General features: G+C 36.0%; 1 protein-coding gene and 1 pseudogene across 2 annotated transcripts in view; both read left to right on the top strand.

Annotated features, from left to right (window-relative positions):
• Window positions 1–17,807: 17,807 nt before the first annotated feature.
• Window positions 17,808–57,225, top strand: LOC124093952 (DNA endonuclease RBBP8-like; annotated as a pseudogene).
• Window positions 57,226–71,179: 13,954 nt separating this feature from the next.
• The window catches only part of LOC124093944 (killer cell lectin-like receptor subfamily I member 1), a 17,157-nt gene continuing 16,247 nt past the window's right edge, over window positions 71,180–72,089 (top strand). For both annotated transcript variants that reach the window (XM_046446479.2, XM_046446478.1), the window contains exon 1: window positions 71,180–71,482. The gene's annotated coding sequence lies outside the window, so the exon portion shown is untranslated. The remainder of the gene's footprint in view (window positions 71,483–72,089) is intronic.

Genomic DNA, 72,089 nt, shown 5'->3' with positions numbered 1-72,089 from the left:
ATAGAATCTAAAACACCCACCAATACAGTTCCAAACTTCATCCAAAACTAAACGCAAATTACTGGAACTTCCAATTTAGAACTCTGTATCCACCCTGCTATAGGATTACACAATCCATCAGTACTCCCCATTCTATCCCACCTTACACAAGGAGACTAGAGCTGAGACTATTATATCCGACTGGCAATTGGACTTAAAATTCCCCAGCTCTGGACCCAAAGGTTACAGATACAAAAATAAATATAAAGAATGAAAATCCATCCCTGCCAACTGTTTTGACCACAGTGGAAACAAGCCCTTTATTTCTCATTAAAGATTTTTCTTTTTCTTCCTTTTTTCTTTTTCCTTATTTCTTCTTTTCCATTCATAGTCCCATTTTAACTTTTTAATCCCCTTTTTATAAATTTTAACTTAAAATTTATCAAATATTTTTGTCATTTTGTATTATTTTTTAGCTTTTTCCATTATGCATGATTGTGTGTGCATGCATGAGTGTGTGTGTGTGTGTATGTGTGTGTTTCTCACTGTGCTGAAGGTTTGAAAAAAATATATATTTATATAGTTTTACTTTCACATCAATTGCTTTCCTCTGTACTTGTTTATTATTTAGCCTTGATTTGATTACGTGAGTGTTTGAGTTGTTTTGCTCTTACATTTGCTGGTTTGCTCATACATTGTTATTGTTCCTCTTTTCTGCCATTATTCACTTTTTTCCCTCACTAATAGCAAAATTTTTCTGTACCCCTCTCCCCCTCTTTTAAAATTACTTTCAGTTAATTTTCATTCCTTCTTCTTTACAGTTGACATCTGCTACCTATCTCCTGCCTGCCATCCTATTACTTTTTGAAATATGTCAAACTTTCTTTTGCCTTCCTACCTTATTTTCTCTGTACTCAAGAAATTATAATAACAATAAATAATATAATTATACGGCTTATGAATTTCCTACTCCATTCATGTTGTGATTATTCATACAATGGATGAAATAGGAAACATCTGCTGTCAAATGACTGATCTAGTTCACAAGATTTTATTGTTGGTACTGAGGGTAAATGTTAAATGCTGACCCCACCATAGCTAAATAGGTGGCAATTAGTGTTATAGTTAGTCAGTGTATCTGTTGCTGACATTAGTGCTATTCCTGGCTTCCCCTCTCTCTAAGATGGGCTGGAAAGTTATCGGATATTTAGATATCACAGAGTAGAAATGCTGGTGCTAATAAATACTAACAGTTCAGCCAAGCAACAATGAATCTCACCTTACACATGATTGGGGCCCACCTGAGTCTTAATAATACTTTGACTCAGCTGGGCACAGTGGTGCATCCCAGTGGCTTGGGAGGCTGAGGCAGGAGGATCACAGGTTCAAAGCCAGCCTTAACAATTGAATAAGATCTAAAGCAACTTAGTGAGACCCTATCTCAAAATAAAAAATAAAAAGGGCTGAGTATATGGCTCAGTGGTTAAGCACCCCTGTGTTCAATCCCCAGTATCACACACACACACACACACACACACGTGCACACACACAAATAATACTTTGACTCATAGAATTAGGGATTCAAGTACCCTAAACCAACAGCCAAGCTTCAAGGAGGAACAACCTTCTGAAATTCAGAGAATCATTAGAAACTATTTTGAATATTTATACTCCAATAAACTGGAAAATCTAGAAGACACTGACTAATTTTCAGACACATATGATCAGCCCAAACTGAGCCAGGAAGATATAGAATACTGAAATGGGCCAATATCAAATAATAAAACTGAAAAAGCAATTAAAATCTTTCAATAAAGAAAAACCCAGAACCTGATGGATTCTCAGCTGAGTTCTACTAGACCTTTAAAAAAGAATGAACACCAGTCTCTCATTATTGAATGAAATTGGGAAAACATTCTCCAATACATTATCACTCATCCAGTATCAATCAGTTATCAAAACCAAAGACACATCAAGAAAAGAAAATGTGATGTAGATATACACAATGGAGTATTACTTAGCCATAAAGAAGAATGACTTCGTGACTTTTGCTGGAAAATGGATGGATCTGGAGACTATCATGCTAAGTGAAATAAACCAATCCACAATAACCAAAAGTAGAATTTTTTTTTGATATGTGGAAGCTTACTCACAATGAGAGGGAGAATAGAAGTTCAGTGGAGTAGACAAATAAGAATGAAGGTAAGAGAAGAGTGATGGTAAAGGGATGGTAAAAGGAAAGATAGTGGATGAATCTGACATAACTGTCCTATGTACATATATAAATATACAGCAGTGACTCTCATCATTGTTTGCCCACAAGATATTAATTAAAAACTATGGTGCTGGGCATGGTAGTGCACACCTGTAATCCCAGCAGCTTGGGAGGATTTCATATTCAAATATAATCTCAGCACTTTAGCAAGGCCACAAGCAACTTAGTGAGATCCTGTCTCAAAATAAAAAGTAAAAAAAAAATGGGGATTTGTATTTAAACATCCCCAGGTTCAATCCCTGGTACCACACAACAACAACAACAACAGCAAAAATGGAAGAAAGATCAATAGAGTCAAGGGAGCAGAAGTCCAGGGAGGAAAGGGGAAGGAGAGGTACTGGGGACTGATTTAGAGCAAGATATATTCCCTGATTTTATAATATAATTATGTCAAAATGGATTCTACTCTCATGTATGATTAAACAAAAAATAACCAATAAACAAACAAAACTTTTCCTCCTCTAAAAAAAGAAAACAAACAAAAAAACCCTTCAGTCCAATATCTCTGATGAACATAGATGCAAAAATTCTTAATAAAATATTGGCAAATCACATTAAAAGACACATTAAGAAGATAGTATACCATGATGAAGTGGGATTTATCCCAAGCATTCAGGTTAGTCAAACATATGCAAATCAATAATTGTAATTCATCATATAAATAGAATTAAGGACACAAATCATATGATCAACTCAATAAAAGTAGGAAACACCTTTCAAAAAATTTAGCACCCACTCATATTAAAAATGTGGGAGAACTTAGGGATATAAGGAAATTACCTCAAAATTATAAAGACTATTTATGACAAACCCAAAGCCAACATCATACTGAATGGAGAAAAAGGGAAAGCATTTTATCTAAAATAAGGAACAAGACAAGGATGTCCACTCTCACCACTTCGATTCAATACATTCTTGAAACATTAGCCAGAGAATCAGGCAAGAGAAGGAAATTAAAGGGAAAATAAGTCAAATATTTCTGCTCACTGATGTCTTAATCCTATTTCTAGAAGACCCCAAAAAACTCCACCAGAAGACTTCTAGAGATGACAAATGAATTTGGCAAAGTAGCAGGATACAAGATCAATACCCATAAATCAATAGCTTTCCTGCACTTCAACAGTTATTCTACTAGGAGGAAATAAGGAAAACTATCCCATTCACAATAATTAAAAAAAATACTTGGGAATTAATCTAATCAATGAGGTGAAAGATCTCTACAATGAAAATTATAGAATGCTGAAGAAAGATTTTGAAGTAGACATTAGAAGATAAAAAGATCTCCTAGGTTCTTGGATAGACAGAATTAAAAGTGTCAAAATACCCAAACTACAAAAGCAATATACAATATGAAGCATGTGTATATAGAAAATCTAAATAACTGATATCAATGCAATCCTAAAAAATTGCTAATGACATTCTTCACAAAATTAGAAAAAACAATCTTTAAATCCACTTAAAAGAATGAAACCCAGAGTACTTAAAGCAATACTGAGAGAGAAGAGCAATGCAGGAGCCATCACAATATCTGATCTGAAATTATACTACAAAAGCATAGTAAAACAAACAAACAAACAAAACCAGCATAGTATTGGCATCAAAATAGACTTTAAGACCAATGAAATGAATAGAAAACACAGACAAACCCACAAATTGAAGTCATCTGATACTTGACAAAACTGCCAAAAATGTATGTTGGAGAAGAGATAGCCTTTTAAACACGTGGTGCTGGGAAAAGTGGATATCCATATGAAGAAGTATGAAACTAGATCACTATCACTCACAAGAGTTATGAATTAGACCAGAAACTTTGCAACTGTTAGAAGAAAACATAGGGTCAACATTCTATCACATGGGGCAGGCATAGACTTCTCAATAAGACCCCTAAAATAAAAAAATAAAACCAAGAATCAATAGGTGGGATATCATCAAATTAAAACACTTCTGCACAGCAAAGGAAACAAGCATAAAGTGCGAGCCTACACAATGGGAAAAATCTTTGCCAGTTGCTTCTCTGGTGGAAGATTAATATCCAGAATATATAAAGAACCCAAAAAACTCAAAATTGTAAATAACCCAATAAATAAATGGGCAAAGAACTAAATAGATATTTCCTCAAAAAAGAAATACAATGGTAAATAAATATATTTTAAAAATGTTCAACATATCTAGCAAATCAGGGAAGTGCAAATCAAAACTACACTAACATTTCATCTTATCATCAATAAGATAGCAATTATCATGAATGAAAATAATACATGCTGATGAGGATGTGGGGAAAAAAGGTATACTCATACATTGTTGGTGGGACTATAGACTAGCATAACCATTTTGGAAAACAGTATGGAGATTTCTCAAAAAACTAGGTATGAAACACCATATCATCAAGCTATTCCACTTCTTGGTATTTATCCAAAAGAATCAAAATCAGTATTCTATAGCATTTAATTGCTGCGACCAAAAGACCTGACAATAACAATCAGAGGAGGAAAAGTTTATTTGGTGGTTCATGGTTTCAGAGGTCTTAGTCTATAGATAGCTGACTCAATTCCTTGGGGCTTGAGGTGAGGCAGAATATCATAGCAGAAGGGTGTGGCAGAGGAAAGCAGGTCATGATGTGGCCATCAAGAAGCAGAGAGAGAGAGCTAAACTCAGCTCACAAAGTATATATCCCAAAGGCATGCTCCCAGGGATCTACCTCCTTTAGCTACACCTTACCTGCCTACATTTAACACCAAATTAATCCTGTAAGGGGATTGATGCACTGATTAGGTTAAGCATTTCTTTTTTTTTTTTCTTTACTTTTCCTTGTTTTTTTTTAGAGAGAGAGAGAGAGAGAGAGAGAGAGAGAGAGAGAGAGAGAGAGAGAATTTTTTAATATTTATTTTTTAGTTTTTTGGTGGACACAACATCTTTATTTTATTTTTATGTGGTGCTGAGGATTGAACTCAGTGCCCTGCACATGCCAGGCGAGCGCGCTACCTCTTGAGCCACATCCCCAGCCCATGGTTAAGCATTTCTTTTATAGCCCAATCATTTCATGTCTAAACTTTCTTGCTTTGTCTCACGTGAGCTTTTGGGGGACACCTAATCTAAACCATAACATATAGTAATACAGCCACATTAATGTTTATAGAGAACAATTCACAATAGTTAAATTATGGAATCAACCCAGATGCTCATAAATAGATGAATAGCTTAAGAAATTGTGATACATATACAAACTGAAAATTTATTCAGCCATAAAGAAGAATTAAAATGTGACATTTGCTAGTAAATCGTTGGAAATGGAGAACAGTCATGCTAAGTGAAATAAGCCAGTCTCAGAAATCAAGGGTCAAATGTTTTCTCTAATATGTGGAAGCTAGAGCAAAATAAGAAAAAGAAGGAGAGAAATATTACATATCATAAAGATAGGGAAGATCAGTAAAATAGAATAAGTAACTTGGGAGGAAGGGAGGAGAATGGGAAAGGGTAGGAAATGCAGAATGCATTTTAAAAATCACACTATGTGCATATGTAAATACATCAAAGAGAATTTAATTTTTATGAATAATTAAAAAGAACTAATAAACAATAAATGAATAGATGAGCAAAAGAAAAATGAGTAAGAGAAGGAGAATGGGGGAAGGGGAGAGGGGAGGGGGAAAGGAGTGGGAAATGTGAATGGAAATCAAATGCCGTGCATGTATGATTTTGCAGGAATGATGCTAACTACTATGTAAAACTGTAATATTTTAATATGACAAAATAAAGAAAAAAAGCCAAATCTGAGACAATTAAAATTATTTGGAAGAATTTCTTCTTTGAGATATGATGGAGAAGCTTACAATGATAAACACTCTTTTAAATAAAATAAATAGATTAATGGCCATTTTTAAAATTTTTTAAATTAATTTTTCTAAAAATAAATGACAGTGGAATGCATTACAATTCTTAAGATCATCCACCATTAAAAATGTTGCCTGCACTATATAGACAGCAATTAAGAAAGATTTAGATCTTTGTCAGAGGAGATAAAATTCATTGTTCTTTACATAATTTACCAGATCATTAAAGAAGGGTGATTAAAATAAATATCTATCAAAGAGAAAAAAAGAAAGAAAATAAAGTAAATAGATAAGTCAGTTAAAATACAAAAATAAATTCATATTGCAAAATATTAATCAAATGACAATTAAATCTTGAGGACTTCCAAGTTTTCACATTTTTGCTTTAGAATATTCTAAAGCAAAAATGTTAATTCAACAATTAAGTTATAATGATTATAAATGTCTATGGTTCTAATATTGTTGCACCTATGTACATAAAACAAACACTACTCAATATAAATAATCAAATAGACTCAAATACAATAATAACTGGGTGATTTCAACACACCTCTTTCACCAGTGGATAACTTCTCCAGAGATAAACTAAGTAAAGACTCTTTGGATTCAAATTATACTACTAATCAGATGGAACTGCAGATATCTATAGATATTTTATCCATCAGTAATCAAATTCACTTTCTTCTCAGTAACTCATGTAACCTTCTTTAAAATAACCATACTATAGAACACAAGAAAATCTTAGCAGATAAAAAAAATTCAGAATAATTCCTTGTAGCCCTATCAGATCATAATAGAATAAAATTAGAAATCAATAACAAAATAAAAAACAGACTCTATTTTAATACCTGGAAATTAAATACTACACCTTTAAGTGAGTAATGGATCATTGAAGAAATTAGGGGAGAAACAAAAACATTCTTAGAAACAAATAAGAGCAGAGATACAATATATCAAAATCTCTGGGACAATATGAAGGCAATTCTAACAGGAAGTTTAGATGAAAAAGAAGATATAATTACAGACATTTCTGCAATCCAAGGATCATTAGAAACTATTTTGAAAATTTATACTCCAATAAAACAGAAAATCTAGAAGATATTGACACATTTGTAGACAAATATGACCTACCAAATTTGAAGCATGAAAATCTAAATAAACCGATATCAAACAATGAGATTGAAACAGTAATTAAAAGACTTTCAACAACAAACAAATAAGCAAAAACAAAACAAAAAAACAATCAGGACCAGATAGATTCTAAATCAAGTTCTACCATATTTTAAGGAAAAACTAGTGCCCGTCCTCCTCAGATTATTTCCTGAAACAAAACAATCCCAATTTCACTCTAGGAAGCCAATATCATCCATTTACCAAAGTAAGAAAGGACACATGAAGAAAAGAAACTTCAGACCAACATCCCTGATGAACATAGATGAAAATTTCTTAGTCAAATATTAGCAAAACACATTCAAGAAGACATTAAAAAGGTAGTAAGCCATGATCAAGTGAGTTTCATACTGAAGGTGCTGGTTAGTTCAACATATGTAAATCAATAGTTGTAATTCACCACATAAATAGAAATAAGGACAAGAATCAATGATCTTCTCAATAGCTGTAGAAAAAACTTTTGACAAAATTGAGTATACATTCATGTGGAAAGCCCTGGAAAAACTAGGGGTAGAAGAATGTATCTTAGCATTATAAAGGCTATATAACCCAAAGCCAACATTATACTAAACATTCTCTCTCTCTCTCACACACACACATACACACACAAATACACACAAATTGTTTAAAAGCATTGCTTCCAAAATCGGGAGCAAAACAAGGATGTCTACTCTTACCACTCGTCCTCAGCATAGATCTTGAAACTTTAGCCAGGCTCATCCTCTGAAACTGTAAATCAAAATAAACTTTTTTTTCTCTTAAGTTGTTCTTGTCAGGTCCTCTGGTTGCAGGAAAGAAAAACTGACAAATGCAGAATTTGGTACTGCGAAGTGGGGTCATTGCTGTGACTAATCTTACCATGCGATATAGAAGCATTTGAAAATGGTTTTTGGGAGGACTTTGGTAAAGTTTGGAAGTGCAGGCTAGAAAAGACTGTTGTAATCAGAGCCTAATGGGCAATGCTGGTTGGAGCTTAAAATAGCAGAATACCAATAGAACTGCAGAGAGTAAAAACTGAGTTCATGAGGCTCAAGAAGGGAAGGATTCTATTGGAATTTGGACTAGAGGCTGTTCACATTACATTCTAGCAAAAAAAGTTGTCTACATTTTGCCCATGTCCTGAGCATTTCTGTGAGGCCCAATTTAAAGGTGACGGACTAATTAATTTGGCAGAGAATTTCAAGGTAGCACAGCATTCAGGAAATAGCATGCATATCACTGGTGGCTTCTGGCCAAGTTTAATCACCAGCAGAAATTTTGAAAACTTGCAATTTGACCAGGAAAGTATGTGTGCAACTGGAGCCAAGAAAATTGTAGTAGTTGAAGAGAATATAGTCACTGAAGAGATGCTAAGTTTTTTTCACAGAGACAAAAATATAAACCTGAAAGGCCTACTTCCAGTGACCTACTTCCTGTAGCCACACCTCACCTGCCTGTAATTACCATCCAGTTAATCCATTCAGTTGAATTAATCCACTGATTAGGTTACAACTTTCATTATCTGATCATTTTATCTCTGGACATTATTGCATTGTCTTATTTATGAGTTGTGGGGGTATACCTCAAATCAAAACCATAACATTTTTCCCTGGGGCCCCAAAAGTTCATGCCCATCTCATAATGCAAAATACATTTAGTTCATTTCCCAAAATCCCTCTAGTCTGAACAGTTCTAGCATTGCCAAAGTCCAAGGTCAAAATCTTATCTGGGCCTCAAGGAAAACTCTTGACTGTGAGCCCCTATAAAGTTCAAAATTGAGTTATGTAAATCCAATATATAATGGCACAGAGTAACATTTCCATTCCAAAAGACAGGAAAAAGGGACATAGTAAGAAGTAAGAGGACCAAAGCAAGACTAAAATCCAGCTGAGCAAACAAGTCCAGTAGCTCCACATCTGAGGCATATAGCATTGTGATGTTGTCTCCAAAGGGCTTGTTTAGAGAATTTGTAAAATTTCTCCTCATATATTTGGTAGGATTTATCACTACAGCCTTATGCTTTCTGTTTTGGAAGGCTATTAATTGTCTATTAAATTTGGTTAATAATCATAGGATTTCTGAGAATTTCTATTTATGCTTGTTTGAGTTTGAGTACTTCCTTTATTTTAAGAAATGTGTCCATTTCCTCTAAATTATTTTCATATTTGTGAGTATATTATTATTCATAGTATTCTTATATTATACTTTATTGTTCATGGGATATGTTATGATGTCTTCTTTTTCATTTCTGGTATTAGTAATTTGTATCTTCTCTCTTTTTTCATAAACTAGGTACTGTTATTAATTTTAATGATATTTTCAAAGAACCAGCTTTTGATTTTTTTTTTTTTGCTTTCCACTTTCACTATTTTTTAAAATTTATGTTTAAAAGTTTCTTTTTTTCTGATTGCTTTAGTTTATATTGTTCTTCCTTCTTTAGTTTCCCAAGGTGGAAGTTTAGGTTTTTCATGCTCTATTTTTCTATCATATGTAGTTCAGCCAGAAATTCCTTCCTAAGCATTGATTTTACTATATTTCATAAAAGTTTCTACTGGAATTTTTTTTAACATTTATCTTTTAGTTTTATATGGACACAATATCTTATTTTATTTTTATGTGGTGCTGAAGATCAAACCCAGTGCCTCATGCATGCTAGGTGAGCATTCTACAACTGAGGCACAACCCCAGCCCTCCATTGAACTTTTTTGATGACCTCGTTTTTTATTGAATCTCCAAATATTTGTAGATACACCAACTCTCTTTTGTTGATTTCTACAATATGTTGCAATGTTTGAGAAAATATTTTGAATGTTTATATCATTTAAAATTTATTAAGGTGTACCTTATGGCCCCAAATGTGATCTGTCATGTCAACTATATACTTAATGATTTTCTGACTGCTGGATCTGTCAATTACTGACAAAATATGTCAACATATAAAATTATAATAATTTGTTTCTTCATGCAACTCTATCAGTTTTGCCTCATGTATTTTATGTACTGTTTATAGTAGTTACACAACAAGAGTTTTTATATCTTCTTGGATACTTGACATCTTCATCATTTTTGCATGTCCCTGTGTATCCTTTGTTATGCTCGAATTTGGGACTCCAACAGACTACCAGAGACAAAGATCGATGTAAGCAGCAAAGAGGTGTTTATTGTGAGCTAGCTCAGTCCTCTGTGCGCACACAGCAACTGGTGATGCTGAGAGGCCCCAAGCCAGGGTTTGCAGCAGTTTTATACACTCTTTGGGGAAGGAAGGGACTTCACATACATCATAGCATCTCTTAGAAAATCATCACACACCACGAGAAAATCATAAAACAACTCTAAACCATGATTAGCACATTCACAGGTAGGAACAATTTGGGTAGGGGTGATTGGCTAGTACAAGAGGGGGATTCATTTGAACTGATTGGTTTAAACCACGAGGGGAGTACATGCTGAAATACATGGTTTCCCAACACGTTATCAACCACCATAAACTACTGGGAGGGTTATCTGGCATCCCAGATTTTCCTGGTCTCATGCTGATTGGTGATTGCTAGGGGGTTGCTATGGGTCCTCACCTAGCCTGACTGAGTCAGGGACACCTGGCTCCACAGATCTCTCCTGTTATTTGTAGACAAACAACTCAGCAGGGTGGGTATGTGTCTAGGAGTGCTCTGTGGGTCTTTCCAAGGACAAGGGTCATGCCTCCTTCCTTGGACAGGCTTTGCTCTGAGGTAGAGGCTGGTTTCTCATCTTGATAATGTTCCAAGTTTTGATAGTGTAGATAATCATAAGGTTATATCTATATAGTGAAAGTGAATTTTATTTTTGTTAAATTTGTTTTAAAATATGATAAATTATTATTAATTGAAAAAATAAAAAATGGATTGTTTGTAAACTCTACAGTTAAATTACATTTCACTGCATTCCTTAATTTGACTACAATTTAATATAAGTTTAAATTGCATAATGCTGAATCTATTATTGAGGAGAGCTGCCAGTAAAAGTAAAAAAGGTAGAAATTCCAATGCATTAAATACTTTAAGTTTTTCAAATGGTTTATTTTTTTAAATATTGGATTCTAATTGTTTATATATTCTGTATGCCTTTCGCAAAACTTTTCTTTTTTTCTTTGTGTTCTTTAAAAGTTATAAATGAAAGATATGAAAATTTACCTTAATTGTTTCTTAAATATCATTGTATGTGGTTGTAGGAAATAATATAAATTGTACACCATGTGTTTGTTCATGGAACTCACACATTTACTTGGGTTAACATGTGGCCAGTTACTTGGTAGTGTGAGGGTTATAAAGGTAAGTATGCATAGTCCATTAAGGTACTTATAATAAATGAAGGAGCAAGACAGAAATTATAATGCAGAGTAATAACATGATGATAAATGTGAGCCTGGCTGTGACAGGGGTATGTAAAATGGACCTTGCCCAAATGAGGAGTCTGTGGAAAGTTTGCACATTTGGAAACATTTTTCTCTGATATATTTAATATTGAAGTGAATGAAAATGGGAAAATATTATTTCAGACAAAACAGCATGTTCAGGATATATGATTTTTAGTTTCAATGTTTTTCATATGCCCCAGAGAGCACTATATAAAAAAGGAGGTAAAATATATTTTGGCTTTTAGAGGCTACTGGAACAAAGAAATGAGATGGTATGAATCCCACACTCAGGAAATAGTGGTAAGTGAAATACAATAAATTGGAATGTATAAAAAAAATGAATGTATATATAGCAGAACAGTAAATAGAAAAACAACTGTATGAGTGGTTGGGTGCATGTAGTGGGCATTTCTTCTCACACTTGTAGATGTAGAGCAAAAACTCTGTTGCTAAAGCTGTGGTGGAATCTGTGACTTTCAGGGGATGTGTTGTTCAGTCTAGAAGCTCAGCATGGTCAGAGGTGCTGAAATAATGACCTGAATTATGTGTGAACTATTTGATGGAAAGGTGTCAAATCAAGCTGTTTCTGCAAACATATTTCTTAGAACAGAAAGTACAAAAAGATGAGGAAACGGGAAACCTTTCTGGGCAATGAGGTGAATAAGTCACCTGTAGATAAAATGTGATTGATCTAAAGATATACATAAATTAGAAAAGAGGAAGAAAGAAAGCTGAGCTCTTACCCGCACACAAAATTTGACCATCTAATGCTCAGGAATTAGGCTGATATGACTTATATCAAAACTAAATTCATTTATTAGAAATGATATTAATATCTATTGATATCATGAATTTAGGCATTATCAGTAATTACATCTTCTAGCACAACACAAATGTGAAATTTTTTATAAAATGGATTATCTAGAAAAGAATTTAAATCCATGATTGTGAGTTAATGACTTAAAGTATATTTACAAATCTCTTGCCAATATTAAATGTATATTCCACTCAGATATGATGTTTTCTCAAAAAAATTTTTCTTAATTAAGTATATGAGGTCAGATCCAGGGGTCCTAAATACAAATAGTTTTGTTTTATAAACACATATGATACTACCATCAGTTCTAGATTAGAAAAAAAATAATTGTAGATATTGCTGCTGCTGGTGGTCTTTGAAACTATTTTCCCAATATTCTCGTGTGCAATTTCTGCAGAACATTGGGCCAACTTAATGGAAGCTTATTGTGTCCCCCATGTTAGTATATAATGCTAGTTATGGGCAGAATGCTCGTCATGTTTTCTGTAATTCACTGTACAGTGTTTGCATGTATTTATAGAACATAAGCACGTAAGAGAAGAAAATACAAAATAAGGTAAGTTATTTTCAATATAGTCTCATTTAATTAATAATGGTTCATTTTAAGACATTGTTTCTTTCAGTTATTCTTTCAGATACATGAATATGACTCCTCCACAAAAAAGAAATTAGTAAACAGTATATTATCATACCATATATATGGAAATACAAAAATAATACAGAGAAGAGGAATTGCTTAAGGTAGGTTCAAGACAATTCAGAAAGCTTTGGGGTACTTCATTGCATATTTTTATAGATCATATGTGCTGCTTTCATTTGTACCTTCAGATTCTAGGAACTGCCTTCAAAAAGTGAGCACGTTTTTAGGAGAGACAAAGAGAATGCCTCAGAATTTTGCATTTCTTACCTTATCCATTGGTACTTTGTAGGAGGAAGAGTTGATATTTAAGTCTTATCCTTTTTCATCTATAGAGATTTTAAAAATAAGAAAAGGCGGCCTTTCTTATTCCTTCTTCCTGTCAAATTCAGTAATAAGATGTTATTGTGAACATCCAAGCTTTGAATATTGAATGTCAAAAATTATCCATCATGCTCTTCTGTAGATATTAGACAACCAAATCTTTCATTATGTTGTCTTTAATGCCTGTAAAATTAGACTGAAACATTATTAGTTATGTGGACTGACATTTAATATAAGCACAAAACCATGGGTGCTGACCTCAATTTGACAAAGTCTTATTATCAGTGAAAATTTTTGCCTGATGACAGACCAGTTCCTTGAGCTTTCTCTACAGTTTTAGAGAAAAAAAATTAGGTCTTTGTCTCAGAAATGTGTAAGAATTTCACTGTGCTCAAAATGATTCAAGATTGGATGATTCAAAAGGCATTAGCAGTACTATTCTGCTGAGCTCTCTTATCATCTTCTGTGTCTTGAGTTTTTGGTGGTTTGATAGTGGATCTTAGATATTTGCATTTCATAGCAAAATGTGAAAATTAAATATCATTATAAAGGCTATAAATAGCACAATGATTATAATGTGATCCTGACCTGTGTGAGGATTAACTAAAATATAAGCCTTCACTAGAGTACATCATGTCATCAATATTTGAGGGTTTAGTATGTGTAAATAGTGAAATGATTTCTGTTTAAAGTCTGGCTGTTGACCAAAGAAAACTTCTATAAATTCAAGAATCATAGAAATATAATTTTAAATAATTATTTCTTCATGATGTTTTAGATTCGATTTCATTTTTAAAGTACTATTAAAATATTCTGATGGTTATGTTGGCTATTACCAGAGGACCCTGAGCTATAAAAATAATTTCCAATAATTGTGAATTCATATTTGATAGCCAAATAATCAAAGCAACTATACTGCTACTTTTACATGCCCTATAGTTTACCTATCGAATTAATATGTATTGCAGATAATTAGATTTAGGATAAGTATTCAAAAGTCTAGGTTGCCATAAGTTGATAGAATCATTAAGGGTCCCACCTCTGTTGATTTTATTCTTTTCTCTTCCATGAAGTAAATGTTCTGTAATTGCAAACCCAGGTTGACAGAAATCATGTGATGGCATAGTCAAGAAATTATAAAATGATTTGAAAAATTAATATCAATCACTATAAAGGTAGCTTGTACCCTCCTAAGAGAATCTGCATAGCCAAAATCCAAGTTTTGATTCTGTAACATAAACTTGTATTTAACATAAACCTGCATACAACAGCTTCAGATGCTTCAAGTTAATAGAATATTAGAATAGGGCACATGAGACTAAATTGAGATATTGAGTCAGAACGCTAGTCCACTAGAAGGTTTAATATAAGCTTTGTAGATTAAATCATAGGTCATGTAAAAAACTGAAAAATCAACTAAATGGCTTCTTTGGAAGGTTTGTATATTGTTTGATCAGGAAGACTTGTATGGTAGAGAATTTTATTGTCTTAGTGAAAATAGTATTTATCTCTTCAGTCCAAGCAGTTTTATTTATAACTTCTGATACCTCCAGCACTAACTTTGCCTCACAATGTTCCGCAAGGGGAACAACTCATCCCAGGGCTTCTTTGTGTTCAGTACCACTGGTCAGTCATCCTTTACCTAACTCTTGACCAAGAAGAGGAATGGATGGTGATGGGCAGCTGCTGATGCTGCAGGTCAAAATATACTTAGATGGCAACATTGTTCCTAATCCTAGGCTCCAGTTTGTGTGGAATCTCCTTCCTCAGCAACTATATCCTCTGCCTACAACATGCCTTCACCTCCCTGGTAGCTCTCAGTCTCCTTCACTATTGCTAATCCCCATTGTTTGGGGGGCAGCATTTCATATATTTTTAGCTCAATTTTAGAGACAACTGAATTAAAAAAGTAAACTTATTAATTAAAAACTGAATTCGTGGAGTGACATGAAGATGATTGAATAAAATGTCTCAATCCTCACAACCCCCACAGAAATACTAACTTGGTATTATTCATGGATGTCACAAGAGCTCTGAAGTCCAGGTTAGAAGGGATGGCACCTTAGTGGAACACAGAAACAAGGAATAAATGCCTTGACAAAGGTAAGAAGGACAATTTCACTTTCCCCATGTCACCTCTCCCCCAATCTATTGCAGGGCAGCACCAAAAGAGTTTCCTTTATATTAGGAATTTGACCCAGCTATCTCACTCCTTGGTTTATACCCAGAGGACTTAAAAACAGCATACTACAGGGACACAGCCACATCAATGTTTATAGCTGCACAATTCACAATAGCTAAACCAAGCTAGATGCCCTTTAATAGATGAATGGATAAAGAAAATGTGGAATATATACACAATGGAATATTACTCAGGAATAAAAGAGAATAAAATCATGGCATTTGCAGGTAAATGGATGGAGTTAGAGAAGATAATGCTAAGTGGAGTTAGCCAATTACAAAAACCCAAATGCCAAATGTTTTCTTTGATATAAAGGGAGAAGGAGCATAGGAGGAATAGACAAACTCTAGATAGGGCAGAGGGGTTGCAGGGAAAGGGAGGGGGTATGGGGTTATAAATGATGGTGAAATGTGGTGATCATTATTATCCAAAGTATATGTATGAAGACACAAGTTGTGTAAATATACTTTGTATACATCCAGAAGTATGAAAATTTTGCTCTATATGTGTAATAAAAATTGTAATGCATTCTGCTGTCATATATAAATAAAAAATTAATAAAAAATAAATAAAATAAATTTTTTTCATTTGGAAAGACACAGGAAAAAAAGAGTTTCCTTTGATACAAGAATTCTCTCATGGAGTAAAGGGAGAATGCAGTAAAAATCCAGCTTTGTTGGTGATTCTGGCACCAGGCTTGCTTCAGTGGACTCAATTCCAAACCCATCCTCATAGACCCTGGCTCCAGTCACATCTATTTATTATTCTGGAACTATACCCATGCACCTTCAGATTAGGCTAGATAACTTATCCAGAATCTGTGTTCAGGCTGACTAGTGAAATGCCCCTGCTGAAGCTAGTCTGCAAGGACTGGGAGAAATGACTGCCTCTTCAAATGTCCAGGTACTAATACCAAACTGCAAGGATTATGAAGAATCAGGAAAACCTGACAACACCAAAGGAATATAATAAAGCTCTGATAACCATTCCTAAATAAAAAGATCTACAAACTACTTGACAAATGGTTCAAAATAATTTTCTTAAAAAGCTTTGTCATCTACAAATGAACTAAAGAAATCAGAAAAATATAAATATAAGGAGTTTTTGTCATGAATAAAATCTACAGAATTGAAGAAAACAAATAATAGAGCAGAAAAACTACTATTAAAGTTAAACATTCATTAAAGGGCTTATACACTAGACATAATTAAGCAGGAAATAAATTAGTAAGTTCAAAGACAGATCATTTGAAATTACTCAAAGAAACAAAAAGAAAAATGAATGAAAAAGAGTGTCAGAAGATATATGGTTAAAATCAACTGAATCTTATGTGCATCATGGAAATCCTAGAAGGAGAAGATAAATTCAGAAAGTTTATTTAAAGAAATAATCACTAAAACTCCCCAAATATGGAGAGGGATATGGACATGAAACCCAAATGAACCAAAGGTGTGGAATCTAAAGAGATCTACATTGAAATACACTACAATTGTTAAAAGTCAAAGATAGATCATTTCACATACAGCAAGAGAAAAGTGATTCATCACATACATGGGAACCCCTGTAAAGCTATTGATATATTATTCTCTGCATAATTTTCACACACCAGAAAAAAGCAGGATGATATATATTATTAAAGTGCTGAAAAAAAAATCAACAACTACCAACTAAGAATAACACTCCTAACAAAACTGTTAATTAAAAATGAGTAAAAGGAAAAGAGAGGAGGGCAGAGTAGATCTAGGCAGCAACTCTTGGCTCCTCCATGGCTCAGAAATGGAGCTGTGAAAAAAAAGCTGACCAGCTGACCAGAGAAGTGCGTGACAGAGCAAACACTCTAATGCTCATTATTGGACTGCTTGAGATATTAAGGGACTTGAAATTTGGTTACTGGAACAGAAAATTAGAGAATTACTTGATTTTAATCACTAACCAGGGTGGTGTCAGGGAAGAGGGGTAACAAAGAGAGAAGGAGAAAGAGGAAAAGCCCATAGGCTTATTTCTTAACAACTACTGATAGATAAGCAGACAAAGGTAAAACTGTAAAGAAGCATCAAAGACAGTGAAAGATATTGTGCAGTTTAGCCCACAGTGTGGGCTGAAAGCTATGTTGGGCAGGGCAGCCACTTTGTAGAGTCTGCAGCTATCCAGTCTCCCTAGAAAAAATTAAATGAATCTACAGATATTCCAACATACATATACTAACAAATGAACTGGGGGAATGACTCTGAAACAGGGTGTTTCAGTAATCCATCTAGAAGGAAATTGTAGAGGGATTGTTGCTACTGAAAACCTTCCCCCTCACCACAGACAAGAAGAGTGGGGTGGAGCAAATCTCTCCCAAGGAGTTCGGACCCCAATCCAGTGCTCCCTGAAGCATCTGCAAGAGCTCAGGCAAAGATGGGTGAACTGACAACCTACCCTCATCATGATGTTGAGTAAAATTCTATTGATTTCCAGAAGGTAGAGGCTTCTGTGCAACTGACTGTCCACATAGAGCCTGCACTCACAGGGCCCACAGTGCAGACAGCCATCAAGCACCTGGATAGTACATATAAAGAAGCCCCACTGGAAGGGTATGGGCACTCAGGGATCACAACCACCAGCCATAGGTGCTCAGATAAAATCAAGCCAATTGATATCCAGCCAGTCATGGAGACAATACCCTGGGATCTACATTAACGAGGGTGAACACCTCTGTGCTATAGACCATCCACAAAGAGCCTGTATTCTTGGACCCCACAGCTGCAGAGAGCCACCAACCTCTATGCCACTATGAAGAAGCCTCTGCAGAGGAGGGGAGTGGGTGCTCCACATTACACAGAAGTCAGTGACAGTCCTGAGCTCTGCACTCTGTGCCCTGCACCCAAAAGAAGTAGCCAGCAGACCCAACATTCTACAAGTATGTAGACTTGGTCCTGTGGGTTAACAAACACCATCTGGAGAGAAGGAAAATATCTCCTGTGCCCTAAAACCTCTAGGTGAGTCCACAACTGCAAATCCCAGGGTATCCAGTTGATTCATTTCTTATTCAGATGAATGGACCAACAAAAGGAAATTTCTGAGGATAACCCCTAGCAGCCAACAGAGAACCTTATGCATAAACAATGATGGTACATCCCATGAAGAGACTTACAGAGGAACATGATACAGTCAACAGTCACTACCCAGTGAACCCAGATACAAGTCCACTGACCTGAAACCTGTGCACTCCAGAGGGAACCGCAGACATACATCCCCACCAAGGGCCACCCAACACTACATCAAACAGAACACAGTATCTGTACTTTAGACTGCCAAACTCCACACACTCTGAAACATACACAGGGGAGTTCACACTGGACTTGACAGTAGTGAATACAAAAAGCTTTTCTTCAGGAGGGCACATAAGACTCTACCCGCTAACAGAATAACCTAGCTGCTAACTCACAGGCAACTAGGAACATGTCCTTCAATCCAGCAGAAAGCTAGTAGGTACCTGGACATACCAAAGATCAGAACAGACCTCCTAGAATTGTATCACAAATAAATCAAAATGGCAGAAATAAAAATCATTTGTATAAAAAATGAAATGTAAATAGTCTAAATTCTCTAATTAAAATTTATAGATCAGCAGAATGAAAACAAGCAGGACCCAACCATATGTTTCTTTACAAGAGACTCACCTTATAGGCAAGAACTTTCATGAGCTGAAGGTGAAAGGTTAGGGAATGATATGTCATGAAAATTGAGAACAAAATGTAGCAGGAGTAGCAACTCTTATATCTGACAAAGTAGACTTAAGGCAAAATTAATCAAAAGAAACAAGGGTTACTTCATACTGGTTAAGGAAACTATCCAACAGCAAGATATAATGATTGCAATCCCAAATAAGGTGGAGGGGGTGGGGATAAACAAAGAATAGAAGAAAGATCAGTGGAGTAGACAAAGGGGAATGAAAGGAAGGCGAGAGAAATGGGATAGGGAAAGACAGTGAATGAATATAATATTCTTATGTACTTGTATATTCATATGAATCCACAATCATGTGCATCCACAAGACACTAATTAAAAAATAACTGGATAAATATCAGTAAGATCAGTAGAGTAGAGGAAAGGGAGTGGGGGAGGGAGTAAGGGAGAGAAAGGGGAAGTACTGGGGACTGAATTAGGAAAAAGCACATTCAGTGTTCTTTTATAATTATGTCAAAATCAGTGCTATTTTCATTTATAAATAAAAAACCATTTAAAAATAATTTTGTATATAAAAAGATAATTATTGTAAGTATTTATGCCTCTAATATTAGCACACTTATGTATATAAAATTAAATCTACTCAATAAAAAGAATCAAATAGACCCCAATAAAATTATAACTAGGTGATTTCTTTTTTAACACAATTTTTAAAAAATTTATTCTTTTTAGTTTTACATGACAGTAGAATGTATTTTTACATGTCATACATACATGTATATAACTTCCCATTCTTGTGGTTGTACATGGTGTGGAGTTACAATGGTCTTGTATTCATATATGAACATAGGAAAGTTATATCTGATTTATTCTACTGTCTTTCCCATTTTCATCCTCCTTCCATTCTTCCCATTCCCTCCTATACAATTTGGTGAATCTCCACTCCTCCCATCCTGCCACCTATTGTGAGTCAGCATCCACATATCAGAGAGAACTTTGGCCTTTGATTTTTGGGGATTGACTTATTTCACTTAGCATGCTAGTCTCCATTTCCATCCATCTAAAAGCAAATGCTATAATTTTATTCTTCTTTATGGCTGAGTACTATTTCATTGTGTACATATATCACGTTTTCTTTATCCATTCATCTGCTGAAGGGCACCTAAGTTGGTTCTATAGTTTAGCTATTGTGAATTAAGCTGCTATGAACATTGATATGGCTGCATCATTGTAGTATGCTGATTTTAAGCTTAACCTTGGGTATATGCCAAGGAGAGGGATAACTGGGTTAAATGGTGGTTCCATTCCAAGTTTTCTGAGGAATCTCCATTTGCTTTCCAGAGTGGCTGCACCAATTTTCAGTCAACTGAGTGATTTCAACACACCCCTGTCACCAATAGATAACTCTTCCAGAGATAAACTAAGTAAAGACTCTTTGGAATTAAATTATACTATTAATCAAATGGAACTGCAGATATCTATAGAATATTTCATCCATCAACAACCAAATTTACTTTCTTCTTAGTGACACATACATTTTTCTCTAAAATAACCATGTTTTAGGACACAAGAAAGTCTTGGCAGATATAATAATAATAATAGAAGTAGTAGTAGTAGTAGTAGTAGTAGTAATAGAGATAATCCCTTGTATTCTATCAGATCATGAGGGAATGGAATTAGAAATCAATAATAAGATAAAAAACAGAATCCATTTTAAAATCTGGAGATTAAATAACACATTTTTGAATGAAGAATGGATCATAGAAGAAATGAGAGGAAAAATTTAAAAAATATTAAAAACAAATAAAACAGATAAATTTATGGGACATTATGAAAGTAGTTAAAAAAAGGAAAGTTTATGCCATTGAGCACATACACAAAAATCAAAAGCAGAAAGATCCCAAATAAATAATCTAATGTTACTCCTCAAGGTACTAATAAAGGAAGAACAAACTATTTCCAAAATCAGTAGAATACAGGAAATAATTAAGGTAAGAGCTGAAATACATGAATTAAAGCAAAACAAACAAACAAACAACAACAACAACAACAAAACCAAAAACCAAACCAAACAAAAAACCCCACAAAGGATCAGTGTAACAAGTTTGTTTCTTTGAAAAGGTAAACAACATTGATAAACCCTTAACCAAACTTACCAAAAGAGAGATGACTCAAATCAACAAAATTAGAGATGAAAAAGAAGTTATTACCACACATACTTCCACATTTTGGAAGGTCATTAAAAACTATTTTGAAAATATATACTCCAATAAACTGGAAAATCTAGAAGATACTGACACATTTGTAGACAAATATGACCTACCCAAGTGGAACCATAAGCTTATAGAAGACCTAAGCAGACCAGTAACAAACAATGAGATTGAAGCAGCAATTAACAGCCTTCCAACAAAGAAAATCTCTGGATGAGATGATTTCTCAGACACATTCTTCTAGATCTTTAAAAAACTAATGACAATCCTTAAGTTATTCTCTGAAATAGAAAAGGAGGGAACATGCCCAATTTTATTCTATGAAACCAGCAAAAAACTTCAGACTGTTGTCCCTAGTGAACACAGATGCAAAAATCCTTAATAAAATATTGGCAAACCACATCCAAAATCATATTAAGATGATAGTATATCATGATCAAGTGGGTTTTATTCCAGGGATGCAAGGTTCATTCAACATATGCAAATCAATAAATGTAATTCTCCACACAGATAGAAACAAGGACAAGAATCACACAATCTTCTCAATAGCAGCCCACAGCCTTTGACAAAATCCAGAATACATTCATGTTTAAAACACTGTAAAAACAAGGAGCATGGGAATGTAACTTGACAATATGAAGGCTATATATGACAAACCCAAGGCCAACATCTTACTGAATAGAAAACAAAACAAAACAAAACAAAAACTTGAAAACATTTCCTCTAAAATCAGGAATAAGACAAGATGTCTATTCCTATTCAACAAAGTTTTTGAAACTCTAGCCAGAGCAAGCAGTCCAGAGAAGGAAATTAAAGAGACACAAATAGGAAAAGAAGGAAGTCAAATGATCTTTCTTGGCTGAGGATATGCTCTTATCTCTAGAACACCCAAAACCTCCACTAGAAGACTTCTAGAGCTGATACAGAAATTCAGCAAAGTATCATAAAAAAGATTAGCATTCATAAATCAATAGGTTTCCCACACTCTACTAGTGATTCTGCTGAGAAAGAAATCAGAAAAATTAACCCATTCACAATGACCTCAGAAATCAAAAACAAAAAGAACATAGGAATAAATACAACCAAGGAGATGAAAGACCTTAGAATATGGAAAGACTTTCAGTGTTCTTGGATAAGAATTCACATTTTCAAAATGGCCACACTACCCAAAGCATCATACAAATTCAATGCAATACTGATAAAATTATCAACCAATGACATTCTTTATAGAACTAGAAAAAAACCGCTCTAAAATTTATTTGGAAGAACAAGAGACCCAAAATAACCACATTAATACTGAGCAAGAATAATGATGCTGAGGTATCACAATATGATATCAAATTTTCTACAGAGATATAGTAAAAAAAAATGGCTGGGCACAGTGATGCATGCCTGTAATCCTAGGAGGCTGAAGCAGGAGGATTGTGAGTACAAAGCTAGCCTTAGCAACTTAGTGTGGCCCTAAGCAACTTAGTGAGACCTTGCCTCTAAATAAAATATAAAAAAGGGCTGGGCATGTGGCTCAGTGGTTAAACACCTCTGGGTTCAATCCCCAGACCAAAACCAAAACAAAACAAAAAAACAAAACATGGTATTAGTGTCAAACCAGACACGAATTCCAGTGGAATAGAATAGAAGACACAGAGACAAACTCAAATAGATACAATCATGGGATACTTCAAAGTGCCAAAAACATATATTGGAGAAAAGATATTCTTTTTAATAGATGATGCTAATAAAGCTGGATATCAATATACTGAATAATGAAACTAGATCTCTATCTTTCACTGTGCACAGTCAACTCAACGTGGATCAATGTGGATAAACCTTTTGCAACATCTAGAAGAAAACATAGGGTCAACACTTTAGCAAATTGGTTCAGGCATTGAATTCCTTAACAAGACTCCGGCAGCTCAAGAAATACCACCAAGAATTAATAAGATGACATAAAAATTAAAATGCTTCTGTATAGGACAGGAGACAGAAACATAAAGAGAGAACCTAAAAGAATGGGAGCAATCTTTGCCAGGCACTCTTCTGACAATGGATTAACTTCAAGCATATATAATGAACTAAAAAAAAATACTTATAGAAGATGCCATCAAAAGTTTACCAACCAAGAAAAGCCCAGAACCAGATGGATACACAGCCAAGTTCCACAAGACCTTCAAAGAAGAACTAATATCAATACACTACAATTTATTTCAGGAAATAGAAAAAGAGGCAGCACTTCCAAACTCATTTTATGAGGCTAATATCACCCTGATCCCAAAAGCAGGCAAAGACACACCAAAGAAAGAAAACTTCAGACTAATATCTCTAATGAACACAAATGCAAAAATTCTCAATTCTGGCAAATTGAATAAAAAACATATTAAAAAGATAATGCTCCATGATCAAGTGGGATTCATCCCAGGGATGCAAGGTTGGTTCAACATACAGAAATCAATAAATGTAATTCATCACATCAAGAAAATTAAAGATAAGAATCATATGATCATCTCAATAGATGCAGAAAAAGCATTTGACAAAATAAAGCACCCCTTTATGTCAAAACACTAGAAAAACTCAGGATAATAGGAACATATCTCAACATTGTAAAGGCTATGTATACTAAGCCTCAGGCCAACATCATTCTAAATGGAGAAAAATGAAAGACATTTCCTTTAAAAACTGGAACAAGACAGGGATGCTCTCTTTCACCACTTCTATTCAACATAGTTCTTGAAACACTGGCCAGAGCAATTAGATGAAAGAAATTAAAGGGATATGTTTAGAAAAAAAGAACTTAAATTAGCACTATTTGCTGACAATATGATTCTATACTAGAAGGCCCCAAAAGCTTCATCAGAAAACTTCTAGAACTAGTAAATTAATTCAGAAAAGTAGCAGGATATAAAATCAACATAAATCAAAGGCATTTCTGTATCAGTGACAAATCCTCTGAGAAAGAAATGAGGAAAACTACTGATTTTACAATAACCTAAAAAAAAGATACTTGGGAATCAACTTAATGAAAGAGGTGAAAGCTCTATACAATGAAAACTACAGAACTCTAAAGAAAGAAGTCACAGAAGACCTTAGAAGATGGAAGGATCTACCTTGCTCTTGGATAGGGATAATTAATATTATAAAAATGACCATACTACCAGAAGCACTATACAGATATAATGCAATTCTGATCAAAATCCCAGTGGCATTCCTCATAGAAATAGAGAAAGCAATCATGGAATTCATCTGGATAAATAAGAAACCCATAATAGCTAAAGCAATCCTTAGCAGGAAGAGTGAAGCTGGTGGCATCACTATAACAGACCTTAAACTGTACTACAGAGCAATAGTAACAAAAACAGCATGGTACTGGCACCAAAAAGGACTGGTAGACCAATGGTACAGAATAGCAGACACATAGACTAACCCACAAAATTACAATTATCTTATATTAGGCGAAGGTGCCAAGAACATGCATTGGAGAAAAGATAGCATTTTCAACAAATGGTGCTGAGAAAACTGGAAATCCATATGCAACAAAATGAAATTAAACCCCTATCTCTCACTATGCACAAAACTAAACTCAAAGTGGATCAAGGACCTAGAAATTCAATCAGAGACCATGCGTCTAATAGAAGAAAAAGTAGGCCTAATCTTTATTATGTGGGATTAGGCCCCCAACTTCCTTAATAAGACTCCTATCGTGCAAGAATTAAAACCAAGAATACATAAATGAGATGGAATCAAATTAAAAAGTTTTTTCTCAGCAAAAGAAACAATCTGTGAGGTGAACAGAGAGCCTACATTCTGGGAGCAAATTTTACCCCTCACACATCAGATAGAGCACTAATCTCTGGGGTATATAAAGAACTCAAAAAGCTAAGCACCAAACAACAACAACAACAACAACAACAAAAAACCCAATCAACAAATGGGCCAAGGACCTAAACAGACACTTTTCAGAAGAGGATATACAATCAATCAATAAATACATAAAAAATTTTCATCATCTCTAGCAATTAGAGAAATGCAAATCAAAACTACTCTAAGATATCATCTCACTCCAGTCAGAATGGCAGCTATTATGAAGACAAACAATAAGTGTTGGCAAGGATGTGGGGAAAAGACACACTCATACATTGCTGGTGGGACTGCAAATTGGTGCAGCCAATATGCAAAGCAGTATGGAGATTCCTTGGAAATTTGGGAATGAAACCACAATTTGACCCAGCTATCCCTCTCCTTGGTCTATACCCAAAGGATTTAAAAATACCATATTACAAGAACACAGCCACATCAATGTTTATAGCAGCACAATTCACATTAGCTAAACTGTGGAGCCAACCTAGATGCCCTTCAGTGGATGAATGGCTAAAAAAATGTGGCATATATACACAATGGAATTTTTATTCAGCAATAAAAGAGAATAAAATCATGGCATTTGCAGGTAAATGGATGGCATTAGAGAAGATAATGCTAAGTGAAGTTAGCCATTCCTCAAATCAAATGCTGAATGTTTTCTCTGATATAAAGAGGCTAAGTCATAGTGGGGTAGGGAGGTGGAACATGGTAGGAATAGATGAATTCTAGATAAGGCAGAGGGGTGGGAGGGAAAAGGAGGGGGCAGGGGATTCACAGGATGGTGGAATGTGATAGACATCATTATTCAAAGTACATGTATGAAGACACAAATTGTTGTCAATATACTTTATATACAACCAGAGATATGAAAAATTGTACTGTATAAATGTAATAAGAATTGTAATGCATTCTGCTGTCATTTATTTTAAAAAAACCAATAAAAATTCTTATTACTGAAAAAACAAACAACCAAATCAGTAAAAGAGCAAAAGAACTAAATAGACATGTTTCAAAAGAAGAAATACTATGTCCAACAGACATATGAAACAATACTCAACATCCCTACTATCAGGTAAATGCAAATAAAATTTACATTGAGATTTCATCTCACTTCAGTTAGAATGAAATCATGAAGGATACAAATAATAACTACTTTCAAGTGTGTGTGTAAATGGTGCACTTATAAGTTGTTGGTGAGACTGCAAAATAGTGCAATCATTTTGTAAAGCAAAGTGGACTTTTCTCCAAAGACTGGGAATGGAATCACCATCTGATCCAGCTTTCTCACTTCTTGGAATTTATCCAAAAGAACTAAATTCAGCATACTATAGTGATACAGGCACACCAATGCTTATAGTAATGCTATTCCCAATAGCCAATTTGTGGATCCAGCCCAGGTGTCTGTCATCAAATTAATGGATAAAGAAAATGGCACTTAAACACAATAGAGTTTTTCCTATTCATAAAAAATAAAATTATGGTATCTGATGGTAAATAGATGGAACTGGAGAACATCATGTTAAGTGAAATAAGTCAAACTCGGAACATAAAGGTTAGAAACTCAAGCAAAATATGGATAAAAAAGGGGATTAGGAGATCTCATAAAAATAGAAGGAGAATTAGAGTAGTATAAGAAAGGAAAAGAGGAGCAAGGAGGATGAATGACAAAAAGAAGGAACTGAGAAATGAAATTGACCAAATGATGTAATTCACATACATGAATTTACTAAAATGACTTTTCACCTTTATGTATCTATAAATCACCAATTACAAAAACAATAAATGAATAGAAGGAAGATCAGAAGAGTGGAGGTAGGGTAACAGGGGGAGGAAAGAAAGGTGGAAAAAAGAAGTACTGGGGATTTAAATAAAACAAATTATATTCCATGCATGTAGGATTATGTCAAAGTGAGCCTTGCTATTATGCAAGACATAACAATAATGCACTAATTAAAATGTAAAAAATGATTTTGAAAATTATTAGAAATTAACATAAAATTAAAATTGTTTTCAAATGGGAAAAAATGAGGAAGAGAGAAATAAAGATTTTTCCAGATAAACAAACATTGAGGAATTTTGTCACCACTTTGAACTTTTTACAACATGCTAATGAAAGGTGTATTTCAAACAGAAGGATACTAAACAACAACACAAAACCATAAGAAAACACAAGAAAAATTTCACTGGTGAAAATAAAGATAAAAATACAGCAAAATGTGATGCTATCAAAGTTATATACAAGTCACTTTTAACTCTAGTATGAATGTGAGAAGACAAAAATATTCACAGAATTATAATGCAAAACACTGATACATGGATGTACACAAAACAAGAAGTAAATTCTGATGTTAACAGCATAAATAGGGGGATGAGAATGAAAGTATTGGATTTGTATATAATTGATATTATTTCAAAAAACTTATATTAAAAAATAAGAAGAAAAAATTCAAGGTATACAACTATAAAAAATCATCAAATCACAAAAAGAGAGGATAAGAGGAACAAATAACTTCAAAGGAGACTAAAAACATTTAACAAAATGGCAATATGCACTAATAATGGAAACACCGATGCTAACAAATGTAAAGATGTTCTGTGTTCATCGATTGGAAGGACTAACATTGTTAAAATGTTCAGAGTACTCAGAACATTTTCATTGAAATAAGTAAAACAATCCTAAAATTCAGAGAGAATCATAATTCATGCATATGCAGTCAACTTATCTTCAAAAAGTTTACCAAGAAGGCACAATGAGTAAAGAATAGTTTTTTTTTAAGTAAATGGTTCTGTTAAAAACTGTGTATCGGGGCTGGCATGCGTGCGGCCGGGGTTCGATCCTCAGCACCACATACAAACAAAGATGTTGTGTCCGCCGATAACTAAAAAATAAATAAAAATAAATAAATAAAAAAAAATAAAAACTGTGTATCTACAGACAACAGAATGAAAATAGAGCTTTATCCTTCTGTGCACAAAGATAGAGTCAAAATAGATTAAAGACTTAAATGTAATACTGAATTATAAAGTTACTAACAGAAAACCAAGAGAAAAACCTTCTGGCCTTAGCAAGGATTTCTTGTACATGGCAGTAAAATTACAGAAAACAAAAGAATAAAGAAGTGGGATTATGTTGAAATAAAAAACTTCTGCATAGCAGGAAACAACAAAATGAAAGGGCAATGTACAGAATGGTAGAAAATATTTGCAAACTATATACTGAATAAATGATTAACATCCAAATACATGATGAACTCCTGAGACAGCAAAGAAACTTATATTACCCAAGGCAATAAGGGGCAAAAGTTACTCAATATACATTTCTTGGGATCCAACATGGCGGCGGGCGCAGAGAGATCAAGTCTCTGACCTCTTCAGCTGCGCGGGCATAGGGAGTCTTAAACCGTCTAAATGCTGTTTGCTCAGGATCACTACGCAATGCTGAGCTGACGTGATCTGGGGCAAACAGTCTGGGCCTCTCAGAACACACACCGAGCCCGGATCGGCTGAATTCAAGCTCCCATTCGCCTGCGACTCGCAGACAAACCGCTGTGACTCAGCACTAAACGATCCGGCTGAAAAAACTGGTCGGCCTTTCTGAACCTGCGGAGGTTAATACCAACTGAGCCTTCATAGGCAGTGGCCACAGGATTGAGACGGGGCTTGGGAGAGCCAGTCAGGACCCACCCGTTGCATTGGTCACCCAGCAAAGGGAACGAACTGTCGCCATTTGAATGGGATACCACCATGGCAGAGAACTGACATCACCAGAATGCAGCGGAGAAGATAACTTCATTGAAACCGGCGGTGACAGGTGTGTAACCCCCTAGCCCTCCCTCTCCACACAGTGGGGAAACCTCAAGGGCCCCTCCCAGCTCTCCCGTGAGCGTGATAGTCAGACCAAGGGAATCAGGAGTGGCGGGGGACCCACGGCGCAGAACCTCCGGCTACCACTCCCACCAGTGCTGACAACTGAGGTCTCTTGCACTAGCTACTGGGGGTGTGGCTACCGGAGGGCAAGCAAAATTTTCTGAGGGTTCTCAGCCCCAAGCTCCACAAACTTAGGGTCTGAGGGAATGGCAAACAGGGAGAGTGTGCCCAGTCATTCAAGAAAATAGGGCTCCTGGGAGTAGCAGACCTGGCGTGTAGCCAGTATTGTGGTGAGCATCACTGGTGAGCGGGGCCTGGCTGGAGGAAAAGTGGGGAAGTGACTAGACACAAGAGAAGGCCCTAGGCACTCAGGATTGGAGACCCGCCCAGTCTGTGAGGAGGAGCTGCTGCACAGTGATTGGTTCCCGCGTATTGAGAGGAGAAGCTTGGCCCAGTGGGCACAGCTCCACCTACTGGAAGAAAAGTTAATAAAACTCTAAGACTGAATTTATTAATTTTTTTTTATTTGGGTTTTTTTTGCATTTTCATTTTTTTTATTTTTAAATTTATTTATTTATTTTTAAATATTTATTATTATTTTTTTATTTTTTATTTTAATTTTTTTGATTATTTTTAAAATTTTTTTTCTTTTTTTCTTTTCTATTTTTTTCTTTTGTCTTTTCATTTCTTTCCAATTTCCTTATTCCCTCTTCCTTGAATTCTACCTGCTTACTCTCATTCTCTTTAGTGACTTCTTCCCTTCCCTTCTAATACCTTTCCTCCCAAGCATCAAATAAATTTATAGGAGTAAACAGTAACTCAGCAGTCAAACAGAACAAGAAGTAACATGAGCAGCATGAAAAAGCAAGGAAGAAAAGGAGTACAAACAATGCAGGACAGCCTAAATATTCAGGAGGACCTAGAGGCATCAGAAAAATGGTCAAATAAAGAACTCAAGGAATACCTTAGACAGATGGAATGGAATCTTAAAGAGGATATGAGACAGCAAATTCAGACAATGAAAGAACACATTGAAAATGAATTACATAAACAGATAAAAGAAGCAAATAAGCATCTTTATCAGGAGATAGAGATTATAAAAAAAATTGAAGAATAATTCTAGAAATGAAGGAAACTATAAACCAAATCAATATACATTTCTTCAAAAAAGTTTATGGAAGCCAGGCATGGTGGTGCATGCCTGCAAATTCAGCGACTTGGGAGTCTGAAGTAGAAGGATAGCAAGTTTGAGGCCAGTCTCAGCAATTTAGTGAGATACTGTCTGGAAGTTCATTCCAAGGAGGGTGGCATAGTGCTAGGGTCTTTGGGGACAGGCCTGGATACCGGAGCAGCTGGAATGTAGGATGAGAGGGTGCCTACAGGTAGAGTAGAGGGCGACCTAAATTAATAGGGACCAGTTGTGGGGCTGGTCTGGAGCTAGACTATGAATATGTGTGTGCCCTCCTGAAACCTGAGTTGGAAAAGGCTGGGATGAGAATGGAGATGTGATGGGAAAGGAGACTCCATCAGAAAGTACCAACCTAGATTTTCAGGCACTGAGTGACACCATCTTACTAATATCACTTCCAGAATATTCTATATACTTAATAATAAATCTAAAATAGCCAAATTTATAGAAGTAGAGTGGAAAGTGGGGGTGGAGGACAATGGATATATTTTTAGTTATATAAGATGAAGAAACCCTAGAAATCTATATTAAAGCATTAAAGCATAGAACCCATAGTTAATAAAGCATATGTGAGTGTATGTGTGTATAAGACTATATATATATAGTCTTATATATAGCTGATAAGACTGTATGTGTGTGTATATGTATGTAGATATATATGTGTGTGTGTGTGTGTGTGTGTGTATATATATATATATATATATATATATATATATATATATATAACAAATTTGTATACTTAAACATTTGCCAAGTGTAGATCTTATGTTACATATACTTATCACTCTCAAACACACACACACACACACACACACAGAATAATAATATATAAGAGGGCAAGAGGCAACATTTCGAGATGCTGGAGATTATATATATATAAATATATATATCTCCACCACTTTTGCAAATATGGTGACCAAAAGAATGATCTTTAGTTTAAATTAAACCTCACTTATTATCAATTAGAATTAGAATCTTTGAATGTGGCAGGGAGGTGGGGGTGGGGGGTCAGTCTCAGGAAGATGGAAGGGTAGTCAGTAGACTACAGCAAAGAGACCAAGGAAAAGGAAAAGGGAAATACTTGGAATTATATAGGCCAAATTTTATTGTTATATTCTGTTCATGTACAAATATGTAACAAATTTTACCGTTATCTACAACTATAATGCACTAATAAAAATATGGGAAAACTTTTAAAAAAATAAAAGAAGAGAATTAGCATCTTTTGCACTTTGATGATACACTTTTCAATGTGCATTAAAACATCATACTTTTTACCCATTTCTTCTTACTGATTGTAAGGAAAATAAAAGAAGACACAGAGACAAGATCCAGAGGCAGGAAAAGAAGTGGCTCCTTATCTAAGCGTCATGTTTATTTATACAAACAGGTTACGTTAGGTCATTAGTACCACAACTACATCTTTGTTTAGAGTATCAGTAAGGTTGCTTATTTTGCAGTTACATTCTACAGTTACAATAAAGGATGTTAGGAGCTTTGTGCAGCTCTCAAGAATGTCCATTGTATAAAGTTCCTATTACATGGACAGATTTAGGTTCAGTGAAACATTGTGGTTTTCTAACATGAGAGTCCCTTTCATCCCAGGAGCTGTGTGCCTGAGATGAAGGTTGAGGCTGATAAGACTCTAACACAGAGCTTTCTTGTGAAGGACATTGCTACAGTGGCCAGTCATCCTGTGTCTTTACATAGAATTTTCCCAGCAGCAAGCCATTCTGCGTCTTTGCACAGAAATTCCTAGCAGCCAGGCATTCTGTGCCTTTGCACAGAAACTTCCTAGTCACCAAGCATGCCACAATCATGATTTATCAGAGACCCCAATTCCTAACACAGAACACCTACAACTGATCTATTGTAGTCTTAATATACAGAACTATACATCAGTATTTTTTTTTTACATAAATTATAAATACATTGCTTTTCTTCTGTAAGGGTAAATCAATTATTTTCAATGTTGGTCTTCATTTGTATTTTCCTGTCTTTATCAAAGATTGAAAATTCAGGCATTTACATTGGCACATGCCTGTAATCCAAGCAGCTCGGAGGCTGAGACAAGAGGATCACAAGTTCAAAGCCAGCCTCAGCAACTTGGCAATGCTGTAAGCAACTTAGTGAGACCCTGTTTCAAAATAAAAAATAAAAAGAGCTTGTGATGTGACTCAATAGTTAGACACCCCTAAGTTCAATAGTATCCCTCCTCAAAAGGATTAAAATTCACTCACTGTTTTCTTCTATTGTATGTATTATTCATGTTCATTATTTCATTTACCTGTAAATTTTTACACATAGGAATTTTTTTCCCAAAGAATATCCAGTTGTTCACACACGATTTGTTGAATATTCTACAGTTTATTGTCAGATTGACTCACTTCAGTCAATTTTGTGGAACTTAGAATGGCTGGAGAAAGCAATTACTAGTTAATAAATTGAGTAAAATTTAGTTTATTAAAGTGTATCTCATATTATAACTACAGAAATTATCTTAAATATGTATATACTTATATTAAAATTATAATTTTGATTATTCCAGAAAAAGAAAAATTATAAATGTGGTGCTATGAGAATTATAATAGGGGAAATTGACCTAGTTTAAGAGTTCCCTGAAGTCTTCCTAAAGGAATACAGATTGAGATAGACGTTAAAGTGTTGAAGTCCTTTATTAGGTAAAGAAAACAGGGAAAGAGCAGACCACCAGGGGAGCTCAGGCCCCAGCAGATCCACCCACACTAACCTGCATGAGACCTAGGCTCACAGTAGGCCTGGGTCTATCCTGCCACCCACAGACACCCGCTGGAGCTCAGGCTCTTTCAACCAGGAACATCTCTTTCAACAAGCAGATCACTTAGGTCTGCCCCAGATCTGCCCACACTGACAAAAGTGAGACCCAGGCCCAGGGTAGGTCTGAATTTGCAACCCCCACCCGCCACCTGGGAGCCCAAGCCTAACCCACTTTCATCTTGAAAAACTGCAGACATTGCCATAGCTGTCCCCATGCAGAAACCCCTTCCTTTTGATAATAAAGAGAGCCTAGAAGCAGCTGCATCTCAGAACAGGCATTTCAAAGACAGTGTAAGGCCCACCCTTTCAGCCCCATCTCTGTAAGACGTTGCATCCATCTTGTGGCTCCTCCAATATTATCTCGAGTTTCCTCTGCTTTTGCTGCTACCATCTTTAGTTGAAGTAGCATATATTGAGGGACACCAGCAGGGTCTGAAAGCCCAGTATCAAGGTGAGGTACAGAAAATCTCCATGTGTACTACAAGAATATAGGGAAGAAACTGTCATATCTCAGATCCACACTGCAAGAAAGGAAGACACGTAGACAACATGAAAAAACAAGGGAGGAAAGTGTCCCAAACAAACAAGGATACTACAATAACAGAACCCATGGACAGCACAGTTGATAAAATGTCAGAGGAGTTCAGAAGGTTTATAATTAAAATGATCTGTACATTAAAGAATGACCTAAATGAGCAAATATAGGCAAAAATTGGTCACTCCAACAAAGAGATAAGAGAGCAAATACAGGTAGCAAAAGATTACTTCAAAAAACAGAGACTATGGAAAAAAACAAACCAGAAATCCTTGAAATAAAGGAAACAATAAACCAAATAAAAAAACTCAATAGAAAGTTTAACCAACAGAATAGATCACTTGGAAGAAAGAACATCAGATAATGAAGACAAAGTAAACAACCTGGAAAATAGAGTTGACCACACAGTGAAGATGGTAAGAAACCATGAGCAGAACATCCAAGAATTATGGGCAGCATTAAAAGACAAAAATCCAAGATTTATAAGGGATAGAGAAAGGCACAGAGTTTCAAACCAAAGGAATGCACAGTCTCTTCAATGAGATAATAGCAGAAAATTTCCCAAGCATGAAGAATGAATTGGAAAACCAAATACAAGAGGCTTACAGGACACCAAATGTACAAAATTACAACAGGTCTACACCAAGGAACATTATAATTAAAATGCCTAGCATACAGAATAAGGATAGAATCTTAAAAGCTGCAAGAGAGAGGAATCAGATTACACGTAGGGGGAGACAAATTCATATCTCAGCAGATTTTTCAACCCAGACCCTCAAAACCAGGAGATAATAGAACATATGGAACAACACATACCAAGCTCTAAAAGAAAATGGATGCCAATCACGAATCTTCTATCCAGCAAAATTAAGCTTTAGATTTGATGATGAAATAAAAATCTTCCATGATAAACAAATTTAAAAGAATTTACAATTAGAAAGCCTGCACTACAGAACATCCTCAGCAAAATATTCCATGAAGAGGAAATGAAAAACAATGATGAAAATCAGCAGAGAGAGGCATTACACTAAAGGAAAAACTAATCAGAGAAGAAACCAAGTCACGTTAAATACCAAAAATAAACAAAAATGTCTAGGAATACAAATCATGTCTCAATAATAACCCTGAATGTTAATGGCCTAAACGCTAAACTCACCAATCAAAATACAAACACTAGCAGATTGTATAAAAACAACAAAACAAAACAAAACAAAACAAAACCCAACAACATGTTGCCTCTAAGAGACTCATCTCATAGGAAAAGAAATCCATAGACTGAAGGTGAAGGGTTGGGAAAAATCATACCACTCACTTTGACTGTGGAAGCAAGCAGGGGTTTCCATCCTCATATCAAATAAAGTAGACTTCAAACTAAAGTCAATCAAAGGGATAAAGAAGAACACTACATACTGCTCAAGGGAACCAAACACCAACAAGCCTTAAAAATTATAAATACAGATGCTCCAAGCAATGGAGCATCTATGTTAATCAAACAAACTCTTCTCAAGTTCAAGGGTCAAATAGACCACAACACAATAATTTTGAGTGACTTTAACACACCTCTTGCACCATGATTATGCACCATGATCAAGTGGGATGTATCCCAGGAAAGCAAGGTTGATTCAACATATGGAAATCAATAAATGTAATTCATCACATCAGTAGACTTAAAGGTAAGAACCATATGATCATCTCAATAGATGAAGAAAAAACATTTGACAAAATACATCACCCTTTCATGTTCAAAACGCTAGAAAAACTAGGGATAACGGGAACATATCTCAACATTGTAAAAGCTATCTGTGCTAAGCCCCAGGTCAACATCATTATAAATGGGGAAAAATTGAAAATATTCTCTCTAAAAACTAGAACAAGACATGGATGCCCTCTTTCACCACTTCTATTTAACATAGTTCTTGAAAGACTGGCCAGAACAACTAGACAGACAAAAGAAATTAAAGGGACATGGATAGGTAAAGAACTTAGATTAGCACTATTTGCCAACAGTATGATTCTATACCTAGAAGACCCAAAAAGTTCTACCAGAAAACTTCTAGAACTTGTAAATGAATTAAGCAAAGTAGCAGGATATAAAATCAGCACCCATAAATCAAAGGCATTTCTGTATATCAGTGACAAATCCTCTGAAAGGGAAATGAGGAAAACTATTTACAATAGTATCAAAATATATAAAGTACTTGGGAATCGACTTAATGAAAGAGGTGAAAGACCCCTACAATGAAAACTAAAGAACACTAAAGAAAGAAATTAAAGAAGACTTTAGAAGATGGGAAGATCTACCTTGCTTTTGGAGAGGCAGAATTAATATTGTCAAAATGACCATACTACCAAAAGCATTATTCAGATTTAATGCAATTCCAATCAAAATCCCAATGGCATTCCTCATAGAAATAAAAAAAGCAGTCATGAAATTTATCTGGAAAAATGAGAAACTCAGAATAGCCAAAGCAATCCATAGCAAGAAGAGTGAAGCAGGTGGCATCACTGTACCAGATCTTAAATTATACTACAGAGCAATAGTAACCAAAACACCCTGGTATTGGCACCAAAACATACATATAGTAGACCAATAGTACAGAATAGAGGACACAGAGACTAACCCACAAAATCACAGTCATTTAAATTAGACAAAGGTGCCATAAACATACCTTGGAGAAAAGATAGATTCTTGAAGAAATGGTGCTGGGATAATTGGAAATCCATAAGCAACAAAATGAAATTAAACCCCTATCGCTCACCATGCACAAAACTCAAAGTGGATCAAGACCTAGGAATCAAACCAGATACACTGCACCTATTATAAAAAACATAGGCCCAAATCTCTATCGTGTTTGATCAGGCCCCAACTTCCTTAATAAGACTCCTATAGCACAAGAATTAATATCAAGAATCAATAAATGGGATGGATTCAAAATAAAAAGCTTCTTACCACTTCTATTCAACATAGTTCTTGAAACACTAGCCAGAGCAATTAGACGAAAAAAATTAAAGGCATAAATATAGGAAAAGAAGAACTTAAATCAGCATTATTTGCCGATGACATGATCTATACCTAGCAGACCCAAAAAGTTCAACCAAGAAACTTCTAGAACTAGTAAATGAATTCAGCAAAGTGGCAGGATATAAAATCAATATCAATAAATCAAAGGCATTCCTGTATATCAGTGACAAATTCTCTGAATGGAAATGAGGACAACTACTCCATTCATAATATCCTCAAAAAAATTAAAATACCTGGGAATCAACCTAACAAAAGAGGTGAAAGATCTATACAATGAAAACTACAGAACCCTGAAGAAAGAAATAGAAGAAGACCTTAGAAGATGGAAAGATTTACCTTGCTCATGGATTGGTAGAATTAATATTATTAAGATGGTCATATTACCAAAAGCACTTTACAGATTCAATGCAATTCCCATCAAAATCCCAATGACATTCCTTGCAGAAATAGAAAAAGCAATCATGAAATTCATCTGGAAAAACAAGAGACCCAGAATACCTAAAGTAATTCTAAGCAGGAAAAGTGAAATTGGTGGTATTACAATTCCAGATTTTAAACTATACTATAGAGCAATATTAACAAAAACAGCATGGTACTGGCACCAAAACAGGCTGGTAGACCAATGGTACAGAATAGAGGACACAGAGACAAATACACAAAATTACAACTACCTTATATTAGACAAAGGTGCTAAAAACATGCAATGGAGAAAGGATAGCATCTTCAACAAATGGTACTGTGAGAACTGGAAATCCATATGCAACAAAATGAAATTGAATCCCTTTCTCTCACCATGCACAAAAGTTAACTCAAAATGGATCAGGGAGCTAGGAATCAGACCAGAGACTCTGCAACTAATAGAAGATAAAGTTGGCCCTAATCATCACTTGGGGGCAGGCCCCAAATTTCTTAATAAGACACCTATAGCACAAGAGTTAAAACCAAGAATAAACAAATAGGATGAATTCAAACTAAAAAGTTTTTTCTCAGCAAGAGAAATAATATGTGAGGTGAATAGGGAGCCTACAACCTGGGAACAAATTTTTACCCCTCAAACATCAGATAGAACTCTAATCTCTAGAGTATACAAAGAACTCAAAAAGTTAAACAACAAAAAAGCAAATAACCCAGTCAACAAATGGGCCAAGGACTTGAACAGAAACTTCTCAGAATAGGATATACAATTAATCAACAAATACATGAAAAAATGCTCACCATCTCTAGCAATCAGAGAAATGCAAATTAAAACTACTCTAAGATACCATCTCACTCCAATAAGAATGGCAGTCATTATGAAGTCAAACAATAAGTGCTGGCGAGGATGCAGGGGGCGGGGGAAAGGTACACTCATACATTGCTGGTGGGACTGCAAATTGGTGTAGCCAATTTGGAAAGCAGTATAGAGATTCCTTGGAAAGCTGGGAATGGAACCACCATTTGACCCAGCTATTCCCCTTCTTGGACTATACCCAAAAGATCTAAAAAGAGCATACTACAGGGACACAGCCACATCAATGTTTATAGCAGCACAATTCACAATAGCTAGAATGTGGAACCAACCTAGATGCCCTTCAATAGATAAATGGATTAAAAAAATGTGGCACTTATACACAATGGAATATTATTCAGCACTAAAAAATAACAAGATCATGGCATATGCAGGGAAATGGATGGCATTAGAGCAGATTATGCTAAGTGAAGTTAGCCAATCCCTAAAAAACAAATGCCGAATGTCTTCTCTGATGTAAGGGGGGTGACTCAAAATGGGATAGGAGGAAGGATATGAGAAGAAGACTACCACTAAATAGGGAAGAGAGGTGGGAGGGAAAAAGAGGGAGAAGGGGAGTTACACGGAAGATGGAAGGAGAACCTCATTGTTATACAGAATACATGTATGATGTTGTGATGAGAAAAAGAAAAAAAAGTGTGTCACATTAGATTGGATAGAGAGAAAGGATGGGAGAGGAGGGGAGGAGTAGGGAGGATAGGAAGGGCAGCAGAATAGAATAGACATTATGATTGAGGTATGTACATTCCATGTATGTATTATATGTCAAAATACATTCTGCTGTCATGTATGACTAAAAAAAATAAAAATTAATCGTATGGTAAAAAAATAAAATAAAAAAATAAAAGCTTCTTTTTTTTTGAAAAGGCATTTATTTTTTTAAATACCTTTATTTAATTAATTATTGTATTTATTTTTATGGAATGCTGAGGATCGAACCCAGGGCCTCACACATGCTAGGTGAGTGCTCTACCGCTGAGCCACAACCCCAGCCCCAAAAAGCTTCTTCTTAACAGAGGAAACAATCTGTGAGGTGACTATAGAGCCTACTAATTTGGAACAAATTCTTAACCACACGCATGTCAGATAGAGCACTAATGTCTAGAATACATAAAGAACTCAAAAATTTTAACACCAAAAAAACCAAATAACCCAATCAATAAATGGGCCAAGGAACTGAAAAGACACTTCTCAGGATAAAATATACAATAAAAATATATAAAATAATTTTCAACATCTCTAGCAATTAGAGAAATGCAAACAAAAACTACTCTAAGATTTCATCTCACTCTAGTCAGAATGGCAGCTACTAAGAATATAAACAACAAGTGTTGGCGAGGATGTGGGGGAAAAGGCACACTCATACATTTCTGGTGGAACTGCAAATTGGTGCAGCCAATATGGAAAGCAGTATGGAGAATCCTTGGAAAACTGGTAATGGAACCATTATCTGACCCAGCCATCCCACTCCTTGGTGTGTACCCAAAGGACTTAAAAACAGCATATTACAGGGACACAGCCACACCAGTGTTTATAGCAGCACAATTCACAATAGCTAAACTTCAGAACCAACCTAGATGCCCTTCAGTAAATGAGTGGATAAAGAAAATGTGGTATATATACATAATGGAATATTATTCAGCATTAAAAGAAAATAAAATAATGGCATTTGCAGGTAAATGGATAGAGCTGGAGAATATAATGCTAAGTGAAATTAGCTAATCCCAAAAAACCAAATGCAGAATGATTTCTCTGATTTAAGTATGCTGATTCAAAATATGCTGTGGAAGTAGGGGTGATGGAAGGATAAGTAAACTCTAGATAGCACAAAGGAGAAAAGGGGAGGGAAGGGAAGAGGGGGGCATAGGGGTAGAAAAGATGGTGGAATGTGGTGGTCATCATTAGCCTAAGTACATGTTATGAAGATATGAATGGTGTGACTCTACTTTGTGTACAACCAGAGATATGAAAAATTGTGCTTTATATGCGTAATGTGAATTGTAATGCATTCTGTTGTCATATATAACAAATTAAAAAAAGACAAAATTATATTTTAGTAAATAGTGAATTTGGACATTTAAAAAAAGAAAAGGGGGAGATTGTGTTTAGGTGAAGACATTGAGACATACTAAGTCCAACTGATCACCTCTAGGGTTCTTTATTAACAAGTTTCAAGTGGTGAGGTGACATTTACCTATATGGGGACATACGTAAAGGTTAATATCATTTTTTTCTCTGTTTTTTTCCCTCCCTATTTCCCTCCCTCCTTTTCTCACTCCTCCTCCTTGTTTTTTTTTTCCAGTCCTGGAAATTGAACCTAGGACCTTAATATGCTACACAAGCTCTACAGATAAGCTACACTCTAACCCTCTATTTTATTTCAGAATTATTGAGCTTAAATAGTGCATATTTGTGGCATTAAGAGATGTTAAGTGACAAGGAACTTTATCAGCTGAAAACTAAAGGAGAAATATTTTTAGCATACATACATTTATAAACATCTGCTCACATGGGCCAATGGAAGCATTGAGAATGAAGGAAGATACTAAACAAGTATAGAATAAGGGAAATTTTTAAGATGAGAGTGATGAATAACATTGAATACTATTGAGAGCTCAGATAAAAGAGAAGTTTGAGGGTCCATTAAGTGGATCAAAGAACAGTACAGATGCCTCAGAGTTATAGGGGTTATAGGGAGAGGAGTCAGATTACAATGGAATGAATGAAAAGTGAGTGTAAGCTCAAATGCAGGTGACATTTTGGGAAATTTTCTCTGCTTCAGAGTATTAGAAAATGAGGATAGTAGGTATATTGAAATTTGAGATCAGATGAGGTTAGAAATCCCATGCAATTTTTAGTTAATGGGGATAATACTATTAAGAAAAAATATTCAAAGGGAACACATGTGACAAGTAGTACATGATTCTTGGGTGGCAGGAAAAAATGAATCAGAGATGAAATGAACTTTATCAAACAGTAAGAAGAAAGCAGCTTTCTAACAGGACAGAATGGGATTAGGAAGAACGTACATGTGAGGAAGTAGCTATGACAGTTTTAGTCTGATAACCTGATGACTCTTAATTCTTTGTGTTATAGATCATCTTTTGAGAATAAGGGGGGGATGTGGAACCCTCATAGATTTGATAGGAGTGACGAATGCAATAAAATTAATTTCAGAGAATGTGGAAGAGTGATGACCAGAGAAATGTAATAGGATTCCTTTCAGTGTCAACACAATTTTGTATTGTTGACAGTGAATTTATGTCCCAGTAAATCTGACTTATTCTGCAAGCACTTGGCTCCTCAGGCACTGACAGAAAAGATGACTTCATATAGGAATATAATTTTGCTGAACAAGTGGGACCAAGAGAAGTTCAGGGGAGTTTCATGTATCAGTAGAAGTGTTTTGAAATAACACCATAGACTCAATTTGGACATGCTTCAGTCTGTGAAGAAAAGTACAGAGTGGTTGATTAAAAGAGTAGATTTGGAGAGAAGCTGGAGAAGCTACTAAAATCATAGCACTTTTCTGTAGGAATGAAATGAATTAATACACTAAAGAGGTGATGTGTCTACAGGTGGGACACTTTTAAGAGGTCATTTTGAGGTTTTAACATTTAAAAAGTTATGACAAGGGCTAAGGCATAATAATCATGTTATACTACATTATACTATATATAATATCTGAAATATCAATACTATGAAGACTTTAATAGAGATGAAAGATTCAAAGATTAAGATAAAATCCCTCCCACAGGATTAGTTGACTGGGTGGCATGGAAGAGAAGATATTTGAAGGTGGGAGGGCAAAGAGACTAAGGGCCAGGTCAAGAAGGATAGTGCACAGGGGCACTGAAGAATAAGAGATTATGAGTCATCATGGATGAAATGAGAGAATTCTTGGGGGATACAGGCAACATGAAAAAGAAAAAAATAAACTTTTATGGGGCTCATAAATAAGGGTAGAGGTTTAGGGAGATTTATATGAGTACCATGGTTCTGAGTCATTAGATACAAGGAAAGTCAAATTGGAAATGTAGAGTACGATAGGTATTTTTTTTTTTTCATATTCACAAGCTTGTAACCACTGAATTTATTAAATTACATCTGGGGGAGAAAATAGTTTCTATAAAAGTATGATATGCTATGTGTAAATGGTAGAAAGATCAATAGAGGGGAGAGAATAGGAGAGGGAGAGAGGAGGGGAAGAAGAGGAACTGGTGACTGAGTTAGAACAAGATATATTTCATGCTTTTATAATTACATCAAAAAGGAGCCTACTGTCATGTATAATTAAAAAAATTAAAGAAATAAAAAAAACTATTATACATTTTTGATAAACAGCAATGTGAGATAATTATGTGACTACAGCTTTTTAATTTTGATAATTTGAACTTTTTATTTAAATTATTTTCCTTCAAATTTTTAAATTTTAAATGATATAATTATTGATTATTCTATACCAGATTGTACTATACTACATTATGCTCTAATATAGAAAATGCAAACTTTATGAATGGATTCTGGTAAGCTTTCACTGAGAATTATTAATCATAAGTTCAGTGAAATGGTAAAAAATCACTTCTACTTGGACAAATCTACACACTACTGTGCATATTCTGTGGGATTCTTGTTATGTCACCCATAATACAGCATGCAGATTGGTTGAATTTTCTTTCTAAGACCTCTGACTTAAAAGGGTATTTCTTATTTAACAGCCATGAATTTTTACATTTTCTCACTCATTTTTATTAATAGGGAAGATATATGATTTATGAAATATTTTGCAAAGTATCAAAGTTGGCAACCTATTGCAGTCAAATTTTCATTCCCTAACATGTACATTGTGGGGGAGGTGACCTACAAATCAGAAGCTATAAGAACTTCCTTTGTTTTTTCTCACAGACCATGATTCACAATTACTCTGTCATTTTTATTTTTTTTTTTTTAAAAATCTAAGATCTTGCCTGGATATTTTTACATCAGATTATTAGTCATAGAATTTTACAAATTCAGCGCGACTATTTTACATTGCTTCATACATAAGATTCTCTTACAAAGCACTCAGATTGATTCTGCAATAGGTGAGTATAAGTGCTTTCACTTATTTGCTTCTTTTAAATTATAGATATCTGTCATTATTCAATAATAATTCAGATCACAATACAGAATGTGTTAAATGATAGATCGGAGAGAAAACAGTTTCTGTAAAAATAAGTAGTTTTTCATTGGCAAGCAATCGTGTAAGGTCTGAATCAAGCTATGCTTTTCTTTGTTTCTTTTGTCCTGGAATTTTTTTTTTTTTTTTAGTTTTTAACCATGTATCTAGCCTCTTTTCTCAAATTAAAATTTTGAATAACCCATCATTTTCTCACTATTTTAAAGTGTTTGATAAACAGATGCACATATTATTAGACTTTGAAACTTACAAGTTTCTTTCCAGAATGGCGAATAATATAATTTGTATATTATACAGACCCAGGTGAAAATGATGGCTGGTTTCTTTTCCTGCACATTGTACAACTTACACAATTGTATTTGGTTTAAAATATTTACTGATTTTATGGATAAATGTCATATCATTGATATTTTTGTTTGGATTTCTTTCATTAGCTATGAAATATGTCTTTTCCAATACTTATCTGTGAGATACTTCTTCCCATTACCAATAAAAGTGATGTATTGTATCTATACTTTGCCTTAACTCTTTTCCTCACAGGCATGTGGCCTATTACTTGTACTATCTTTCCATTCTTTTTATTGTGTCTTGGTTTGGATTTAAAAATTTTGCTTTCTCCAAAGTTTGTTCAAGTATGTTTTGAACAAATTTTTCATCTGATTCTATCACTATGCTTACTTTTTAATCTATTCTTACAATAATGGATTTTTTTCATTTCTCCCCACACAAAATTTATTTAACTATCTCAAATACTTAAACTGAAACATTCTTATCTTCCCTGTCCTTAAAATAGCTACCATATTTGTTGGTGAAATCTCCTTAAACCTCTTTGAAGAAAGCAATTTGACAAAAAATGTAAAAAAATCCTTAGTTGTTTTTTTTTTTTATAAATTTCAGTTTGGTTTTTATTTTAGGAAAAAAAAAATAACCATGAGTGTGGAAAAGTGTTTTATATAAAGTTGTTTGCTTGTTCAATATTTTAAAATTTTCAAAATTTTACCTTTAAACAGCTTTTAACATGAATCTGAACTTTTAATGAAATAAAAAGTAATGCAAAACTTTCAAAACTCAACCTACATATCACCCAATAAACACAGTGTATTACAAATCTTGTTCTGCTTTGCATTTTAAGGACATATGGTATGTTAAGTAATTGATTTTCTTCCAAGATATAGATGAACCATAACTTTTTCATGACTCCCTTGTAGATCATCATTTTTGTTGATAGTCTTTATACATTTTTTGTTTTCCAATGTATTAGTTAGAAAAAAGTAATAGTGACCAAAACCATGTGTACACAACTTCAAACATGTGTTTACTATTTGTGTCAGAAAATTATTTAAAGGGGAAAGTGAAAAGTCAGAATATTTTGTTTTAATTATAGTGATAAATAATTTTCTAGACACAATCATTTGCTAATTCAAAAAAATTGTTCATTGTTAAAATAGTGTTTTATAGGTGAATATTGTTCTATTATTTTAATTTGCATTTATGTATTTCTAAAGGAACATTTCCATTTTGTATTGGATTTTGTGAATTCCTCTTTCTTTCTTTCTTTTTTTTTTTTGTTGTTGTTGGTTATCTGTGAGGCAATTCTTTCCATTAACAACAAAAGTGATGTATTTAAACTTTACCTCATAGGTATGGGGCCTAACTCTTTTCCTCATAGGTATGGGCCCTATTACTTGTATTATTTTTCCATGTTTTTTATTGGGTGAATTTTTCCCATGTTTCTTGGGAAAATTAATGGCATTAATGATACTATTAATTTCAATAGTCTATGTGTGTGCCTCTGGGGTGTATGTGTGTGCGAGTGTGTACAAATAGATATGGCCTGTTTCAGCAGAAAAGTTGTTACAAACAGAATTACAAACAGAATTTCCCAAGTTTCTGAGTTGTCATTCTTTTAATAGTAGACTCCTCTGAATAATACATTATTTCAGGATAACTTTCCTACCTACTTGATTTTAAATAAAGTGAATTATTTTATTGTATTTTTCATTAAAATAATATATTTTTCTATTCCTATGTATCATCTTTATTAATTCTGTATACATTACTAGGGAGGAAAAAAAAACTGGATGCTTCTTCATACCTTGTAACTAATTCAAAGAGGAAAAGAAATCTTAGAGCTTTACTAATGGAGAGTAATATAATTCTTTTGACTAAGGAAGATGGAGGAAGTTCAGAGAAAGATTTAGATTAGCATTTTTCCTTATTTCATCCCTTTAACATCATACTTAAACACTTATGCCTCAAAACTAAGTATTGTTCACTGGTTTAGTGTACAATGAATACTTAACTCTTTTTAACGTTCTGTTGCAGACATTAAAAAACAAAAGAGGCAAGTTATCAAGATTGAGCTGAAGCTGTTTGAGCCTTTTCAAAGCGAAGATACCCCAAAATAAGCAAAATGAATGCATAATAAATAAACAAGAGGGCATTAGTACAGGACTGAAATTTTCCAAATCTCAACAGAAGCAAATGCCCAATACAGACCAGAATGCTGTCATATTGAGAGAACAGCATTTACAGCTCAGAGAACTGAAATTTAACAGAACATCTGATGTCCGGTAAGGAAAATGCTGTGTTAGAGAAAAAAAAAAAAGGTATAGTGCTATAAATTATTTGATAAAAGATACATCTTAATCCTTGAGTTTAGGTTTAGAAGATTACCCATCTCAAAACCATTAAAATAATTTCTCACACACTCTCTTTTTATCACCTTCCTTAGTTCTTTCAGGATACTAACATGGAATAGGTTATCTCTTAAAGTAGTCTGTTCATTTCTTGTATATTATTATTGTCCCAGATTTCAACAGAATTGCACTACTTATTAGAACAATTATACTTAAGTGTATGGAGGTTGTGTAAATTCTGTTTCTTTCAATGCTTTTTAATCATTATTGATGCTAGTTTTCAATTCTGTTCAGTCTAATTGAGTCCCACATATGTATAAGATAGATTATAGGAAAAAACGTTGTAAGAATATTTGGAAGTAAAACTTATAAGACTTCATAATTACATAATTGATGAGATAGTGAAGGTAAAATTAAGACAGTAAATATTTTTTACAAAATATTTGAATGAGATTCTTACTTTAAATGATTGAGTAGTTAGAAGCAGTTAATAATTTTCCTCACCATTAGAACAATAGCCTATCACTAATTATTAATCTGATAAAAGTCAAGTGATATCTGGAATTTGGATATCTCTTGGTTGTTCATAAGAAAATTTTCATAAAGAAATATGATTTAAGAGACTGGACTGTAGGTAGAGGCTGGGACAAGTGAAAAATACTGATAAGCAGGTAAGATTGCAGAGACATGGGAGGGAAACATCTATCATAGAGAAGCGAATATATATGACTTGGGCAGAGGAAGACTCAAGACAAATGAATGTGAATACATGACCATAGAAAAGTAGAAAATAATATAAGGCCACAATAGAAGAATCGTCAAGTAATGTGCAAGGGAAAAATTATCTCCTTAATTTCTCCCCTCTGTAACTGAATGCACTGGGTTCTCTTTTGGATGAATGCAAAGCCAATGAGTACAACCAGAAGATAAATTAATGGAGAAAGGTTTATTACCTGTAGTGAGTAAGGAGAGCCCTGAAATTATCTCCAAATTGATGTTCTCACCAAAGAAGGGAAGCATAAAGTTTTTTTCCAAGGAGAGTATATACATTGTCTTATAGGATCATCTTCAGGGGCAGCACATTTCTGAGCATGTTCAGTACAGGATCCTAATGCAGGAAGAAAAAATAGTGGACACATTTTTGTGTGTATTTAGTTCATAGACTTTAGTTCATGTAGCTCAAGTTTGTAGAGCACAATAAAAGGGTTAATATGGTGGACAAAAATGCTTCTAGGTATGGCCAGTTCCAGGTTATAAATATCATGGACACAAATACTTCTTGGGCATGCTCAATTTGATATTATAGTGAGCTAAGTTTACTTTATGTGCCTAACAGAAAAAAGTGGGAGTGGTTCTGTGACCTTAGTGATCTTGGCTGGTTCTTCATAAGTTTCTCCAAATAGTTTTGGCTGAAACTAAAGGGAAGGACACTTTGAAGGTGATTAAATATAGGAATTTGCCCCTAAAGGTGCCTGTCTTTCTTAGTACACAACACTTCCAAGTCCCTACTTTACTTTGTGAATTCAAGTCTCATCATAATATGTTTCTTTAAAACACAAAACTTAATGGAACTCCAAATCATTTATAAATGCTGACTGGGTGAAGTTTCCCAACACTTTCATGCTTCAAGAAGTAATTCCTACTTTTCACCCAAACATCAATGCAATATCACATTTTTAGAGAAATATTTCCAGGTTTCATGTGTCTAGCTGAAGCCAGTGTGAACATTCAATGTTTCTTGGGAAAAATTAATGGCATTTTTTTTAATCTCAGAAGAGAAAAATGTATTTTATTACTTCCCCTTGACTGATATATATTGATGGAATGGTTAATAAATTAACGTTAAAGATCATGTGGGTTTTAGAAGTCAACATTTTATTTTCATAGCATGTTACTTGCATAACAGTTGTATTTTCTCTAAGTGTACTTTGTCTCTAAATTTACTAGCAGTGAGGAAATGTTTCAGGATTGTCCAAAGTTGATAATTTGTAGATCTCTGGGCAAAAGATGGTCTAAGATGTTGGTGACCTACCATAGATTTCAAGCTGGACAATTTTGGAAGGAGGCAATAGTAGGGGGAAAAATTTGGAGAGCAAGATACTGGGGGTCTTAAGGCAGTTGAAAATTATTAATTTCATGATGATCTCATTGAAGAATTAGAAAATGGAAAGCTGCCCTTTAATTGTGAGATGTAATGGTCCTCAGTTTTTATATTTGTTGATTTCTGGAAAGTGAGAAAACACAATTATTTCTTTCCTTTTATATATTTTTTTTTTATTTTTAGACCCTGGGTGAAGTTTAGACCCACAGCATGGCATGTGACATCTGGCATCCTAGTAGTCTTGTGTATGGTTTTGCTGACAACAGTGAGTGTCTTGCTTTCAACTGTAAGTAATTAAAAAAGCAAGTGACTCTCTATGAGGCTTTAAAGCCTATTCCAGAAGGCTCTTCCTCAGGTCATAAGCCCTTGGACAGGAGGGCATATTACTCAAAGATTCCTCAGCAGCCCCTGATTACAGGTCTGCATCCTCCAGTCCTTTAATAAATACTCACCAGACAACAAAACACCATTACAGATGAAATGCCGCAGTCTGGCTGGGCACAAAATAACTGAGCCACCACGAGGCACTTGTAGGTTCAAACAAGAACTACTTTATTGCCAGAAGCCCACCGGAACACTCTTGAACTCCCTGGAAAACCCGGGAGAACCAACGGGAACTCAACAGGAACTCCTCGGGAACTCAACAGGAACTTAAAAGTAGCGGACACCTGAGGCAGCAGGAGCCGCCCCATTGCCAGACAGCAGAGGTCTACACACACAACTGAATACACAGCTTGTTTCAATCCAACATCATCCAGTTACAGCAATCAGTCATTATCTTAATAATTATACATAGCTTAACTCAATTATCATCATCTCAATGGCTCGCCGGGTCACCTCTCAACCACTCCCTCTGGCAAAATGCCAGGCGCCATCCCAACCTGGCCGTGGCTCCCAACAATGAAAGAAGAAAATCCTGTCTTCAAAATTCCTCCATGTCCACGTGAAAGTTTGGAGAAAGAATCTTTTTTTGATGACATAAAGGGCATTGGGTCTCATGAGCCAATAAAAATTAAAACCCAGTCAGTCCAAAAATCATTTGAACTTGCATCAGTCATTCAGTTAAATCCCTATAGAATTGCTGAAACAAAGTCTCTGCAAAACAACCAAGATGCATTCTTTGAAAATATCCAGTAATTGTGGAAAAACTAAAGAAGATGGCGGCGAGGGGAGTGCATTACCCCCGTGTGCTGCTTCACTGTGTGGGAGTATGACAAGTCAGGACGGCTAAAGGATATCTTGTTAGGAATTTCCAGCAATAGTGGGGTGCTCCGGAACCTGGAGGAAGGATTTCCATCGCACGAGGATCGGCTACGGGGACTCAAACGCGAGAGGTTTGTCGCACGGAGGGTAACTGCTTATTCAGCAAATCGCCCTGCGGCTAGAGTCTGCAGCGCGCGCTGGGATAGAGACGCAGGGTTACAGCGCTGCAGTTTCTGCCAGCCGCGCAAGCACCGTACTCAGGGCTGAATTCTGGGTTCGAGACGGGGGAAGGAAGCGGTCCATCTCGGTTCTCCACACCGGTCAGACCACAGAGGAGGCCAGCAGCCACCATGTTGGTAAACTGACGTCACCTTCCCTGTTTTTGACTGACCGCAGCTCATTCAGCCATAGAACAGGTAATTTCAGGCTGCAATTCGCCTGCGGCTTGCAGACAGATTGCTAGGGTTCAGCGCCTGGGTGCTGCTTAGAATCTGATCTTATCGAAGCAAACACCGAGCGCGGGGCGGCCGAGTTCCGGCTCCCGGAACCGTCCCGGAACCGCCCTGGCTCAGGGCTGCGGAGCCTGCGGAGGCTGCTTCTTGGACCCTGCTACTATCAGAGCATACACCAAGCACTAAGCCGCCGAATTCCGGCTCCCGGAACTGAGCCCACGGGGACTGCTTCTTGGAGCTTACACTTATAGGAGCTTACACCGAGCACGGAGCGGCCGAGTTCCGGTTCCCGGAACTTCCCTGGACCGGGGCTAGGAGCCCGCGGAAACTGCGTCTCGGTCCGGGTCCTGCTGAGGGCCGGTCAGGACTCACCCGTTGCTCTGGTTGCCTGGCAAGGGGAACGAAATGCTGCCATTCGCATAGGATACCAACATGGAAGAGATCTGATGTCATCAGAAAGCGGCGGAGGAGAGATCTTCATCAATACCAGCGGTGACATAAGCAGTTGGTCTCCTGGTGGGGGGGTGAGGCACAGTCACCCGAGTCTCCTCAATTTGTCCTCGAGCCAGAGGGGAGGAGCCGGGCCGCCGCCAGCGCCCGGAGCAGGCCCAGCGGCTCGCCAGCGTGGTGACCACGTGACCCCAATTGGAGAGGGGGCGGAGCGGAGCCACCACCCACACCCACAAGGTGGGCAGACCCGCGACCCAGTGGTACATGGGCGTGGTAGGAGGGACAGGGCAGAGCCGCTGTTCGCGCTTACAAGGTAAACAGACCTGTGACAGCCTGGCGGGTCAGGCCCAGTGGCCTGCCAGTGTGGTACACACGTCACCCCAACTGGAGTAGGGGCAGAGCAGATCCTTCTCCCACGCCCGGATCAGGCCCTGCCGGTGTGGTGGTCACGTGACCCCAATTGGAGTGGGGGCGGAGCGGAACCGCCACCCGTGCCCGCAGGGTGAGCAGACCTGTGACCAACCTGCAGATCAGGCCCAGGGGTCCGCAGGCGTGGTAGGAGGGGCAGGGCAGATCCGCCGCCCGCGCCTTCAAGGTAGGCAGTCCTACAACAGACCGGCGGATCAGGCCCAGGAGCCTGCCGGCGTGGTACAAACACCACCCTAATTGGAGTAGTGACAGAGCAGAGTCGCCTCCCGTGCCAGGAAGAGGCCCAGCGTCCTGCAGGCGGGGTAGTCACGACACCCCAATTGGAGTAGGGGCAGAGCAGAGCCTCCACCCGTGCCCGAAAGGTGGGCAGATCTGCGACCGACCAGCGGGACAGGCCCAGTGGCCTGCCGGTACGACAGACACGTCACCCCATTTGGAGTAGGGGCAGAGTAGAGCCGCCGCCTGCGCCTGCAGGGTAGGCAAACCTGCAATCGACCGGCGGATCAGGCCCGGTGGCCTGCCGGCGTGGTACACTCGTCACCCCAATTGGAGTAGGGGCAGAACAGAGCCACTGCCAGCTCCCAGAACAGGCCCAGTGACCTGCCGGCGTGGTAGCCACGACACCCCAATTGGAATAAGGAGAGAGCAGAGCCGCCGCCCGCACCTGCAGGAAAGATACGCAAGCAGTATGAAAAGACAAGGAAAGAAAGGACCACAAGCAATGCAGGTCAACGCAACTTTAGAAGAGATAACAGCTGCAGCAGATGGAATGTCAGATAAAGAATTCAGGATATACATGCTTCAGATGATCTGGAGTATCAAGGAAGACATTAAACAGCAAAATCAGACAATGAAAGATCACTTCGACAACGAATTACACAAACAAATCCAGGAAGCAAAGGATCAACTATACAGGGAGATAGAGGTTATAAAAAACAAGCAATCAGAAATCCTAGAAATGCAGGAAGCAATAAACCAACTTAAAAACTCAATGGAGAATACTACCAGCAGAGTAGAACACTTAGAAGATAGAACATCAGACAATGAAGACAAAGTATTTCAACTGGAAAAGAACATAGACAGCTCAGCAAGACTGTTAAGAAACCATGAGCAGAACATCCAAGAAATATGGGATAACATTAAGAGACCAAACTTAAGAGTCATTGGGATACAGGAAGGTACAGAGCTCCAAACCAAAGGAATGAGCAGTCTATTCAATGAAATAATACAAGAAAACTTCCCAGACTTGAAGAATGAGACAGAATCCCAAATCCTAGAAGCCTACAGGACGCCGAATGTGCAAAATCATAAGAGATCCACACCTAGACACATTATAATGAAGATGCCCAACATACAGAATAAGGAGAGAATTTTAAAAGCTACAAGAGAAAGGAAGCAGATTACATTTAGGGGTAAGCCAATCAGGATAACAGCTGATCTTTCAACACAGACTCTGAAAGCTAGAAGATCCTGGAATAACATATTTCAAACACTGAAAGAAAATGGGTTCCAACCAAGAATTGTGTATCCAGCAAAATTAAGCTTCAGGATGGAGGATGAAATTAAAACCTTCCACGATAAACAAAAGTTTAAAGAATTCGCAGCTAGAAAACCATCTCTTCAAAATATCCTCGCCAAAGCATTACAGGAAGAGGAAATGGAAAATAACAATGAAAACCAACAGTGGGAGGTAGGACAGTAAAGAGCGGGGGGGAAATAATCAAAGAGGAAAACAAACCATGTTTAGGAACAGAAATAAACAAATATGGCTGGAAGAACAACCCATATCTCAATAATAACCCTAAATGTTAATGGCTTAAACTCACCAATTAAGAGACACAGGCTAGTAGAATGGATCACAAAACAAGACCCAACAATATGCTGCCTACAGGAGACGCATTTGATAGGAAAAGACATACATAGGCTGAAGGTGAAAGGTTGGGAAAAATCATATCACTCATATGGACTTCGGAAACAAGCAGGCGTGTCCATACTCATATCAAATAAAATAGATTTCAAGCCAAAGTTAATCAAAAGAGATAAAGAGGGACACTACATACTGCTTAAGGGAACCATACACCAACAAGACATAACAATCATAAATATTTATGCCCCAAACAATGGTGCAGCTATGTTCGTCAAACAAACTCTTCTCAAGTTCAAGACTCTAATAGACCACCACACCATAATCATGGGAGACTTCAACACACCTCTCTCGCCACTGGACAGATCTTCCAAACAAAAGTTGAATAAGGAAACTATAGAACTCAATAACACTATTAATAACCTAGACCTAATTGACATATATAGAGTATACCACCCAACATCAAGCAGTTACACTTTTTTCTCAGCAGCACATGGATCCTTCTCAAAAATAGATCATATATTATGTCACAGGGCAACTCTTAGACAATATAAAGGAGTAGAGATAATACCATGCATCTTATCTGATCATAATGGAATGAAACTGAAAATCAATGATAAAAGAAGGAAGGAAAAAGCATACATCACTTGGAGAATGAACAATAGGTTACTGAATGATCAATGGGTTATAGAAGACATCAAGAAGGAAATTAAAAAATTCTTAGAGATAAATGAAAACACAGACACAACATATCGGAATCTATGGGACACATTGAAAGCAGTTCTAAGAGGAAAATTCATTGCTTGGAGTTCATTCCTTAAAAAAAGAAAAAACCAACAAATAAATGATCTCATACTCCATCTCAAAATCCTTGAAAAAGAAGAGCAAAACAACAGCAAAAGAAGTAGAAGGCAAGAAATAATTAAAATCAGAGCTGAAATTAATGAAATCGAAACAAAAGAAACAATTGAAAAAATTGACAAAACTAAAAGTTGGTTCTTTGAAAAAATAAACAAAATCGACAGACCCTTAGCCATGCTAGCGAAGAGAAGAAGAGAGAGAACTCAAATTACTAGCATACGGGATGAAAAAGGCAATATCACAACAGACACTTCAGAAATACAGAAGATAATCAAAAACTATTTTGAATCCTTATACTCCAATAAATTAGAAGATAGTGAAGGCATAGATAAATTTCTTAAGTCATATGATCTGCCCAGATTGAGTCAGGAGGATATAGAAAACCTAAACAGACCAATATCAATTGAGGAAATAGAAGAAACCATAAAAAGACTACCAACTAAGAAAAGCCCAGGTCCGGATGGGTATACAGCAGAATTTTACAAAACCTTTAAAGAAGAACTAATACCAATACTTTTCAAGCTACTTCAGGAAATAGAAAAGGAGGGAGAACTTCCAAATTCATTCTATGAGGCCAACATCACCCTGATACCTAAACCAGACAAAGACACTTCAAAGAAAGAAAACTACAGACCAATATCTCTAATGAACCTAGATGCAAAAATCCTCAATAAAATTCTGGCGAATCGGATACAAAAACATATCAAAAAAATTGTACACCATGATCAAGTAGGATTCATCCCTGGGATGCAAGGCTGGTTCAATATACGGAAATCAATAAATGTTATTCACCACATCAATAGACTTAAAAATAAGAACCATATGATCATCTCACTAGATGCGGAAAAAGCATTCGACAAAGTACAGCATCCCTTTATGTTCAAAACTCTAGAAAAACTAGGGATAACAGGAACATACCTCAATATTGTAAAAGCAATCTATGCTAAGCCTCAGGCTAGCATCATTCTGAATGGAGAAAAACTGAAGGCATTCCCTCTAAAATCTGGAACAAGACAGGGATGCCCTCTCTCTCCACTTCTCTTCAACATAGTTCTCGAAACACTGGCCAGAGCAATTAGACAGACGAAAGAAATTAAAGGAATCAAAATAGGAAAAGAAGAACTTAAATTATCACTATTTGCAGATGATATGATTCTATACCTAGCAGACCCAAAAGGCTCTACAAAGAAACTATTAGAGCTAATAAATGAATTCAGCAAAGTGGCAGGATTTAAAATCAACACGCATAAATCAAAGGCATTCCTGTATATCAGCGACAAATCCTCTGAAATGGAAATGAGGACAACCACTCCATTCAAAATATCTTCAAAAAAAATAAAATACTTGGGAATCAACCTAACAAAAGAGGTGAAAGACTTATACAATGAAAACTACAGAACCCTCAAGAGAGAAATAGAAGAAGATCTTAGAAGATGGAAAAATATACCCTGTTCATGGATAGGCAGAACTAACATCATCAAAATGGCGATATTACCAAAAGTTCTCTATAGGTTTAATGCAATGCCAATCAAAATCCCAACGGCATTTCTTGTAGAAATAGAGAAAGCAATCATGAAATTCATATGGAAAAATAAAAGACCCAGAATAGCAAAAACAATGCTAAGCAAGAAGTGTGAATCAGGCGGTATAGCGATACCAGACTTCAAACTATACTACAGAGCAATAGTAACAAAAACAGCATGGTACTGGTACCAAAACAGGCGGGTGGACCAATGGTACAGAATAGAGGACACAGAAACCGATCCACAAAACTACAACTATCTTATATTTGATAAAGGGGCTAAAAGCATGCAATGGAGGAAGGACAGCATCTTCAACAAATGGTGCTGGGAAAACTGGAAATCCATATGCAACAAAATGAAACTGAATCCCTTTCTCTCGCCATGCACAAAAGTGAATTCAAAATGGATCAAGGAGCTCGATATCAAATCAGAGACGCGCCGTCTGATAGAAGAAAAAGTTGGCTACGATCTACAGTCGGTGGGGTCGGGCTCCAAATTCCTCAATAGGACACCCATAGCACAAAAGTTAATAACTAGAATCAACAAATGGGACTTACTCAAACTAAAAAGTTTTTTCTCAGCAAAAGAAACAATAAGAGAGGTAAATAGGGAGCCTACACCCTGGGAACAAATCTTTACTCCTCACACTTCAGATAGAGCCCTAATATCCAGAGTATACAAAGAACTCAAAAAATTAGACAATAAGAGAACAAACAACCCAATCAACAAATGGGCCAAGGACCTGAACAGACACTTCTCAGAGGAGGACATACAGTCAATCAACAAGTACATGAAAAAATGCTCAACATCTCTAGCTGTCAGAGAAATGCAAATCAAAACCACCCTAAGATACCATCTCACTCCAGTAAGATTGGCAGCCATTAGGAAGTCAAACAACAACAAGTGCTGGCGAGGATGTGGGGAAAAGGGTACACTTGTACATTGCTGGTGGGACTGCAGATTGGTGCAGCCAATTTGGAAAGCAGTATGGAGATTTCTTGGAAAGCTGGGAATGGAGCCACCATTTGACCCAGCTATTCCCCTTCTTGGTCTATTCCCTAAAGACCTAAAAAGAGCATGCTACAGGGACACTGCTACATCGATGTTCATAGCAGCACAGTTCACAATAGCAAGACTGTGGAACCAACCTAGATGCCCTTCAATAGACGAATGGATAAAAAAAATGTGGCATTTATACACAATGGAGTATTACTCTGCATTAAAAAATGACAAAATCATAGAATTTACAGGGAAATGGATGGCATTAGAGCAGATTATGCTAAGTGAAGCTAGCCAATCCCTAAAAAACAAATGCCAAATGTCTTCTTTGATATAAAGAGAGTAACTAAGAACAGAGTAGGGACGAAGAGCAGGAGAAGAAGATTAACATTTAACAGGGATGAGAGGTGGGAGGGAAAGGGAGAGAGAAGGGAAATTGCATGGTAATGGAAGGAGACCCTCAGGGTTATACAGTGGAGGAGGTAGAGAGAGAGGAGGGGAGGGGAGGGGAGAGGTGGGGAGGGGGGAGGGGGGAGGATGTGAAAGGCAGCGAAGCACAACAGACACTAGTATGGCAATTTGTAAATCAATGGATGTGTAACTGATGTGATTCTGCAATCTGTGTATGGGGTGAAGGTGGGAGTTCATAACCCACTTGAATCAAAGTGTGGAATATGATATGTCAAGAAATTTGTAATGTTTTGAACAACCCACAATAAAAAATTTAAAAAGAAAAAAAAAAAAAAAAAAAAAAAGAAAATATCCAGTGATCCAGGAGCAGACCTTTCTCGGTATAAAATGGATGTTACTGTAATTGATACAAAGGATGGCAGTCAGTCAAGATCAGGAGGAGAGACAGCACACATGAATTGTATACTGTTCAGTGAAACTATGCTTCTAAAGATGAAGAACAGCAAAAAGGAGAGAAAAATCCAAATGGAGAAAAAAAATGAACTATAGTTTGGAAGATATGTTTGATTTCACAACACGTGAAGAATATGAATCTTGTTTGGCAGATAATTTCCCCCAGATGGCAGATGAAGAGGAGGAATGGTTTGCTGCCACAAAGAAACCAAACATACAAGTTGATCAACAATATAAAGTCAAGCAGAAAATATTTCTGGAGTTACATTTTAAAGATGGTCAGAGAGACTAATTTCCAAAAACTTCCTCATATTGAGGTAGTTCAGAAAAAAGAAGAGAGAAGAAAGTTGTTTGAGCACACATGTAAAGAATATGAAATATTTTTGTTAGTAGTATTATGCAGATATGTCAGGAAAAGAAAGAAAAAAGAAGTTAGCTTCATGCTCAACACACCAATTTCGCTATATTCCACCAAGCACACCAGAGAATTTCTGGAAAGTTGATTTTCCTTCCACACAGACTTGTATGGAAATAGGTTATATTAAAGAAGATCTGATATTTGTCCCCATTCAAAAAGACGGCAACCTTACAACACAATGTTTTCTCCAAAACACAAGGAGCAGAAGACAGATATATATATTTGAAGTGAAAACTAAAGGATGGAGGAAAGTTTTTCCTTTTTTAGTTATTTATAGTTAAAATTGGTATTAAACATCAATTACTTTAGGTTAAAATTTAAATTTTAATATATTTCCTTCTATTATGTGAAACTTTGTCAACTCTTGAAACACATGACCAAAGGAAAAAAACCAAATCCTTATAAGCTAATGCTAAAAATATAATGTTGATAATATGCCTCTTGGGAAATCATCAGGTTTTTTCTTTTCTTTTTCTAATAACTTATTGTACCTCCCTCATTGTTTGGCTAAGCAGTGGGGAAGAGGTTGTAGGAGGTTGACCATGTTTAAGAAAACTATATTGTTCATTGAATTAGTGGAGGTAGTATTCACAATGTTTAAAAATAAAAGAATAAAAGATCATAAGCCTAGTTTCTCTCCCCACCCCATCCTTTCCCCAACTTTTACTTTTTCTCTCAGATAGCTTCTAAACCCAGGAGCTATTCCCATGCTGTTAAAAGGAGCATAGGACCCAAGCTAAATGGATCCCTCTGGACAAGCATGACAAATAGGCTTTATCTGCCATAAACATCCACCCTATTCCTCACAGTCTTAAGATTCTGTTGTAGGGCTCATGCTAGAAGGCACCAAATCATTTGATTTAGGCTCAGATTACCTACAATTAACCAATGTACTGAAGCTCTTTGTGGAGTTAAATCATCTCAGAAGGAATTCATTTTGAAGTTTAAGACCACATCCTTAGTATAAAATACTGTTACTTTCCCCTGCCATAAAAAGTTCCTTATGGGCTGGGGTTGTAGCTCAATGGTAGAGTGCTTGCCTTGCATGCATGAGGCCCTGAGTTCAATCCTCAGCACTACATAAAAATAAATAAATAAAAATAAAGATATTATGTCCATCTACAACTAAAAATATATATTTAAAAAAATTTCCTTATGGATTCTCAGGGCTTTGGCATTGGATGATTTCTCAAGTCTTTTTATAATTTGTATATATGTCACCTCAAAAACACTAAAAGAATGTCATTTTATTTCTTACAAGTGTCATAAAGTTTTCTCTTTCATGAAATGAGTTGGTTTTGAAGAAAGAAAAAATAATTCTCAGATGCTGCTCTAAAAGCTAATGACAAAGCCCAACCAGGTTAAGAGTAAAAGGTCAGTTCCCCTCCTGAGCAAGTGTTGGTAGGAAGTGTTGCCTGTACATATGTTACTGAGATCTCTTATTAAAAGAAATTTGAAGTTACATAACAAACTTCTCCACTTGTTTTTTGTTTCTTTGTTTTCACAATAGAATTCTTAATAACGATGAGGGCATTCTCTAGTTCAACATAGCATAAGTCCATAAAAAGGCAATCCTTTTCTCTGTGATTGACAAGGTGAAGAGCTAGTGCCCTCTCAAGTTCAAAATAAAATAAAATTTTACATATTTTCCACACTTTACAGACAAACGTTCTAGGGAGAATAATTTGGACTATAGCATTACTCATTTTATTTTCCATCTCACAACAGGCTGTCTTTGTCTCAGTATTTTAAGTAATTAGGTCTAAAGTAAGCAATACACTGAGCAAACTTTATAGTTGGGAGATGAACAGGTCAAGGAGAGGAGTGAAGGGGGAGCACTAAAACTGAAATAACAACACAATGTGTAATGGTGGCCTTTATTTCACTGTGGGTAGCAAAAAGTCACAAGTCACTTAGCATGTCTGTGTGTTTAGCACACTGAAAAGTTTGGAATAGCCTGCAAATATTCATCCTTATTTAAACATAGAAATCTAGTAGTTGCATAAGTAATGCTGATAGTACTGTTTAGTCATTGAATATATTTACATTTCTAGACTGTTTCTGTGGTCTTAGCTCACAACTGGATTGGGTTTGGAAATAGTTATTATCATTCTTTCAACGAAACCAAAATCTGGCCAGAAAGCCAGGCTGCCTGCTTGGATTTGAATTCTCACTTCTGAAGATAGATACTGAAGAAGAGCTAGGTTAGACATTCCTATTCTGTCAAAACTGTATTTGTTTTGGAAGCATTGGTGATGAACACCATGCTTTGACAAGCTGAATATTCTCAAGGATGTATGATATTATCTCATTTGATTTATTTTATTCAGAAATAAATTAGAGATACTATGTCACTAGAATATTTAATAATTCAAGAAACCAAAGCAATATATGAAGTAATATTCTGAGATTTGGTCTAGTAGTATTAAGGGGGTATGTGCAAGCCCTTGGGAGATCATTTACCATCAACTCTTTTTTTTTTTACCATCAAGTCTTGAATCAGGAAGGAATAGATCATAATATACACACATTTATGGTTTATGAATTTTTTTTTCAACAGGATGTCTTATCAACATTTTGAATGGTAGGATGGATAGGTCTCAAAATCAATTAAACCAATGGGTCCTGGTTATGGGAAGATGGCACCACTGTGGAGAAAAGTCTGTAAGTACAGTGTTTGGATAAACTATACTTTTATGAAAGTAATGGGGTTGTATTTGTGTTACCTAAATTACAGAAAAGCAACTAAGAAAAAGGGAATTATGCTATATGATGACCAATATGTGCAAAATAATTGGGAAAAAATTTCCAGCTCTCTTAAAATAATTTCACCTTTAGAACATTTATATTTTTAACTTTATTGGACTCCTAGGAGGTATTTGTGAATAATTTTATGTAAGTTTAGAAATCTATAAACCTATATTATTTTCTTGTATTTGCTATTTGATTTATAATTCTATTTACATAAATAAAATAGGAATACACAGTGCCTAATATTTTGTATTAAGCTTACTGTTTTGTAATTAAAGACTATCAGTCAACATAGTATTTTCTTTTGTTCTTGTTTTATTCTATTTTTTATCCTTTTAGGCTTGTATTTGGTTTTGCTAATTTTAAGTTTGAGATAAAATTAGTATTTGCACGTACCACACCTTGATTTTTAAAAGTCATTGTTATTGTTATTTCTACAGAGTACTACTGCAGGAAAAGAAGAGGCAAAGCTGTTCTTATGTGAATGAAAAGTATATTTATTCTAATAACTGTTCCTCTAGGAAAATTTATATCTGTGAGTTTAATATATAGCAACATCTATTTTACTCACACATGTTGTTATTAAACCCTAACAAGACACCAACTACATTGGTTATTTGTTGATTTTATAATTTTTAAATAAGTTGTGGCTAGATTGTATGATAGGAAACTATATGACAACTGCTCATCTGGGAAAATATAAGTTTATGACTTTAATATATAGCAGCTTCTGTTTGATATACTAACCAATAAAATATTCATAAAATATTTGGTTATGTTTTATATTTTATAAAATTGATTGATTTATGTTTTTAATAATTTATTTCTGAGTATTTTTACCACATTCATAATATTATAGTTAAATTTCTGAAATTTTTATTTGTATCAGGATGAGGAAAACTTATCACCTATACATTTCTTGGGTGTAATTATCCTCCATATTATATTTCATATAACATTAATTCATTAAACAGAGTTAGCAAACACCATCTATGAACTAAACAGCTTTGGAGAATTCCAGGGATATACAGGTAAGAAAAGTTTTTGTATCAGTTAAATCTCCTCTCCCCTCCCCTCCCCTTCATGTCTGTGTGTTTAGCACACTGAAAAGTTTGGAAAAGCCTGAAAGTTCGTCCTTCCTTCCTTCCTTCCTTCCTTCCTTCCTTCCTTCCTTCCTTCCTTCCTTCCTTTCATTTTTCTTTTTTCTCCCCTCTCCCTTCTCCTTCTTCTTCTCTCCCCTCTCCCTTCTCCTCTCTTCCTTCTCCCCTCTCCCCTCTCCCATCTCCCTTCTTTCTTCCTCCTCTTAAGACACAGGGTCTTGCTATGCTGCCCAAGTAGGACCCAAGCTCCCAGGCTCAAGAGATCCTCCTGTTTCAGTCTCCTGTATAGCTGGGTCTATAAGTGTGTGCCTCTAGGCAAGCCTTAATTAAGATTTTGATATGAAATATATAACTTTTGAGATTGTTCCAAAGATTTAACAAAGTTACCACTTAGAGCAGTGAGGATAAGTTTAATGAAGAAAACAGCAACAAATAAAAATTAAGGTTGAAAAGTTAAGAAACTCAGAGTGAAGCAACAGTGAGAAGCCACTACCATTGCTAGTCAGTGGTACACTGAGGTTAGCTGGTATGGGATCCAGGTCTATTTTTCTTTCTTTCTTTTTTTCTCTCTCTCTATATAAAAATAAATGTAAATGTGCCGCAGTCTGGCTGGGCACAAATCACGAGCCACTCAAGCAGGAACAAACCTTATTTCTTTTTTTTTTTCCTATTTATTTATTTATTTATTTATTTTTGAGGTTCTTTTTTTATTTTTATATTTTTTTCTTTTAATTTTTATTGTTGGTTGTTCAAAACATTACATAGTTCTTGATATATCATATTTCACACTTTGATTCAAGTGGGTTATGAACTCCCATTTTTACCCCGTATACAAATTGCAGAATCACATCAGTTACACATCCATTGATTTACATATTGCCATACTAGTGTCTGTTGTATTCTGCTGCCTTTCCTATCCTCTACTATCCCCCCTCCCCTCCCCTCCCCTCCCCTCTTCTCTCTCTACCCCCTCTACTGTCATTCATTTCTCCCCCTTGTATTATTTTTCCCTTTCCCCTCACTTCCTCTTGTATGTAATTTTGTATAACCCTGAGGGTCTCCTTCCATTTCCATGCAATTTCCCTTTTCTCTCCCCTTCCCTCCCACCTCTCATCCCTGTTTAATGTTAATCTTCTTCTCATGCTCTTCCTCCCTACTCTGTTCTTAGTTACTCTCCTTATATCAAAGAAGACATGTGGCATTTGTTTTTTAGGGATTGGCTAGCTTCACTTAGCATAATCTGCTCTAATGCCATCCATTTCCCTGCAAATTCTATGATTTTGTCATTTTTTAATGCAGAGTAATACTCCATTGTGTATAAATGCCACATTTTTTTTTATCCATTCGTCTATTGAAGGGCATCTAGGTTGGTTCCACAGTCTTGCTATTGTGAATTGTGCTGCTATGAACATCGATGTAGCAGTGTCCCTGTAGCATGCTCTTTTTAGGTCTTTAGGGAATAGACCGAGAAGGGGAATAGCTGGGTCAAATGGTGGTTCCATTCCCAGCTTTCCAAGAAATCTCCATACTGCTTTCCAAATTGGCTGCACCAATTTGCAGTCCCACCAACAATGTACAAGTGTACCCTTTTCCCCACATCCTTGCCAGCACTTGTTGTAAGATAACAAATAACCCAATCAACAAATGGGCCAAGGACCTGAACAGACACTTCTCAGAGGAGGACATATAATCAATCAACAAGTACATGAAAAAATGCTCACCATCTCTAGCAGTCAGAGAAATGCAAATCAAAACCACCCTAAGATACCATCTCACTCCAGTAAGATTGGCAGCCATTATGAAGTCAAACAACAAACTTTATTTCTGAACTCATGCGAATGCCACCCACACAGCCCTTCCAAGAACTCCTTCTTTGTCCGATCTCCACCAGCACTCCACGCGCACTCCCTGGGAACTCTCTCCGCCCTCAACGGGGCTCCGCGAGAACTCCAAGGGGAACTCTGCAAGAACTCAATGGGAACTCAACGGGAACTCCACGAGAACTCAAAAGTAGTGGGCCAAGGCAGCAGCGGCCGCCCTATTGCTGGACAGCAGGGGTCTATTTACAACTGAATACACAGCCTGTTTCAATCCAGCGTCATCCAGTCACAGCAATTATACACAGCTTAATTATCATCATCTTTTTATTATTATTATTAGTTGTTCAAAATGTTACAAAGCTCTTGACATATCATATTCATACATTTGATTCAAGCGGATTATGAACTCCCATTGTTACCCCATATACAGATTGCAGAATCACATCGGTTACACATCCACTTTTTTACATACTGCCATACTAGTGTATGTTGTATTCTGCTGCCTTTCCTATCCTCTACTATCCCCCCTCCCCTCCCCTCCCCTCCCCTCCCATCTTCTCTGTCTATCCCATCTACTGTAATTCATTTCTCTCTCTTGTTTTTTGCCCTTTCCCCTCACTTCCTCTTATATTTAATTTTGTATAACAATGAGGGTCTCGTTCCTTTACCAATTATCATCATCTTAATGGCTTTCTGGTGTCACCTCTCAACCACTCCTTCTGGCAAAATGCTAGCCGCCATCCCGGCTGTGGCTCTCAACATAAATGAATACATTACCATTTGAAAACCTTGTGTTGATATGACATTCATGATGGAATATAGAAGTTTTATGTTTTTAATGCAAGGGGCAATAATAGACACAAGATTTTAAAAAAAATTTCTTAGAAAAAAGAAATCATCACTGTCAGCATATTTATTCTTTTTGTTCAAAATACCTGTCTTAAAGTTCTGACACTCTTTCTTTTGCTTTATCTAGTCTACTAACTCAAGAAATTAGAAGGAACCAAGGCTATATAAAACAAACCCAAAGCCAATATCATACTTCATGGGGAAAAGTATTTCCTCTAAAATTAGGAACAAGACAGAAATGTCCACTTTCACCACTCCTATTCAACATAGTACTTAAAATTTTACCCAGAATAAGTAGACAAGAGAACAAAATAAATGTGATACAAATAGGAAAGAAAACGTCAGATTCTCACATCTTGTTTTCAGATGATGTGATCTTAGACCTAGAAGATTTAAAAAGCTCCACCAAAAGACTTCTAGTATTAAGAAGAAGAATTCAACAAAGTAGCAGGATACAAAATCAATATACAAAGACCAATAGCTTTCCTATGCACCATGAATTAATACACTGGAAAAATTTCAGGAAAAAAATACCATTAATAATTGTCTTTTAAAAAAGCTGGTAATAAACCAAATAAAGGAGGTAAATGACCTGTACAATGAAAATTATAGAATAATGAAGAAAGAAATTGAAGAAGAAACTAGAAGATGTAAAAAACTTCCCATAAAGATAGCCATACGCATAGGTAGAATTAATATTGTTAAAATGGCTATATTACCAAAATTGATCAAGATATTCAATGCAATCCCTATTAAAATACCAATGGCATTCTTTACAGAACTAGAAAAAATAGTACTGAAATTCACATGGAAGAATAAATTACCCAAATAGTCACATCAATTGTAAGGAAATAAAGCAATGCTGGAGAAATAATATCGAACATCAAATTGTACTACAGAATTATAGTAACAAAAACTGCATGGTATTGGCATAAAAACTGCCGCAGTCTGGCTGGGCACAAATCACGAGCCACTGAAGCAGGAACAAACTTTATTTTTGAACTGCAGGAAAACACTTCACACAGCTCCCGGGGAATCCTCCCCAACTCCAGGCGGCTAGTGCAGGAAACCCCAGCCGGAAATATCTCTCCCGGAAATCCCTCCTCCTGCACTTCCCCAACCAAAGGGAACTCTCGGGGAATCCCCGGAAATCCCCACGAGAACTCCAAAATAGTGCGAGAACTCAAAAGTTGCGGCAGAGGCGGATAGTAATGCCTCGCCTGTCAATCAATACTGTTGGAAAAATGCCAGGGGCCGTACAGACTCGGCCGTGGCTCTCAGCAAAAAAACAAACACATAGACTAATGGAACAGAATAGAAGACATAGACACAAATCCACACAGATGCAGTCATCTGATTCTTGACAAACATATCAAAAACATACATTGGAGAAAAGACAGCAATTTTAAGAGCTGGTGCTGGAACAACTGTATATCTATATGCAGAAGAATGAAAAAAAAAATCAAATCAAAGTGGATCAAAGACCTAGGAATTAGACCAGAAAACTTGCAACTTCTAGAAGAAAATGTACGGTTGTCATTCCAACATATACACGCAGGCAATGACTTCCTCAGTAGGACTCCAAAGGTTCAGGAAACAATACCAAGAATTAATAAATAAGATGACATCAAATTAAAAAGCTTTCTCACTGCAAATGAAACAAAAGAATGAAGAGAGAACACATGAATGGGAGAAAATTTTTGTCAGCTACTCTTCTGATAGAAGATTAATTTCCAGGATATGTAAAGGGCTCAAAAGACTTCCCATTAAAAGAAAAAAAAATAATAATTTGGCAAAGGAATCAAACAGACATTTCTCAACAGAATAAAAGCAAATAGCCAATAAATATATTTTTTAAAAAGTTCAACATCTCTAACAACCAGGAAAATGCAAATCAAAACTACACTGAGATTTCATCTCACTCCAGCTAGAACGGCAGTCATCAGAATAAAAGTAATAACAAATGCTGGTGATGATGTGGGAAAAGGAACACTTTTGGTAGGACTGTAAATTAGTGTAGAGATTCCTCAAAAGACTAGGAATGGAACAACAATATGACTCAGCCATACTACTCATTGGCATTTATCCTAGAAAATCAAAGTTAGCATACTATAGCTATATATGCATACCCATGTTCATAGCCACAAAATTCACAATAGTCAAATTTTGGAGCCAGTCTACGTGTGAGATATATATATATATATATATATATATATATTTTTTTTTTTTCAGTCACAAAGGATAATAAAATTATATTATTTGCCTGCAAATGGATAAAACTTGAGAGCATTATGTGAAGCAAAATTTGAAAAAGTCAAGGGTTGTATGCTTTTTCTCTTATATGAAAGCTGAAGAAGCTAAGGGATGGGGAAGAAGAAAAGAATAAGGGAGAGGAGGAAATCTATTGAATATAGAAGGGAGACCAGTAGAGTAGAGGTAGATGAGCCATAGAAGGGAGGAGTTGAGGGAAGGAAGAGGTACTGGGGAATAAAATTGACCAAACTATTTTATGAGCATGTACAAATATGTAACAATGAATCCCACTATTTTGTATAGTTATACTGTACTGACAACATTTTTTTAAAAAAACATTCTTTGCATTCTTTATCAATTATTTCATTCATGTTGGTATGTTTCAAATCATTACTAGAGTTATGATCTTTAGGATGTGTTATATTACTCTGTTTCTTTATGTTTCTTATGTTCCTATGTTGAGATTTGTGCACTTGACGGAATGGATATCTTTACCACTTTTATAGGATGACTTTCTTTTTAGGTGATTTTTTTTCTCAAGATGTGTCTTGGGATATTAGCTTGTTATGCAATATTGAGTTTATTTCCAGTTAGGAACCATAGTGTAACTTCCCTGCAGTTTTTTTCAGTTATGATTAGTGAATTGGGCACAGTGCTTATCATATCAGAGTCAGAGAGATCCACTGTCTGTAAATCACTCAAAAGTGTGGACAGTCTGTTGAACACAGTGGAACACGCCTATAATCTCAATAGCTCAGGAGGCTGAGGCAGGAGCATCACAAGTTCAAAGCCAGCCTCAGCAACTTAGCAAGACCCTAAGCAACTTAGCAAGATCCTATCTCAAACAAAACATAACAGAAACCAAAAAAAAAAAAAAAAAAATTAAAAAGGGCTTAGGGATGTGGCTAAGTGGTTGAGTGCCACTGGGTTAAATCTCCAGTATCAAAAAACAAAACAACAACAATAAAAAAAACCAGTGTGGACATTCTGCATTTTGGCAGTTCAGGCAGGTGGGCTGTATACAGAGAGTGTATGATATGCACCCTGTGTAGCTACTTTTGCAATGGGAGTGGTGGTCCTTATTGGATGATGGAGGCACTTTTGATATTGACTCTTTACTTGAGAGAGGTTGTAGTATTTGCTGTTCTAGTCATGGTGAAAGACCTGAAGCTTTGTCTCCGGATTAGATTCTATTGTGGGTTGTGGTGTATCATGGGTGGGGCAGGGTGGGGGAAGTAATCATGGCACTATCTCTGTGGCACTCAAAAGCCAGTCTCATTAGTAGTGAGTGATCAGACAAGGTGCAGGTGCAATGGATGGTGGGGATCCACCTAGGTATGGTAGCAGCAGAAACTATTGTTCCTCTCTGCTGCTTCTGTGGTCACTGTGCCTGGTAGCAGGACCTCAAAACCCCCGAGGTGTGCATGACTGGGAATGGAAAAGTAGCTGGGTTCCCCTCCACCCAATCTCTCAATTCTTTCAGTTGTAGTTCCCTAAGGGATTGAGCAGGAGGAGTGAGTTGAAGCTGGAGCCAAGAATAATTCCTCTCAGCTTAGGTGTTTGAGGAGTTAGCTAAAGAGGAACACAGCTGGCCCAAAGTCTCCCTGCATCCTTCTTGGTCTCTGAACTCCTGGGGCCTGGGCAACAGCTGGAACTGCTGCAGCATTGCTCCAGACAACCCCAGCACGTCTCTTTGGGTGGGGGAGCAGTGCAATCAGTGTTCTTTCCCTGCCTCATTAGTAACTGGTATCTATGAAGAGTGTTGAAAGAATGGTGACAAGAAGCATGTAAATAACTACCCTTAGTCCTGGCACCTGTGTGAAATCACACATGAGAGCTTGTACCCTGGTCTCAGAGGGAAGGCTCCCCAATTCCCCAATTTTTGAGTGAGGTGCTCTCTATTCCTTCCTGTGTCATCTAACAAAACCCTTCAGTGTAGTGCTCTCAGGGAGTTTGTGACAGAGTCACTCTACTAACACATGTTTGATTCATGAGATGGCTGCTGCTTAACCAGTGCAGTGGAGTGTCTGTGGGGTAAGTGCTGGGGTTTCTAACCTCTGGAGCAGTTCAAAAGCAGGCATCAGGTATTTCTCAGGATGGCTCCTAGCTACAGCACTGTGGGTCTTCACTGGGGGATGAAGTGAATTCCTTTCCAAAGTCTAGGCTACTGTGTAGAATTCAGGTTTCTCATCCATGTAGGAGGTGAGCCTGTAAGAATTGAGAAGTTTTCTAATAGCTAGGATTGCAAGAATCTGTACTGACAGTTTGCTGGTACTCTCTCTCACTTGTACCTATGTGGACGGCACAGCACCCTGGCTACAAAGCCAGGGCAGCAGGCACTGAGTTATTTTGTCTTCCTAAACTACTGTCCTAGGTCGTTGAATTTTACAAGGTATCAGTTTTTCCCCTGTTGAATTCCAGTGTTCTACCCATGACCATTCACCTCAATATGCAGTTATACACCTCTTGCTTTGTTTTTCTTTCTGGAAAGGCACATGAGTGCTAGGTGCCTGTATTTAGTCATTTTGCTAATCCAAGCCAGTTTATCTGCTTAGTTCTTATGATGGTCTGGATATGAGATTTCCCCCAAAATCTCCTGTGTTAAAAAAGAAAGTGTAACCCAGTGAGTCTGTTAATCTGATTAATGGATTAATAATTTGAATGGATTATTGGGTAGTAACTAGAGGCAGGTGGGCCATAGCTGGAGTAAGTGGGTCACTCAGGACATATATTGTGGATTATATATTATGTTCCTGGATCCTTGTGCTCTTTCTCTGCTTCCTGGCTACCACAACAGAGCAGCTTTCTTTAACCATTTCCTTCCATCATGATGTTCTGCCTCACCTAGGGCTCAGAACAATGGAATCAGCAGTCTGAAACTATGAGCCAAAATACACTTTTCCTCTTCTAAATTGTTCTTGTCATGTATTTTTGTTACAGTGAAGTGTAAAGCTGACTAACAGTTCTTAAATTATGTCATATGTAAACACCTATAATCCTTACTTATTAAGAGTGACTCAGTTTAGATATAGTTGTTCTTTCATCATTATATTTTTCTTCTTTCCTTCAACTTCACTTGTTAACACCAGGGTCTTAGTCCATTTTGTGTGACTATAACAAAAGACCTTACACTACGTAAGTTTAAAGAAATGAAGGTTGTTTTATTCATGATTAAGGTAGATGAACAGTTCAAATGGCAGAATATCTGCAAGAGCTTCTCTTGCTACATCACAAGATGGTGGAAGCAACACATATAAATAAACAAATAAAAGCATTCTGTCCATCTACAACTACAAAAAAGAAAGAAAGAAAAAAAAAGAAAAAAAAAAAGAAAATTGCTACTTGCAGAAGAAGCACATAGTTTTGTGCCATCTATCTTCCAATAACTGTTCTGAAGTTGATCAGGTTTAATTTTTAACATCAGAAGAAGTTAAAAATTGCTTTTTTTCCCCTTGTAGTGCTGACAATTGAGTCCATAGCCTCACAGATGCTTGTGAAGTTCTACTACCTACATGCTACATGCTACATGGAAGTGCTACATGCTACCACCGAGCTACACAGTTGCAGATAATTTTAAGATGATTGAGATGGATACTACTAAGGAAACATTGAACAATGAAAAGAAAGACGAATAAAAATAGTGTGTGGGTGGAAGTAGTGAATGGATCCAAACATAGATAAATGGATTAAAAAGAGTAAAAAGAGCACAACTTTCTAAGAAGACAGACATATGATAGGAAGCATCAAATAGAAATAGGTGACTGAGAGATTTTTAGTCTGATAATCTGATATTATTTCTCGGTAAGCATAGGTCATCAGAATCAGGGAGGATGTGGAACAGTCAGAAATTCATTAAGGTGGAGAATGTGTAATAAAATTAATTTCAGAGATGAAAAGTGGTGACCAGAAAAAAAGTGATAGGATTTCTAATGGTTTCCAAAGATGTTCATATTGGTGACAATGAATTTACGTTGCTACTGAATTCCTAGGCCAGAGGGCTAAATCTGGGAATCCCAACACACTGAGTCTGGCCACTTACCTTAAAAACAAATAGAAAAAGTAATGGTGAAAAGCATGAAAGGAATTTTCATCAATATGGTGATATTGGGAAGACAAAACAAACCATCATTTCCAGCCCTGTCTTTGGAGATACTGATAGGTGCTTCCAAATTATATAAACAAAGAGGACAATAAATATTCAGAGTCAAGCAGTCTTGGTCAGACTGTGTGCTAGTTGATCGTTTTCTCAATACTGGTCCCGTGTGCCCTTGTCTGTGCTGATAAGAAAGTTGCTGTTCCCCAGGTTAGTGTGGGGTTTCAACTCATTATAAGACATTTGTCCATCACATCTTTGTTTCTGGAAAATGTTATGAAGGGCAGATTGATAAAGTTGGCAATGAAACTGGAGGAGCTAATAAAATCACAGCTTTTTTATGTTGGAAAGAACTGGAAACCAGCAAGTTAAAGAAGTGATGTTGTATGTACAAATGGGAGACACTAGTAGGCCATTTTTGAAATGTGCTATTTAAAGGTTATATCACCAGGGTATTATACCAAAATATGTTATACCACACTATGCATAAAAATTAAACACAATGAAGATTTTTTTTTTTTTTTTTTAGTGGTGCTGGTGATCTAACCCAGGGCCTCGTGCATGCCACACAAGCACTCCACCTTTAAGCTACATGCCCAACCTCCATCCAGACTTTAATAAGCCATTTTTGAGATGAAAGATTTGAAAGTTAGGTTAAAGACCACTCCCATGAAAGTAGTTGGCTGAGGCTGCATGGAGGAGGAAATATTTGGAGTTGAGAAGGTGAAGAGACTAAGGGATACGGTGGAGGAGGATCATGCATACAGGCAGTGAGGAATTAAGAGAGTTGTGAGACACAGGCAACACGAAAAGGGAAATAGAAAGGTTTCAGGAGAGTGGTGTGAGTACCATGTTTATCAGTCTGATGACACAGCCAAAGACAGCCAAACTCAGAAATGTATTTTGTAATTTCTTTTATACTCACAAACTTGAGACCAATGAATGTATTAAATTGTATCTTGTGGAGAAAGTAGCTTCTATAAAAGTCTGACATGACTTTGTTGGATAAACAATGTCAGATACGAATGTAGCTATCTTTTAATTTTGAAAGTTTTAAATCTTTGTTCAAATTATTTAATTTTAATTGATATAATTATTAATTATTCCATACAGATTGTGCAGTGTCATATTTTGCTATAATAAAGAAAATGTAAACACTTAGGAATGGATTCTGACATCAGCTTCCACTGAGAATTATTAATTATAAGTTAACTGAAAAGCTAGAAAAATAACTGACAGATTTATATGCTACGTGTTTTGTGGGTCACTTGTTCCGCATACTCTCTAATGCAACTTGTAATTTGGTTGATTTTTCTTTTCCTTTGAGGTCTCAGACTTGATAAGGACATTCTGATTTAGCAACATTTTCTCTCCCTCATTTTGTCGCGGTGGTGAGCTACAGATCAAGAGCTACAAGAACTTCCTTTGTTTTTTTTTTTTACAGACTCTGATTCACAAATATCATATGCCATTTTAAGTTTCTTTTGATTTAAATTTTTGTTTACACATTTCACACCAGATTATCAGTTGTATACTTTTACTAATCCACTGCAGGTATTTTACACTAAGTATTCCTAAAAGTCTTTTATAAAACAGTTAAATTGAGTCTGCCAGTGGGTAAGTATCATTGTTTTTTACTTGTTTGCTTCTTTCATGTTACTAATATCTGTCATTCTTGGGTATTAATTAATTCAGGTCTCAACAGAGAATGTGTTAAATGATAGCTTTGGGAGAAAATAATTTCTGTAAAACTATGGCATGTCTTCATTTCATAAAAAAATAATGTGGGGTGTGAATCTGGATCTCCTTTGTGTTTCTTTCATGTAGGAAGTTCCTTTTTATTTTATTTTGCCAACTGCGTAGCCTCTTTATCAAATTAGTTAACTGCATAAGTCATCATTTTCTCACTATTTTGAAGTGCTTGTTCAACATATGAATACATTATTTGGCTTTTTTAGTTACTGATAAATTTCTGTGCAGAAAGGTGTTGACAATATATACATTTTCTAGAGGCTGATGTGAATGATGCCTGCTTTCCTATTCTGCATATTGTTCAACTTTTGTAATTGTATTTTGTTTGTAAATATTTGATATTATAGCTGAAAATGATACATCATTAATATTTTTATTTTCATTTCTTTGGTTAGCAGTGAAATATATCTTTTCAGATGCTTACCTATGATGAAATTGTATTATAAAAAGAATGTATTTATATTCAAATTCT

This window comes from Marmota monax, unplaced genomic scaffold, assembly GCF_021218885.2.
Source record: "Marmota monax isolate L192 unplaced genomic scaffold, Marmota_monax_Labrador192_F-V1.1 WCK01_AAM20220418_F8-fsc00314, whole genome shotgun sequence".
Lineage (NCBI taxonomy): Eukaryota > Metazoa > Chordata > Mammalia > Rodentia > Sciuridae > Marmota > Marmota monax.
This window is presented reverse-complemented; position numbering and strand designations above follow the sequence as displayed.